A 72,089-nucleotide genomic window follows, 5' to 3' on the forward strand; every position below is an offset into this window, starting at 1 on the left:
GTTTGTTATGAGGATCAACTGAGATAACATATATAAAATAATTTGCAAACTTAAAAGCACTATATAAATGCTATTATTACACAAATATTAAAGTCATACAAGATTTCTATGATACAACTATAGAGAGAACTGTTCAATGCTCTAGTGTTCAATGCTCAACTACAGAGCTAATTGTTCAAAGATCTGGTGAATAACAACATTAAGTGGACCCTAAATGGCCACTTCAAGGTAATTCTTAGGGTCAGAGTCCAAATGAAAGAGGGATTACCCATGGATGGTAAAGATCTCTAGTTATTCCTATTCATGGGTGACATTCTGCTGATTATAATGAATTCTGGAATAATACAGAGCCTACTAAGTGAGACCCATAGCCACTCAAAAAGCAATTGTCTTAGTCATCTACAACTGAAAAACAAAGTGGATGAAAAATTCATATTGCTCAGATTTTGGTATTCTATAATTTGGGCAGCCTATTCAGTTATCCCTTCAGCATTTTAAATAAGTATAACAGATGGACAATAAGCTGGGCTTAGAACTGAAGTGGAGGAGGCAATTTGGCTGAATACCTTTTAAAATTGTGTGGTTCTTTAAGCAATACCAAGTGGCTTACTGCTGCAAAAGTACAGTTTTTGCATAAATATTCTCCCAGTGACATTACATGGCTGTGAATTATGGAACACCATAATCTCAGAAGAACCAAAATTGTATAAAATCTAAAGCAAAATGCCAAATGCCTAGTGAGTATAAGTAGACTCCAGTATATCACCAACAATGATTCAAACCTAAGGAGTAGAATAAAGTTATCACCAAGTATAAATATTAAAATTTATATGTGTGTATACATATAAATATATGTATATGTATGTGTGTGTATATTTGTTTTGTTTGTTTTTGGTTTTGTGTGTATGTATATATGTATGTATGTATGTATGTATATATATATTTTTTTTTTTTTTTTTAAAAGGAGGTGAGCCAGTCATACAGGAAAAGTCAGGAATTGCAGGTGGACAACCTGAGTTGTGCTCTAGTTGTTGTTGTTCAGTTGTATCCAACTCTTTGTGACCCCATTTGGGGTTTTCTTGGCAAAGATATAGGATCTGTTTGCTATTTCCTTTTTCATCTCATTTTATAGATGAAGAAACTGAGGCAAACAGGGTTAAGTGACTTGCCCAATTTGAACTCGGGTAGATGAGACTTCAGGCCAGGCTTTCTATCCACTGTGCCATCTAGCTGCCCCTGTGCTCTGATAAATAGTGTTTACAGTAGATATTCCTTAGAAAATTTACAGAAAGACAGGGACAAGAATTGTCTAGAATGACAAGGTATGGAGGAGTTGTGATCTGCTCTGATGGAAAGAATATCCACAATGGGACATCTTAATTCCACTGGAATATCAAAGGCTAAGAAAGGACACATTAAACAATTACAGTAAAATATTGAAGACAACAGTTATTTCCCTCAGCATTTATTTCTTTGAAAGCTGCTCTAAATACCTAAGTTGTTAGGTATTTAATAATGTGGAATGACAGTAGCAATTGCTGAAGGGACAAATTCCCGACATGATAAGAGGGACATTGGCTTTTCATACACTTTCAATGTGCGTATTGTCATTCATGCTGAAACACCTAAAACACAAGGTGTTAGGAAGAAACCTGGCTTTAAATGCTATATTTCAGGCTAGGGTATTGCCTTTTACATCCAGGAATAGGACATACTTAGAAAGGTTTTGCTGCCTCGTTCATATATTGGTCTCAAAGAGCTGGAAGAATTAAAGGTTAGATCTAGAAAGCTAGAGAACTTCTTGTAAGGACATTTCCAGGCAAAAGGCAGTGGGACTGTGCTGGATAAAAATGGAGTACCAGATCCAACAAAACTGGGGGCCATTTAGCAAATGGCTAGAATGGATTTTATGTCATTTGTTCTGGATCACCTACCCTGTTCCTTGGCTTAAGTGAATTATGATGGAGGCTGAACTTTCAAATGAATTTTCATAACAGAATCTGTCTTATAACCTAGGCACAATGGGCCAAATTATACCCATAGATACAAGCATGAATCTCTAGTCAGTGCCGGGGGGGATTGGCAGGTGTGTAGCTAAGGGGAGAATGTGACTCACTAGCTTGTGGGTTTGGCATCTACTGCCCATGAAATCCATTCCTTTCTAGTGGGAGGCCTTTGGAGCCATAACTATTTCCATGGGGAGGCAAAAACAAAAAAAAAAAACAAAAAACAAGCCAAGAACTACTCTATGGCAGTAAGTATAGTAGAGGAGACTGGAGCACTGAGAAGTCTTCATGGCCACCACTGGGAGATTCCCCCACTGGTACAGAGCACAGCCTAAGAGGTACTTGGCGGCTTTGGAGTCTCTAGAAAGCTCATAGGTCCTAAGATCTTTCTGCGCAAATCCCAGAAATGTGATTCTTCTAAAAGAAGACTCTAGAGTCTGGTTCACTAGTATTTTTGAACTGAGCTTCCCTCCCTTTATTTCTTTGACCGAATATTTATTTTTTTAAGGGTATCTTTATATCACTTCTATGAGCACCACGGTGTGCTGGATCCAGCTTGAACTGGGTCCTGAGACCCAATTTGTTAAGTTTTCAGTGTGAGCATTTCCATATCAGAAATCGAGAGAGAGAGAGAGAGAGAGAGAGAGAGAGAGAGAGAGAGAGAGAGTAGGGGCAAAGGACAAAATCAGGGTTTCGTTTATTGTTTTGTGGATCATCTTAGACTTATGGAAGTGATGGAGAAAATGGTAAAAAAAAAATGCAGGTTAAATTTAAAAGTGTGCCCTGTGTACACTCCTCTCCTCCCTCCCTTCACCCTCCAACCCTCCAGTACTGGTTGTTAAACATTTATCTACATACCCCAGTGGATTCATGAGCCTAAAGCTTTGATATGCAAATCCATGATACCACATCAAATAGTAACGGTAATGATAAAGCATTGATATATAATTTTAAAATTGGTCACTTTAAAGTGTTCCCCCAGAGTGGAATTGTAACTATTCTGGGGCAATTGGGACTTTCCCCCAGGGCATCAACATCTGGGAACATATTCCCGGATAGAGAGGGAGGAGGAACTTCTTTCTCATGCTGAACACCATCCCAGCACCTTACTTATGCAGCTACTACAGGCTGCTACCACTAGGGTTTTTTTGTCATGGTCCCTCTATCCTAGAGCTCTCCTATCCCAATTTTCATTTGAAGAATGGACCATCCCCTCTCTCCTGGTGAAGCTGCACTTGTGTCAGTGTATCCTTTGGGATCCTGAAGTATTATCTCTATTCTTTCTCCCCTCCCCCACTGAATTTGTCTGAGGCTCAAGAATTCCTAGTTACAACTGCCTTAGAGTTTTAATTCATCTCATTGGTAAACATCAGTTAAGCTGATAAATAATGCATGGTATTTAATAATAACTTCCAATTAGGTAATAAGTAAAAACAGAGATCATCCATTTGTAACAGATGATATATATATATATATGCACACACACACATATATATGTGTATATATATATATACATACATATGTATATAAAATGAGAGTATTCCATCACAGCGTGGGTTGTGTTTACAAAGGGATATTTAAGGGCCATATCTGTACCACCAGTGCCATAGCTGGAAAGGGCAGGCAATCTCTAGGACAGAAAGTGCTAGGGAATATTTCCTCCATTCTTCAAGAGATACAGTGGGCTAGAATGTTGTCTATTTGCCATCCTTCAAATATTTCTGACCTAAGGGGTGATAGGTTCAAAATAAAATCTATTTCCTTGGTCACTTCCATGGCTTATACTCATCAACTTAGCCCCTTCCTGCTAAATACTAGATACACAAAAAAATCATCACAAGTAGCAAATAAACCTATTTGGCTAAGGAAAACAGCAAATGAAAATGTGAAGAAATTACATAATTTAGAACAGAGGAGATAAGCTCATAACCTCAACAAAACTTCTCAATGCAGAGCCAGATTAAAAAGCAACTGGGAAACATTTAACAAAAAATTAATAAAATGCAATACAACATCATTAATGTTAATTTGTAGTTTTCTAAGTAAATATATGCCTGCAGGGTTTGATTTTGACACAATTGATTTAGGATATAACAAGTATAGAGAAGACTGAATGAGTTCTTTGTCTGGGAGTGAAATAAGATCTCAGCTCAACCAAGGAAGGAATGATCTTACCACTAGAGATCCATTCTTAGAAGTCTCTAGAATTGTAGACAAGTCCAGGAAAAATATGGGTCCAACTTCTCATTCTTGTCCACTATTCCAAAGTCTCCCTCTCCTCTGCCGCCATGTTGTTCTTTTCTCCCTTTTCCTTTCCTGAAGAATATCTGAAACCAGCTTACTTAAGTTCTCACTCATGTACCCAGTGCCATGCTCAGTGTTCTCCCCAATGGCGACTCACATCTCCCTCCATATGCACAACAGCATACGTGCAGCATAAGGCTGCCTTTTTTGGGACACCACCCAGCAGGATGATTTGTTATTGTTGTTCAGTTGTGTCCAACTCTTCATGACTCTATTTGGGGTTTTCTTGGCAGAGATACTGAAATGGTTTGCTATTTCCTTCTCCAACTCACTTTACAGATAAAGAAACTGAGGCAAACAGGGTTAAGCGGCTTGCCTGGGGTCACACGGCTGAGGCTGGATTCGAACTCAGGAAGATGAGTCTCCCTGACTCTAGACCTGGCACCCTATTCACTGTACCACCTAGCTGCCCAACGAGAGCATACACAGCATATGATAGCCAAATTTTGGAGCTAGAGGAGACCTCAGTGTCTTTCTAGTCAAAGGATCACAGGATTGCTTTTGGGATAGACGTTGGAGGTAAATCCCATTTTATAGATGAGAGCATGGAAGGCTAAAATGGTTAAATAACCTAAGGCCGTATGCATAGGATACAGAAGAATCAGTGACTCAAACCTCTGTCCTTTAACTCCAAATCCAGCTTTCTTTCTAGAGCATCAGGCTGCTCCTGAACCTCTACCTGGAAAAGAATTTCCTTTACAATAATGCTAACAAGAGCTCATGCAACTTTTGTTGGAGCCTTGTAGTGAGGGAGAACCTGTTAGACCAGATAGGTAGTGTAGTGTAGTGAATAGAGCATGGGCCTGGAGTCAGGAAGGCCTGAGTCTAAATTCAGCCTCAGATCCTTCCTAGCTGTGTGAACCTGAGCAACTCACTTTATCTCTGCTTGCCTCAATTTCCTTATCTTTAAAATGAGGATAATAATAGCACCTGCCTCTCAGTTGTATTTGCAAAGCACTTAGGACAGTGCCTGGCACATAGTAAGCACTATATAAATTTTGGTGGTTGTTACTATTGTTATTATTATTGTTACCTCCACAGGCAGCCCATTTCACTTTTGAATAGCTCTGACCATTAGGAATTTTTTTCCTTACCTCAAGGCTATGTTTTTCTCTTTGTAACTTTCTGCCCTCTTGTATCAGCAGAAAAAAATATGGGTCCTCTTCCACGTGATGGCCCTTCAGATACTCACACATGGCTATCACATGTTCTCACTGTCTTCTGTTTCCCTGGCTAAACATTTTTAGTTCCTTCAAGCAATCTCCCTATGGAATGAACTCTGGGCCCTTCACATTGCTGATTTCCCTACTTTAGGAACATTTCCAGCTTCTCAATGTCCTATGTAAAACATGATACCTAGAACTGGACAAACTATTTCAGCTGTGTTCTGACTAGGGAAGAATGCAGCAGAACTATAACCACCCTCATTCCCAGAAGGTATACTGCTCTTAAAACAACCAAAGATAGCAATAGCTTTCTTGGCTTCCATATCACTTAGTTGATTTATGCTGAGCTTTCAATCCATTTAAAACTTCCAGATATTTATCAGATAAATTTCTGTCTAGCCATAAGTCCTAGTTTGATGCTGAGTGGTGATTTTTCTTTTTAACCCAAGTATAATTTTTCTAGATCTTGACTTCTGAAAGAGAAAATTATGTGGCAAAAGGCAATGGAGGATGACTCACATTGAATAAAGAAGGACATTGTGAGACAATTGGGTTGGATTTGGATTTGTGAGGAGGGCATGATATTGAGTTGGGGGAGAAGAGATTTGGGAAAATACCTTGAACTTCAGTTCTGGAAGAAAAATGTTTAAGCTGAAAAAGGGAAAGATTTGAAGAGAAAGGAAATGAAGAGGATAATAAGCTAGTTGATAAGGCAATATAAGTAATAAAAAGTAAGTAAAACAAATGGCCAAAGCAAAATAAGAGATTAGTAAGAGGAGGGAAAGGAAGTTGGGTGTGGTTGTCAGATCGTAAAGAGGCAATGAAAGGACATAAATGTATAAAGATATGATAAAAGAAGTAAAAATGTTAACTAGATGAGTTGTAAACGCGTAAGCAGTTTGAAGGAAAAGCTGAGAATCTCAGTCTAAAGAACAGGAAAAAACTTTTCAGTAATCTGCCCTGAGTACATAATGTTTCTTTCTGCATTGTCAAGGGACTGGTATCTATGGTCAAAGTGCATGCTGGTCTTCTCATAAGAGAAGGGTTAGCAACCTGAGGAACAGCCTCTCACGAGGATAGGATTATCATTCAGGTTATCATGAACAATGTTGTATTACCCAGTGAAAAATCAAGCAGAAATGGGGTTTCAGTCAAAGGAAGAAATGTAGAGAATGGAACTCATGTGACTTGATATTCCTTTCAATGGATTGTAAATGACCTTGCTCAAGGTAGAACTTCTTGAAGAAGGTACACTCTGAATATTTGAATCCCAAAGGAGAATACCTATGAAACTTTCCAGTCTGATCAGGAATCTGAGCCTAAAGTGTTACCATGTATCATGAAAATCATTCTTCCTCTGTTCTGCCGATCCTATTGACAAGAGTAGGATAAGGCTACTGGGGCTTTGCCCCAGGGAATCAAAATTTAGAATGTTCTGGCAACAATTTAAATCCTTCAACAGTATGGAAACAACTGAGCTTAATTCCAAGGAAGCAAGAATAATTAGTTGAAATAGGAAGCTGTTACATTGCCCACTATCCCCATCCCCCTGTATTCTGTCAGCCACACCCCAGGTGAACTCCTCCCCACTTGGTCCTGCCCATATCCCCAAGGCTTCTCAGTACACTAGGGTCTATGTCTCATACTTCCCTTGCTTCCATCCACAGAGAGGTATCCCAGGGTTTCCCACTAATTTAAATTTGTCTTTAAAAGTTGATTCAAGAATATGGACAATATGGGGATCTGTTATGCTTGACTACACATGTATTTTTTTTTTTAAGGCAGTTGGGGTTAAGTCACACAGCTAGTAAGCGGCAAGTGTTTGGTCTGAGGCTGGATTTGAACTCAGGTTCACTGTGCCACCTAGCTGCCCCTATACATGTATTTTTTTAAGAGCTTCATTTTACTCTCTTTTTCTGTGAAGGGAGGGGAATGGTATGGAGAGAAACTGGATTTTTTTATAATTGGAAAAAATTAACTTAAAAACATTTATTCCCTAGTGCTCCTTTCCCTGGATACAAAAATTATTGAGTTTCTGCCTGTTAAAAAGTGCTTTCAGTCTATATGTTGTAGATACAATTACTATGGAAAAACTCCTCCTTTAATTTCCATAACACATAATGATGGAACCTCACTGGTAGTAGTTTTTTGTTAGGCCATTAAAATTCCCAAATTGGGTTCACACAAGAAGATCGTACAAAGTGCCCTCTAAAAAAAACCTCAAAAAACCAAATTACTGATCCGCCATACATGCAGTGAAGCTTTTATCAGGCTGTTGTGATACTTGAGATAGTCAAGTTTCTGAACAATGGTTAATAGTCCTGGTGTATGCAGTGTTGAAGAGAGGACTAGTAACTCTGGTGTGAGGGCTGCCAAGCCCTATTTGGAGCTGCTCATCCACCTTTGGTGATCACTTGCCTCCTAGCTCTCACTTTTAGCTCCAAGAATCTGTAGCATATGCAGTGGCCACAACCCAGTAAACCATCCCAGCAGACAGGCTAAGTCAGGTTGAGGGTAACCAACAGGCCTCAAACCCATCAGTGAGTTAGGCGGATGCCTATCCCAAGAATGTGAAGACTTCCCCATTAGAACAGGCAGATGTGAACATTTTGTTTCAATGGGACATGAAGGCAGCAGAAGCAGGTGCTGTGGAACACTTGGAGCTTGGTCAGACACCAAAGATGGCAAAGCCATCCACTGCATCCAGAGTCATCACCAATTGTCTTGACTTTTGTCTTGTCACTGGGCCCTGATAACTCTAGGAGAGAGAGTAAGGCTGATGACTGCGCAACTCTGAATCACTTAAATCCAATTTACATTCTTCAAAAGGCATCACCCATACTGTTTTACTGTTTCATTATTTTATTATTTTACTATTCAATAATTTTATTATTTTAGTATTCAACAATTTTTATTTATTATTTTACTATGTTATCACTTCACTATTTTGCCTAACTCAAAGTCTTATGGCAGTGGGCTAGTGATGAAGCAGCAGGTGTGGTTCCAATGAGAGCAATAGTCACAACCCTGCACACAGATGGCCCAGGCCATAGGGTCATCTTCTCACTGGACTGAAGCAGCAGTGGGATTGAGCAGCCCCCTTAAGTGTTCTTAAAGACTGCATTGCTCACCTTTTGGAGTGAGGGTGGGGCAAGAAAAAAATTCCCTAAAAATTATCTGCTTCACCTAATCCTGGCCTGCTAACCATGGCAGATGGGGATCCCACCTTGCAATTGAAACACAAAATCGTGTACAAAAACTTTTGTGAAGATGATTCCACTCACCATTGGCACATGGAATATGTGCACACTTATGGATAATGAGAAATTCAGTAGGCCTAAAAGATGAACAGATTTTGTTCTGAGAGGACTCAGTAGGTGCACACCCAAATAGTTGCCATGACTGAAATAAGGTTGGCAAATGAAGTCCAGCTTACCAAAGCTGGAACTGAATACACATTTTTCTGTAAGGCCTCAGTGATAGAGAGCTGCTGTAAAGCTGGTGTAGGTTTTGTATTCAAACTAATCTAGCCAACAAACTTGCATACCTCCCAAAAGGAGTGAAAGACAGGCTCATGACAATGCAATTGTCACTTGCAGGAATGCACTATGCCACCATCATCAGTGCATATGCTCCCACCATAACGAACCCTGATGAGGTCAAAGGAAAATTTTATGAAGACCTGGAGACCCTCATCATCAATGTGCCAAAAGAGGACAAGCTTGTCAGAATCTGCAATAGCAATGGTCACTTGCTATTGAAGACTTGTGCATCTCATGACTTTCTTATTACCAACACTATCTTTCGTTCACCTAAAAGCAACAAAACTTCATTGATGCACCCTAGCAACAAACATTGCCATTTAATAGACTATGTTTTTGTAAGGAGAAGAGACAGACAGGATGTGAGAATGATGAAAGCATTGTGTAGCACAGAGTGCTGGACTGATCAGACTTATCCTCTTCAAGCTCATATTTAACAAAAGTGGTGGCCCCAAGTTGTGACAACTACTAGAAGACTAATTGTTAATAGATGGAGTGCCTTTGTGTAAACAGTTTGTTAATGACTTGGAGGGAAACCTCAGCCAACACACTGTTGGTAACGATGCAGCAGAAAAGGAGTGGGCAGCTTTCAGAGATTTGGTATACAGCATCACATTTACTCATCTAGGCCAGAACACTCACAAACATCAGGATCAGTTTGATGAAAATGATGGAGAAATTCAGAAGATACTAAATGAAAAAATGAGAACTCTGCAGGGTCTACCAGCAGGATAGTTTATTAGTCTCTAAAAAAAAGACAGCTTAACTCCAACAAAAATGAAGTGCAAGCAAAGCTTAGAATGATGCACAATTCTTGGCTCACTAAGAAGGCAGAAGAAATTCAGTTTTATGCTGATAATAACAATCCAAAATGCTTTTATGATGCCCTGAAGGTTATTTATGGGCCTAAGCTGCATCTCAACTACTCAGAACTGATGGAACCACATTGATTTGTCATAAGAACATAATCTTGGAAAGATGGGTTGAATGATTCCAGAGTCTTTTCAGCCCCTTTAGGGCTCATTGTTGCATGTCTCTGAAACCCAGACTATGGTCTGCTAGCACTATGCCAGAAAATTGAACTCTTTTCCTTTGAATTGTCTTACAAAGATTCTAAAGATCATCTGGCAAGATAAGGTATTGGACACTGAGGTCCTTTCTCTAGCTGAACTGCCAATCATTCAAACTCTACTTCAGAGAGCACAATTCTGATAGGCTGTCCATTTTGTCCAAATGCCAAATGTACATTTTCCTTAAAAGACTGCTTTGTGACTTACATGGACTGATGCTGAATGAAGTGAGCAGAACCAGCAAAACATTGTACACAGTAACAGCTACATTATGCGATGACCAACTTTGATAGATTTATCTCTTCTCAGCAGTCCAATGATCTAAGAAAATTCCAAAAGACTTATGATAGAAAATGCTATCCACATCCAGAGAAAGAACTATGGAGTCTGAATGCAGATTGAAGCGTATTATTTTCTCTTTTTTTTCCCTCTCATGGTTTTTCCCTTTTGTTCTAATTCTTCTTTCACAACATGACTAATGTGGAAATGTTTTAATATGATTGTACTTGTATAGCCTATAGCACATTGCATGTTATCTTGGGGAGGGGAGAGGACAGAGAGGGAGAAAATAAATTAGAACTCAAAATCTTATAAAAGTGAATGTTGAAAACTATCTTTACGTGTAATTGGAAAAAACAAAATACTGTTAAGTGGGGGGGGAGAAAAAAAGAATATTTTATGGAGAACTCACATAAGGCAGGCACTCACATGGTGGTCAGAAGAAGCAATACAAGGACACTCTCAAGGTCTCTCTCAAGAACTTCAATTATGAGACAGGTAAGACATTGGCACAGGACTGCCCAGCATGGCATTCCCATATTAAGGAAAACCCTGCACTCTATGAGCAAAGCAGAATTGCAATAGCTCAAAAAAAACCAAAACAAACAAACCATAAGATGTGCAGATTTAGAAACATCTCCCTCCCAAATGGTCATAAGGACTATTTGTGCCCCACCTGTGGTAGAGCCTTTTGAACTCTTGGTTTGATCAACCACAGATGGACACACTGTACATTGACCCCAACATCATGACATCATTTTGGTCCTCTTTGAGCACAAAGTCCAAACAACAACATACTTATAAGGATGCAGTGAAGTGACATTGTGGATAGAAGGCTGGACTTGGTGAGAGTAAAATGTAAATTTAAATCCTGCTTTAAGATACTCAGTAGTGGTGTGGTGCTGGGCAGCCACTGAGCCTCTCTCAATCTCATTTTCCTCATCTGCAAAATGGGGTAACACCATTTACCTCAAAGGGTTGTTTTGTATCACTTTTTAAACTGTGGGTCGAGATCCCATATGGGTTCGTGAAAAATTTGGCAACAGTAAAAGATTTCTGAATGTGCAACCAAAAATTAATTAAAAATCAAATTGTATAATGAATCCTAAGTGTTTCTGGCAGAGCTTGCCCTGTTGCATGGTGAAACTTTACTGCAGCCTTGGTTCTGAACACAAAGCATGTGCACTTTGTACTGTGCATGCCCTCAGGCCACACAACACCAACAAAACACTAGGGAAACATGAAAAGGGGTCAACATGAAAAGGGGTCTGGAGTGGAAAAAGTTTAAGAAGCCCTGGTTTAGAGAATTAAATGAAACAAATGAGATAATATTCAAAGTGCTCTGTGAACCTCAAAGCACTCTATAAATGTCAGCTATTGCAATGCCCCAAGCCCAGCAGATGTTACTATTTTACAGGAATGAGAAATAATGATGGCTCTTCTCATAGGATACTTTAGGTTCTCACAGACTGTCAGGAATGTAGCACATTTCTCCTTAGGGGACTCTATTGCTTGTGCTTTATTGCAGAAGGAAAGCCTGACTATCAAAGATTCCTACAGTCATTCCCCATTCTCCCTCCAGCTATCCCTCCAGCTATCTTTCCTGTCCCTTTTCAACAATGAGTAAAAACAGGAAATGAAGTAACCAACGTCCAATTATCTCCTATTGACCTGCAGACAATGGCTACATGATCCACTTAGAAGTTAGGTCAGAAATTTTCCTTCAACCCCTTGAAGCATGAGTTTTTCTCCTGTGGGAGTTTTAATGTATTACAGACCCTATTTTACATCTTACTCATTACTAGAAATTTCCCTATTTGTTCCTTTCCCAAAGCACTGGTTGAAAACCTTGGCTTTGCTATTTGAAGTAGAGAAGCTTTAAGGTAAAGGGACCCCTGAAATGTTTTGAGTTAACCTTTTATTTTGCTTTGATACTTGAGCTTATTTTTTTTTCCGTTTAAGACAGCAACATAGCCAGTCCAAACTCCACACTTTAGATAACACATCCACTCTGTGATCTCAAACCCAGTGAGCTCATGGGTTATGTTTATCTTGGCACTGACCTGCTCAACACAATGATCCACCAGTTGGCAAAAGCCATAAAAACAAACAGATCTATAGACTCTTACTTTAAAAAGAAATAACAATGGCTGAATATTCATGGCATTCATTGGGGAGGGGAGTTGGGAGTGGGGAGCAGCAATGTGCTCTATATTGAAAAACAAAGGATTTATCAAAATTCGTGATTCTGCCTTTGAGAATGATTATAGTCTTTGCCTCCTGCTTATTTAGACCCAACTGTCATGTGGAACTGATGGCCATTCCTTACAGACAGCTGGGGTGTGCTGGTAAATGTTTAACAACTGACTCTACAGAAAAAAAAAAATGTATGCAGGACACACTTTTAAGTTTAATCTGCATTATTGCCATTTTCTCCATCACTTTCTTAAGTCTAGACAATCACTAAAATAATAAATCAAAGCCCTGCTTTGCAGTGTTTATGGATTTCCAAGTCTAAATAAATGTTCACTGAAAATATACTCAGATATTCTGTCTGGTTGAAGAACCAGTTTCCTCTCTACCTGATATGCATAAGCTCCAAGCTGCATGGAGCTTTCAAGATATAGACACTTAGGAGAAAAAATCAAAATTACAGGGGAATAGGATAAGATACGTAATATTCCCATTGTTCAATCAGGAAGCATCAGTTTTCAAGAGTTACTTAGGGACAATGAGAAGTTAAGTGAGTTGGTGAAGGCCATACAACTAGAGGAATTTGAGTTTGGGTCTTCCTTACTCCCAAGACCAGCTTTCTAACTGCTGATAGAAATGAGAAGTCAAGAAAGAAGGAAGAACAAGAAGAAATGAGAAGATGCCACCTCGGTAGTAGTGATAGTAGAACGACAAGTCATGAGTAAATTAGAAGTATAGTGACTGCCTAAATAAGAAGCAACTGTGAAGACTGCAGTTAAACTTTTAAAGCAGCATTTCCTTAAAGGACCACAAATCAGAGCCTGGTGGCAGGAAAGGAGGGACATTCAGACCTGTGATTAGAACTTGCCAGCTAGGTGAAGGAAAAGGGAGAGGTGAGGAGCAAAGAGGGAGGAGAGGCAATGAAAGCATGAACTGGGGTCATGGCCATGTGAATAAACAAAAGGGGAAAGGTTTGAGTGACATAGAGATAGAATTGACAGGGATTTGTCACCTGTCAGTTCATGAAAGATAGCAAGCTACTGATTAATCATTCTGGTCACTGGTAATAAGCTTTCCTGGGATTCAATAGATGTTTGCAGTATGCAGTAATTTGTCGCACATTTTCTATCATTTCTTTGTATCATCTGTATCAATTACTCTCTGGACTCCTTAGAGATAACCCTTCTGCAATTTCTGGCAGCATTAATCTGGTCCTAAATGGCCATCATAAACTTTTCATTTTCACAAACAAATCCAAATGACTCAGTCGTTTGTACTATATACTAGTAAGTTGGGGGTGGCCTATACTTTTACCAACAGCAGCTCAATCATTTTCCTCATAAGAGGAAACTGTAATCACCCTCAAAGACAGTGTCCTCATTAGACATTTTCAAAGGAAGTGTCATTTACTATTTGACTGATGGAGAAAACTGGCTCAGAGACACTATGTGATTTGTCCAAAGAAGTGGAGCAAATTTGTGACAGAGCTAAAACTAAACCCCACCAACAAATAATTTATTACATAATTTGTCCCAAACCACCAATTATCTAAAGCCAAGTTTACACTACCCAATAGTACCACTTGGTTGATGCCTAGTGAAGTAAATCCACTTTGATTTACAACATGGCTTATGTAGAAGCAGCTGAATTTCGTCTAAGTTGTTTATCTCTTTCAAGAGTGGTAGAGACACTAGGAATTAGTTGAATGCAATAAATTGTGCCAGATCTTTCTGAACAGGGCTTTGTATGAAAGGTATGAGCTTATTTCTAGCAGTGCTTTCTAATAGACTCTCTCAGCTATAAGATCTAGGCCTAGACTCAATCCTATCATAGGCTTTTTACCAGGTACAAACTCAGAAGGCATAATAGCCATTCATGTTTCTACAGTGCTATCTCAACTCATCCATCCTCACTCTTAGCTACATACACACACACATACACACACACACACACACACACATTTGAACTATAGTTGTGGCATTCCAACTGCTTAGATATCTTCACCTAGAACTCTGGCCAGCTCCCTCAAATTCATTATGTCCAAAATTGAGCTCACCTTCCATCCTAAATTTGACGGTATGCTTAGCTTGCCCATTTCTGTTTCTGGCACTACCAGTCTTCACAAATCTTAGCATTTTGTGATCTTCCCTCTCTCTTGCATCTAGGTTTCAAATCCTGTTGATTTTATCTCCACTTCTCTCAAATCTGTCCCCTTTTCTTCATTTACCTGGTCACCACCTTATTACTGGCCCTCATTGCTTTTCCCATTAGATTATTGTAGTCACTTAACTGGTACCTTTTCCTTCTCCTTCTGACTTAGCTGTCAAGATCTAATCACAGATCTGAATGTTGCCGTTTTCCTTATATCCCCAGCATATGATACCATGCACATAGAAGGTTCCTAGTATATTATTAAGCATGTATCAAAGACAAGGAAGTTATCAGCAATGGTACTTTGCATATTGAAAAATGAAATGTGGTCAAAACTCTAACACTGACATCATCTTCACCTCCTTTTCCTCCACCTGATCCTAGTTACTGTTTTTCTTAGCTGTCATGAGACACATTTCTAGACTTTGAAAAATGGGAATTTAAAGCAAGCATTTACTAAGCATCTACTATGTGCCAGGCACTGTACAAGGCACCAGGAATGGACAAAAACAAGTAATTTCTGCCTTCAAGGAGCTTGTGTTCTGTTAGGGAGGGAGATGCCTTATATACAGGGGAGGCAGTACAAAATATATACAAGAAAAATGCAAAATATTTGGGGAGGGGGAGTACTAAATGCCCAGGTGGAGTTAATTAATCGGAGGAGTCATCAAGGTCATTTAGACACCAGCCATTCAATCTGAAACCATTAGTTTTTAAGAGTTTCTTGGGACAATGAGAAGTTAAGTTACTTGGTGAAGGTTGTACAACTAAATAAATTTGAGCTTGGGTCTTTCTTACTCCCAAGACTAGCTTTCTTCCCCTCCCCCCACCATGTAGTAATATTTTATTTTTTCCAATTACATGTAAAGATAGTTTTCAACATTCATTTTTTTCTTAAATTTTTTTATTTTAGACAAACACTAAAACTTAAATACATAATAAGAAAAGAAAAAGAAATATTATAAACTTAAATATAAAATAAGAAAAACAAAAAGTGTCGTGTGAATAGCAGAACATAGGAGAGGATTCAAAATATGTAGCAACAACTTTTCATTTCAAGAAAGCTTATATGTTAAATAGTGTGCATTATGTTGAAAGCTGTCCATCTTTTCTTTCCTTCCTTGTAGGTTTTCTTTTGTTCTCTGATGTACACTTTTTACTTTGTTCTTTTTTCCCCCTCCCTTACCCCTACTCACCATCCCAAGGCTAAAATTGAGCATTGGACATATTTATATATAAGTATGGATATATACATACATTTATACATATATATGCCTACATACATATATAAACATATATTTTCCCTGAGAGATTCTACTTCTAATCTTTGTTTTTATGGTTGTGCATATCTCTTTTTTCAACAACATTCATTTTTATAAGATTTTGAGTTCCAATTTTTTCTCCCTCCCTCCCCTTCCCTCTCCCCAAGACAGCAAGCATGTACAATTATATTAAACATATTTCTACATTAATCATGTTGTGAAAGAAGAATCAGAACAAAAGGAAAAAACCATGAGAAAGAAAAAAATGAAAAAAGGTGAAAATCATATGCTTCTATCTGCATTCAAATTCCATGGCTCTTTTGGCCTTGGAGTCAGGAGGACCTGAGTTCAAATCTGGCCTCAGACACTTGACAATTACTAGTTGTGTGACCCTGGACAAGTCACTTAACCCGATTGCCTCATCAAAAAAAAAAAAAGAGCAGCTAGGTGGTGCAGTGGATAGAGCACTGGCCCTGGAGTCAGGAGGACCTGAGTTCAAATCCGGCCTCAGACACATAACACTCACTAGGTGTGTGACTCTGGGCAAGTCACTTAACCCCAATTGCCTCATATTAAGAAGAAAAAAACAGATTCCATAGCTCTTTATCTGGATGTGGATAGCATTTTCCATCATAAGTCTTTTGGAATCACCAAGATCAGCTTTCTAACCACAGATAGAAGCAAGAGTTGAGAATGAAGAATGAACAACAACAAGAAAAAGAAGTGAGAGGGTGCTGCCTCAGTAGTAGTAGTAATAGGAGTAGGAGAAGTCATGGGTAAACTTGTTAAGTTTGGTAAGCAAAGAGGTTGGACCTGATAACCTCTGGCATCCATGCCAATTCTGGGTTTCTATGACCAAAGTGTACCTTGATTCTGTGATTTTGTTATTGTTTAATCGTTTCAGTCGTGTCTGACTTTGTAACTTTTTTCAGGGTTTTCTTGGCAGAGATACTGGAGTCGTTCACCATTTCCTTCTCCAGCTCATTTACAGATGAGGAAACTGAGGCCATTGGGGTTAAGTGACTCAACCAGGGTCACACAGCTAGGAAGTGTCTGAAGTCAGATTTTAACTCAAGTTTTCCTGACTCTAGTTCTGTCCACTGCCCCACCTAGCTGCCCTTGAATCTGTGAAGTAATTTCTGTGATTCCAGGGGAACATCAATAAGCCAAAATGTTCTCACCTTTCATGACTGGTATCCTCTGATAATTCCCACCTTGGGATGATGCCCACTATGTGAACCCTTGGCACACCCATAACAGAAGTCATAATTTTCTAAGCAACCTCAGGGATTTAGTCCAGCGGAGATCTCTGCTGGCTATTTCTATAAGGGGGCGCTTCCCAAGGGCAGCCAGCCCTTGGGCAGCATTATGGCTGTTCAGGGATAGCTTGAGTGGTGGAGTTGCTAACAGTAGGTGGGCACTATTGCATCTTCATCCTTATATCAGATGTCTAAAGGAATCAAATGGCATTTGCTGATGTTCCGAGAAATGCAGTAAGTGAAGATAAACACCAGAGCTTTCTTTGTCTCCACAATCTGCTTCAGACCTCCTACTAGGGGTCTCTGTTGAGTGTGTTCTTTAATGAGAGTTTTAAGATAAAGTGCTATTTAGTAAGACTTGGTCTCTGTGTGGATTGACAGGGAAGAGACAGAAGAGAAATGTCCCGCAAGAATACAATTCAAAGAAAATTGAATGAGTCATTTCCTTTCGTTGCTGAGGTCCTGGGTAAGCAGCTTTTATGGTGATTTTCAGAGACCTCTAACAAGTGAAGCTGCAACTAGAAGTGAAGGTGCCAAGGGATTACAGAGAATTGAAAAAAAGAAGGGGAGGGTAAGGAACAGATCTAGAAAGATCATGGTGGACGGAGGGGGTTGGGAGAAGAGATAATACTATTTGGTGAAGAAGAGTGGAAAAATGCACATTATTTCTCATTTATACACTCTATATCCTAGCCAAACAGGCCTATTTGCTCCCATGGGTTCAATGATCATTTCTTTGCAGATGATTCTCAGATCTATTTATCTAGCCCTAACCTCTCTCCTGACCTCAGGTCTCACATTACCAACTGCCTACTGGGTATCTCTATGTTCCACGGACATCTCTAACTCACATGTCCTAAACAGAATTTATTATCTCCCCCTCTCCCATGTTTTCTTCTTTCTAACTTCCTTACTTTGGTTAAGGGCACTATTGCAGTCTCTGTCACCCAGATTCCCTCTCTGGGGAGCATCCTCACTCACACAATGCAAATCTAATCTGTTGCCAAGGCTGGTCATTTTTATCTATCTCCCTTCTCTTCACTGTACAGCCTCCACCCAGGTAGAGGCCTTTATCACATCATTCCAGACTATTACAGTAACCTTCTGCTTAGTTCATCTCTCTGCCCCAAGTTGCTCCAATCCATCCTCCATTCCAGTTATCAAAGTAATCTTCCTAAAGTGCAGGTCTGACCATACCATTCTCCTACTCCATAAACTCCAGAGGCTCAAATATAAAATCCTCTGTTTGGCTTTTTAAAAAACCCTTCAAAGCCTGACCTCTTCCTCCTCTCCCACTTTCCAGTTTTTTCACACTTTACACTGCTTCCCCCCACTCTATGATCCAGTTACAGTCTTTTTTTGTTTGTTTGTTTGTTTTGTATTTGCTGTTCCTGAAAAACAATACTCCATCCCCCAACTCTTGCCTTTTACTGGCTGTTCCTCATACCTGGAATGCTACACTTCAACCCTTCTCATTTCTACCTCCTGGCTTCCTTCAAGACCCAGCTCAAATTCTACCTTCTGCAAAATGGCCTTTCCCAGTATTTCCCACTACTAAATACCTTCTCTTTTAGATTATATCCTCTTTACCTTGTATATATCTTGTATGTAGATGGTTGTTTGCATGTTATCTCCCTAATTAGAATGTGAGCTCTTTAATAATAAGGACTATATTTTTGCCTTTCTTTGTTATTCCATCACTTAGCAGAGTGACTGGCAAGTGTTAAGTACTGAATCAATGCTTGTTGACTGGCTGTTGTTCTGACTCTATCTGCAGCCAAGCACAAGCCATCAGGGTCTCAGAGCTCCTGGTACTCCTAATGCTGATCCTCATGTTTGACTTTTCCTTATACTACTCTTCTCCCCTTGCTACCATTCATCACAAACTGCAAATTTAACCCCAACTCATTCCTCCTGAATCCTTTTTTCTCTCATTCACACCCTCCTTCCCTAAGCTCTTTCCAAATAGCCAGGGGCTAGTTTCTACACTAGCACCTCTCTTTAACATGGAGACCCTGTCTTGACTCTTCTAAAGAAGGACCAGAATGTAAGAATATCTTGAAGGACCAAAGTCCTTCAATTGATGCAATGCATTTTTTTAAATCCACAAAGCAAAGAAAATAGAAATGGTAGGATGAAAATTTCAAAAGTATTCTCTGCTTATAATTATTTGTATTTAATGTATGTTTTCATAGACAGGAGAAATTATAGTAAATGATAGTAAAATTTTTTTAAAAAATTCTTCCACCAATTAACATACCTGGTCCGTCTAGTGTTAAATAGTCTCAGAAGCTAACTTGGCAACTGTAAGCAGCTGTGTACCCCTGCAGACTAAGACCACAGCTGTTCTCTCTCTCCCAGCATTCCCAGACTATCATAAGCAAAATTTTTACCACATGCTTGACTAGGTAAATTGTTACTACTCTGCACAATTTATACTACCAAAGGTCGTTACTTTTTAAAAACCAAGTCCTCACCACTACTTAATCCTTTGCGATCTGACTTCTGCCCCAACGGCTCTACAGAAACCACTCTTACACCAAGGGCCTTCTAATTGTCAAGTTTAATAGCCCCCTTTGGAATCTTCATTCTCCTTGATCTCTTCATAAAACCTGGCACTGTTTTCCACCCCACTCCTGGATACTCTCTCTTTTCTTGACTTCAGAGATGCTATATTTACCTCATTCTCCCTTATGGGAGAAGGGTAAAATACTATTTGTCTCCTGGCTGCTGTGCTGGTTCCTCACCAGGCTCAGTGGCCACCCTATGGTATCTCCTGACCTTGCAATGTCCGCAAGGTTGTGGCTTTGATACTTCCATCTCTAAGTTGCTGCTCAGTTTTTTCTTAACTCCTGTGGTTACTGATACTTCCTCTGGTGGATTCTGCTACTGACTCTTAACTATTGGTGGGACCTTAGGATTTCCCAAACTCACTTGGTTGCCTGGGTATTACCCTCTTGGAATATTCATTCATCTAAGATCAGGAAAAAATAAACACAAAAGAAACAGTGGGAGCTGTGTGGGGAAATGTGGCCAGCTTCCCTTTCCAACCCAGCAGTTCAAAGTGGCTCTCCGTACACAAAGTAAGCAAAGAAAGAGACTGACAGAGGAGTGAGTTGTACATTTTGAATTCGCTCTCAATTTTAGCTTGGGATCTCCTGAATAATTGCTTCTTTAGCCAATTAGAAGACTTTTCATCATCACCTGAAGAATTATGCAGGAGAAATAGTGCAAAGGATATCATTAGAGAGACGTATGACTGGAAAAAGATGTGAACCAGTTACAGAGCAAGAATGACAGGCAATTAACTAGTGATCTCCATTGCAATCTAGGAAATGCAGGGAGATCTGGAAGATACCCCTCTCCAAAGCATCTCTCAATATTAGAATGAGATTCCAAGATCCAATTAAGTATCAAAAAAGCCAACTCAGAGGAAATTCCCTGGGAGAGTATATAAGCACTCTGTCTTTGTCCCTGTGCTGTTTTATAGTTTTATCCATTACTTGGACAGAAGCATAGATTGCATGCTTATAGATTATGTACACCTTGGCTAAAATATTGGGTGACAGTTCACTTCCTGATGATTTAGAATAGCAGTTCTTAAACTGTAAGTCATGACCTCATATGGGGTCACAAAAAATTTGGCAACAGCAAAAGGTTTCTGAACTCACAATTACCAAAATTTAACTAAAAATCAAATGCCTAATGAATGAGGTGTTTCTGGTAGCACTTGCCCATGTTGCATCATGTAACTGCACTGCAGCCTTTTTCTGAACACAAAGCATGTGCACTTTGCACTGCTCACGCCCTCAGGCCACACCAACACACTGCAATTGGAGAAGGGGTCACTAGGGTAAAAAGTTTAAGAAGCCCTGATTTAGACCACTAGGTTAAATCAAATAAGATAAAAGAGATAAATATAAATATCCTCACTTGGATTTTTAAAAATCAGCTATAAATATAGAATGATGGAGGTATGGCTCCAGAAAAGAGCATGTCAAAAATAAGAATGGTGTGACTTGGAAGCCACAAAAGCTGTTATTCTAGGACACAGTAAGAGAGTTACAATGTCCAAATGGAGGAAGTAACGGTTCCCCTGTAATCTGCCCTGATTAAGCTACATCTAGAGTGCCATCTTCAAATCTGGGCACCATATTTTTGGAAAGACATAAACATTAGAGCCTGTACAAAAGAGGAATGTAAATTACTGAACAACTTGCCATACAAGGAAGAGCTGAGTTGTTTAAGCTAGTGAAGAGAAGGCCAAGAGGAATCATGACAGCTATATCTCTAAGTATTTGGAGAGCTTTTATGTGGATGGAGCTTTAGATTTGTTCTGCTTGGACCTAGAGGGCAAAACTAGGAGCAATGGGTTGACCTTGTAAAGAGGAACATTTCAGCTCAGTTTAAGGGAAAATTTCCTAACAATTCCAGTAGTACTATCCAAACATGGCATGGGTTGCCTCAGGGGGACAATGGGTTTCCCTTCATTGGGGGGTCTTCTGTGAGGGACTGTCTGATGTTGGCAGCTACCAGGTTGGGCACTGTGGCAAGGGTAGGGTAAGATCTGGGTATTTTGGAAGTCGAGGCAGGGGCTATGGTAGGCAGAGTCGTGGTGAACTGGGATGGGCTGGATATGGAGAAGCCCTGAGGCAATGGGCGGTGCTTGTGAGATAAGCTGGGTGCAAGGAAGTAGCCGAGCTTGAGCTCCTGAGGCAAGGGGCGGTGCCACGTGGGAGTGGGATGGCAGAGGACTGAGTTCCCTTTGCTTAGTCCCCTCCCTATATGCAACGTCATCCCCAGATGCCTCTTGTGACCTTCCTGACTTCCTGGGTCCCTTTGTGCAGCACTGACCCAGACCCCTCCTGAGTCTGACTTCCTAGGTCACGTACTCTTGTCTATGCGTCATTCCCAGATGCCTCCTTCCTATATCCAATCCTGGCTTCCTACATCACTCCCTCCCCCTTGGTGTGCTAAACTCAGACAGCCTCCTCCGGTATCTGACCCTACAATCATTGGCTAGTAAGCAGGCTGGGGAGGAGGGGCTAAGTAGGTTTTTAGGAACAAGCGTGGTCAGATCACACGCGCTCTTCTGGCTCCTGCCCTGTTGCTCTGGCCTTGCTGCTTGGGCTTGCTATGATGGCTTGCTGTGTTGGCCTCTGAATAAAGCTCTGGTGTTGGTGCCTCCCGATGGCTCGTCTCTGTGTGATGATCCAGCTGAGGACCGAAGACTCGGGTGTGAGTAAGACTCTGGTAGTGTGCTTCTTATAAGAGAAGTGGGTACCGGCGTACGGCTGGCAGAAGGTCGGCGTGCAGCCAGTATAGTCTTCGAGCAGAAGCTGGATGATATCTCATTAGGAATGTAGTAGAAGTTAGAAGAAACCCCTATAGAGTGGTCCCAACAGAAAGTGCTATAATCACTAGGAAATAAGACTTGCATTGGTTGGATGCCTCTCTTCTAATGGAACAAGTTTTAAGCCAGAAACAACTGGACTTTAGGGTCTCTGAGTTTTCTCCTAGTTCCTGTGATTATATAATTTCTGCCTTCAACCAAAACATTGTTAAAAAGGTTGAACAACAGCACAGGATGAAAGGCATATCCCTTTAATACTCTATTTGAGACCTCCTCCTGGGTGGAAATTGATCCATTAAACACCACCAGTTGGGACTAGTTACTCATACTGTTCTGAATCTAACAGTATTATTTAGTTTAACTCTCTCCATCTTGCCCACAAGGCTAAATATGAGATTTTTTTTCAAAAGTCTTATACACATAGTTTGTTTCTGGCATTATTCTGATCTCCTAGTCTAGTAACTCAATCTAATTCAATTAGTATGGTATGAACTTTCTTGGTGAATCTATGCCAACACAATAATTCTTTTTTCCCCTAAAGTGCTTATAAATCATTCCTTTATTAATATGTTTGAGAATTGTGGCAGGAATTGAAGTCTAGTTCAGCACCCTTGGGGTTAAGCAATGTAATTTTTTTAATTTTTAAATTAATTTGTTTATTTTTAGTTTTTCAACATTCACTACCATAAGCTTTTGAGTTTTAAATTTTCTCTGCCTCCTTCCTCTTCCCTTTCCCCAACATGGCATGTAATCTGATATAGGCTCTACATACACATTGTTATTAAGCATATTTTCACATTAGTCATGTTGTAAAGAACAACTAGAATGAATGGGAACCACGAGAAAGAAGAAACAAAAAAAAAGAGAGAGAGCAAATAATATGCTTCCATCTGCATTCAGATTCCTACATAGTTCTTTCTCTGGATATGGATAGCAATTTCCATCATTAGTCTTTTGGAGTTGTCTTAGATCATTGGACTGCTAGGAAGAGCTAAGTCTATCAAAGTTAGTCATCTCACAATGTGGCTGTTATTATGTACAGTATTCTCCTGGTTCTGCTCACTATACTCAGCATCAGTTCATATAAGTCTTTCCAGGTTTTTCTGAAGTCTGCCTGCTCCTCATTTCTTATAGTATAATAGTATTCCATTACATTCATATACCACAACTTGTTTAGCCATTCCCCAATTGATGAGTATCCCCTCATTTTCCAATTCTTGGCCACCACAAAAAGAGCTGCTATAAATATTTTTGTACATGTGGGTCTTTTTCCCATTTTTATGATATAGCCCTAGAAATGGTATTGCTGGGTCAAAGGGTATACACATTTTTATAGCACTTTGGGCATAGTTCCAAATTGCTCCCCAGAATGGTTGAATCAGTTCACAATTCCACCAACAATGTATTAATATTCTAATTTCCCACATCTTCTCCAGCATTTATAATTTTTCTGTTTTGTCATGTGAGCCAATTTGATAGGTGTGATGTGGTACCTCAGAGTTGTTTTGATCTGCATTTCTCTAATCAATAGTGATTTAGAGCATTTTTTCATATGACTATAGATGGCTTTAATTTCTTCATCTGAGAACTGTCTGTTCATATCCTTTGACCACTTATCAATTGGGGAATGGCTTGTACTCTTATAAATTTGACTTAATTCTCTATATATTTTAGAAATGAGGCCCTTATCAGAGAGACTGGTTAAAAAATTCTTTCCCAATTTTCTGCTTCCCTCCTAATCTTGGTTGCACTGGCTTCACTTGCACAAAATCTTTTCAATTTAATGTAATCAAAATTATCCATTTTGTATTTCACAATCTTCTCCATCTCTTGTTTGGTCATAAATTCTTCCATTCTCCATAAATCTAACCGGTAAACTATTCCTTGCTCTCCCAGTTTGCTTATCGTTTCAGTCTTTATATCTAAATTGTGTACCCATTTTGACTTTATTTTGGTATATGGTGTAAGATATTGATCTATGTCCAGTTTCTGCCATAATATTTTCTAGTTTTCCCAGCAGTTTTTGTCAAATAGTGAGTTCTTATCCCAGAAGCTAGGGTCTTTAGGTTTATCAAACATTAGATTACTATAGTCATTAACTACTGTGTCCTGTGTACCTAACCTATTCCACTGATCCACCACTCTATTTCTTAGTCAGTACCAAATAGTTTTGATGATTACTGCTTTATAAGATCTGGTATGGCTAGGTCACCTTCTCTAGCATGTCTTCTCATTAACTCCCTTGATATTCTGGACCTTTTGTTCTTCCAGATGAATTTTGTTATTATTTTTACTAGCTCTGTAAAATAATGTTTTAGTAGTTTGATTGGTATGGCAGTAACTTCTTCTTAAAAATAAGGACAATACTTTCCTGCCCCAAGTCCTGAAGCATCTCCTCTGATCATAATTTTATTTTTTCCCCTTTTTCAGGGGGAAGCAATCTGGGTTAAGTGACTTACCCAGGATCACATAGCTAGTAAGTGTCTGAGGATGGATTTGAACTCATATCCTCCTAACTCCAGGCCCCACACTCCATCCACTGTGCCACCAAGCCACCCCACAATTTCTTAAAGATTAACAATAGCACTCAACAATCACATCCATAAGTACTTTTGGTAAAATGGGATGTAATTTACCTGAATTGAGGACTCATTCACTGAGATCTAGGTGTTCTCTAATCTCTTTATTCACCATTTCAATTTCCTGTTAATAATATTAGCCAAAATTTATATATCACTGTGTGATAAGCACTTAATAATTATTATCTCCTTTGATCCTCAAAGGGAGAGTAGATACTGTACATATCCTTTCTCTAAAACTTTCAAAATCTGTTCTCCAAAGGCTAGAATCCATATCAGGTTTTGCCTAGCTTTCTCATTTTTCTCCATCACAAACTCTAAGGCAACATAGTCAATTCCTCCCAAGATTCTGATAAATTTTACTTTAGCAACCAGTTCATGCTTCAGCTAGAGATTGTAATCTTAAACCAAAATGAAAAGGGGGAAATGAAATGGCTTGCCCTTAGGCCACAGGTAAATCCTGATGCTCTAGCTGTAGAGATAAACATCCTAGTTGATTATCTGGGTTACTATAAATGCAAAATGGTCAAACCATAGTGTGATACAAAATGCAATAAATTTAGACCCAGGGGACCTAGGTTAGGGGTGGGGAACCTGTGGCCTTGAGGCCACATGTGGCCCTCTAGGTCCTCAAGTGCATCCCTTTGACTGAATCCAAACTTCACAGAACAAATTTGTTCTACCTACCTCCCAGGGTTATTTTGAGGATCAAAGGAGGTAATAACAAATTTGTTCTGTGAAGTATGCATTCAGTCAAAGGGCCATACTTGAGGACCTAGCAGGCCACATGTGGCCTCAAGGCCAGAGATTCCCAACTCCTGAATCCTAGGTTCAAATTCAAACTCCCAGCTGCTTGTTCTAGTCAGTTAATTTCTACAGGCCTGTTTCTTTATTTGAAAAAGTGAATGAGTTGGAGTAGATGACCTCTAAAGTCTCTTCTCACTCTAAATCCATGATTTAGAGGGTTAATTCAAAGCCCTCTACCTCTTGGTTCCAAACAATTTTTCTAGCCTCATCTCACATTATTTCCACTCATGGACGCTATTCTTCCAACAAACTACTGAAGAAGATGATAGGGAATTGGTCAAGTAATCCTGATTTCTCTGAGAAATCTCTGGATTTCTCCCCCAGTCAAGTTGATAAAATCACAGGAAGTAAGGTGCAGATAACAGAGACAAAAGAAGTATAAAGAAGGGTCAACTTTTTGTTCTCTCTTTATGAAATGTGAAGAAGTTTATAATCAAATTTGGTGGAATTAGAATGGCAACTTGGAATTGATTCGTTCCATATTGGCAATACCGCAAGTGGTCTTTTGAAAGCTAGCTTGTCAACTCTAGAGACAGCGTCAATTCAGGAGAGCTTTGTGACCTGTGGCAGTCAAAGGACTGCACTAGCTATGGAAGAAGAACACAGCTCTTGAGAGGGCATCAGTCTTTGTCTTTCCCTTTATGCCTCCATCAAAGGGTGACATGGTGGGGGAATTTCTCTCTTCCCCGCTCCACTGTCAGTGATGGCATTATACATTAGAGTTTCTTGACCAGTAAGAGACATGCTATACAACAGGGAGTCAGTGTACACAACTACTAAGAGGATGATACCTGGAAGCAGAGAGGAAAGTCAACTATGTATTCAAGAGAGAATTAACCTTAGAACTTGGGAGTTGAGCTGCAGAGAAGAACAGACCCATAGAACCCAGCTAAGCAATTTACCCAGCAGAGACATTGTGTCTAGGAGAGAGGAAGAGCAGCATGAGGACATCACGAAAAGAGAAAAGGTGTTGGTGTATCTTTTAGTGCTAAAAGAATAAGTTGGCTTAGCCACATGTTTTCCCCACCCACGTGCCTTACTCTAAATTCATGCCAACTGTTACCACTGATGCTATACGTATTGGTGGGAGACTATGTCCCAGATATATGGGGGCAGAGAAAAGGAACATTGTGTATCTATGTTTCTTACAATGCCAATTCAATAAATATCTTTGCTTTGAGCTAATTGCATCTACTGACTTACTACTAAATGTAAGCACACTAGTGGGGGCTCATGAGTTATAGCTTTAGGAATGTAGACCCAACATACCTGGTTGCCCACTGGGTACCCAACCAGCCTCCTGTGAATGCCATGTCTTGAAGGTAGCCCAGAAGAGACATTGTGTTATTATTAATCAATCCACAAATATATCTGACACTTGCCCACATTCATACCTTGGCTCACAACATTCCATGTGCCTGAAATGACTACTTTTCTTATGCACTGACATTCTACCTATACATAAAAGCCTAGCTCATATGATACCTTGATGAAGTCTTTCATGATTTCCCCTAGGTAGAAGTGATTCCCCTCTCATGTGATCTCATGGCACCTTGTAATCTTCTCATTCACTTATGATATTCTATTTATATCTACTTATTAGTCAGTTTCTCAACAAGCAATTATTAGGCACTTACTATGTGCCAGTCACTGTGCTAAGGGCTAGGGATAGAAAGAAAGGGAAAAACCCAATCCCTGCCTTTAAAAAGCTGACATTCTAATGTGGGAGAAACACATAAACACAAGATAAATACAGAGAAGATGGAAGGTAGTCTTAGAGGAAAGGCATTGGAAGGGGATAGAAGACCAGGGAATGCCTCCTGAAAAAAGTATTATTTGAGGGGAGTAGTGAAAGAAGCCAGCAAAGCTAGGAGGTGAAGGTGAGGAGGAAGACAATTCCATTTAAAAACACAGACTTAGGAGAAGAAATGCTGTGTGTAAGGTAGAGGAAGCAGGCCAGTATATTTGGATCATAGAGTATATAGAGAAGGTTAAAGTGTAAGATTGGAAAGGTAGAAAGAAGACACATTGTGGCTTTAAATGCCAAGCAGAATATTTTACATTTGATCCTGGAGATAGGACCCACTGGAGAAGTAGGGTGACATGGAAAGACCTACGCTTTAAGAAAATCTTCTTGCCTTTGGCAACTGGGTGGAGGAAGGGTTGGAGTGGGGAGAGAAGAGGCAGGCAGACCAAGATAGAAGACTATTATATTAGTTCAGATGAGAGGCAGTAAGGGCCTGCAATATGGTGGTGGCTATATGAGTGGCAGGAAGAGGTCATATCTGAGAGATTTTAATAAGGTAGAAATTACAATATTTGGCAACTAATTTACACATGTGGAACAAATGAAAGTGATGAGTCAAGGATGCCACTGAGGTTGTGAGGGGGAGCTGGGAGGATGGTGATGTTGTCCTCACTAGTAATAGGAAAGTTGGGATGAAGGAATGGTTTAGAGGGAAAGACAATGAGTTCAGTTCTGGACATGTTAAGCTTGAGTTTTAGATGTCTATGGGACATCCAGATTGAGATATCAAAAAGGTAGTTGGTAATGCAGGATTGGCCATCAGGAGAGTGATTAGGGCTGGATGGTTACATCTGGGAATCATTTGCATAGAGTTGATCATTTAATCCACTGAAGCTGATGAGATTAAGGGAGTAATATAAAGGGAAGGGAGAAGAGGACTCCAGATAAAACCTCGAGGGATACCCATAGTTAGAATGACATGGATGAAGATCTATTTAAAGAGCCTGAGACACATACAGTCAGATAAGGGGAGAACTAAAAGAGAATTGTGTCATGAAAACCTAGTGAGGAAAGAGTGCCAAGAAAGAGAAACTGATCAACAGTGTCATACTTCAGAGAGGTCCAGAAGGATCAGGACTGAGGAAAGGCCATTAGATTCAGCAATTTAGAGATCGTTGGCGAATTTGGAAGGAACAATTTCAATTGAATGATAGGGTCAAAAGCTATATTGCAGATGGTTTAGAAAAGAGAGAGAGGAGAGGAAGTGGAGATACTTAAAATAGGAAGTTATCAGGTGGTGGACTGGAGAGAACTCTTCCCTTGCTCTATCCTCCTCTCTACCCTACCAGCACCTTGCCTACCTGCCCATGGGTCTCTGTCTGCTCCCAACCCATTCAGCTTAGGGTGTAATTTTCTTTCTCAAGGAATTTTATCCATGGAGGAGAGGAGAGATACTAGGCAGGGATGGTAGGTTCTAGTGAGAGCTTATCCTAAGAATAACAGAGACACAGGTGTAATTTGCAGGCACTATGGGAAAGAGCCAATAGATAGAAATTGAAGATTAGAGAGCAGGGCCAATTAAGGGGACAATTTGTTGGAGAAGATAGGATGGAATAGTATAAAGGATGTGGGAGGAGAGACATGTCTTAGCAGGGAAAAGGGCCACTTCTTCATCTGAGAAAAAGAATAGATGGCAAGGGGACGGGAGAGAGAAAATGTCAGAATGATACAATGTGAAAAGAGGGAACTCTTGGTGACCTCAGTTAAGTAGGAACTTTTGCTCCAAAGGGAAGTAATTCAAATCTCTCAGGTAAGCAGAATGAATGGAATTATAGCAGAAGTCAAATGGTTTGGGAGTAAACATAGACCTATGAATGGGTAGACAGAGACCCATAGGCAGGTAGGCAAGCTGCTAGTAGGGTGGAGAAAAGGGTGGAGCAAAGAAGTTCTCTCCAGTCTATCATCTGATAACTTCTTATTTTAATTAATTATTGCTACCAGAGAAAGCAGCATGGAACAGTGGATCAAGGGAAGGCCTTGGGTTCAGGAAGACTTAGTTAAAGACCTATTTCTGACAAGTGCTAGGCAAGTCATTTAATCTCTCAGTGTCCTTGTTGTTGTTCAGTCATTTCAGTTGGGCCAACTCTTCATGACTCTGAGGACTTCTGTCCACGGGGTTTTCTTGGCAAAGATACTGAAATGTTTGTCATTTCCTTTTCCAGTGACAAACAGAAGTTAAGTGACTTGCCTAAGGTTACATAGCTAAGAAGTTTCTGAGGCTGGATTTGAACTCAGGTCTTCCTAACTCCAAGCCCAGTGCTTTATCCACTGTGTCTCCTTTATCCTAGTTGCCCCCTTCTCAGCGTCCTAGAAAACTCTAAAACTACAATTTGTAGAGACGGTGCCCATATACATTGTCAGAGGAAGAATTCTTTCAATCTGGGGACTCCCTACACCAAATGAAATCACAAATTCCTACCTATAGCTATTCTTGCCAACTAGGTACCAATCTTTGTTTCTTTACTGATGAAGGGCTATCAGGTACTATGAGTGCCCTCTGAACCTGGGACCCTAGAACAAATCCCTACCCACCCCTAGGACCTCCTGGTTCTCCAAAGTTCATGTAAATGAATCCTTGAGGGAATGTATTGGAAGGGTGGGGAGACAGAGGGTAATAAAATCTATTGTTTGTTTGCCTTTTAAAAGAATTCCGTATTTATCATAATTCAAATTGTAGCTTCTTTGCTTTACTGTCATGCTAGGTTAAAATCAGCACTGCTTATGCTCAACTTAAGGGGGCATGGGCTGGGTTAGGCAGAGCACTAATTGCTCTGTAAAATCACTCTTGCCTGTATGGTTAACTTGTCACTGGAGCATGGATGTAAGTCAAATCCCTCTGAATAGGATTTAACCTCAGGATCTTTGGAAATGAGGGAACTGCTTTTTACAAGTTTTTGTCATGTCATGGTAGGGTCCCAGCTTTAGAGAATGGCACAATTATGCCTTTGTGTGGCCTCATGTCTATTCAGCATTAGGGTATGTGTCTGTTTGTCTTAGGGCTTTATGGTTTTGAAAGGCTGGTTTCATCTTTTGTCAGTTTTCTGCATGCAGGGAAGCATCCGATGAGTTGTTGCTAACCACTTCCATGCAAGAGTGAACTGTTGGCTGGCATTTGTATGTTTTCCTTTGGTCTTGCTACAGAGAGATTTGGAAATAGGAATATATTCTTACAACCACCTGCAATTCTGTTGAAGACTTTAGGAGGTTGTGGGGTGGCGGTGGTGAGGAAATCTCATGCTTGATGGAGCAACAGGCAACCTCAATTCCATCAGTCAACAAGCGTTTATTAAGTGACTACTAGATGCAAGACATTGTGCCAGGTCCTGGAAATATAGAGACAAAAAAGAAATAATCCCTGACCTTAAAGAGCTTGCATTTTGTAAGGGAAGAGAAGTGTGCAGATCTAGGCATATTCAACTTCCATTTTCTATAGACCCTTCAAACATTCCTCTCATTGTGGCTGCTCCTGAATGTAAGGTTGGGTGAAGGGAGGGAAGAAGGGTGGGCAACATTTCCCCTGTCTCATAGACAAGAGAAGTTCAGAGAGAGGTTATTTCATCCATCCATCCATCCATCTATCCATCCCTCCATCCAGCCATCCATCCATTCATTCATTTGTTTATCAAGCATTTATTTGCCACTTCGGAGCTACAGACAGTACTATCTTCCTTGAAGGCATGTATCTACTAATTTAATAGCAAAATGGGTGACATGAGCCAAGACTCATAATTTTAGCTATGAGACCAAAGGTTACCAAACTTTCTCAGTTCACAGTACCTTTAGTGTCTCAGTAATTTTTTTTCACATTTCTAGGCCCCCCAAAAAACCAAACCTAACAATTGCATTCATTAAGTACTTAGGTCCAAACAAGTATTTATGTCCTAACAACTCAGTGGCCTTTTGAAAAAACAATATACATAAATAAAAAGAAAAAGAATATTTTTATTTCATTCTTAAATAACCACAATTACTTACTAATGGGATGTATGCCCCTCTTGGTCACTGCACAATTTCTCAAACCTTGGGATCAGATGGACACTGTGATTTTTACACAGTATTTACCTTTTATCACCACAACTGTTGAACACTCAGTGTGACAAAGTTGTGATGTCACAAATGAGAAAGTTTCAAAAATTAACCAGTGTAGCTAAAAATCACAAGTAAAAAAAATTCTCTATTCAAGAACTGCATTGAAAGGAATGAAGCAGATCTAATATTGAAACTGTGAATTACCTTGAGTTATTGGTTTGCAGGGCATCCAACAGATGTGATTATTATTGTGTTTCCCTTGAAAATTTAAAATATTCTGGAACCCTTGTGAGTTCATGATAGTGCCCCAGTTGGGGAACCATGGCATTAGCCCGTGTTTCAGAAAAAAATATCGGTATGATTTTATTGGCCTGATTGTGGGAAACATGAAGAGCTGGCTGTGGGCTGGGGATCTCTTTTCTGGACTTCCTAATGTCTGCAGCTACTCCGGCCTATAGCTTCCTTTACATTTCCCTTGACCATGTCCAAAGAGCAATAGCAAGAATGTTTTAGGACTACCCTTCTCCATGAAAAATAGAAAAAAAAAGAATTCTTTAAACCACATCAAGATAGGAATTAAGCATTAACATCTCAGTGATGGCACTTTAACTTCACTCTCCAAGGAAGTCAGTACTACACCATCTTGATAATTTAAGCCTCCACCAAAAAAAAATCTTAATACTTATATGGCCAGTCAGTCTTTTCCACTTTTTATATGACTGTGGAGACTAGATGATGCTGTCAAAAGGGTAACATAGGAACCACTTGGCTGTGTTACAACCTGGTTTGTTTTTTTGTTTTTTGGGTTTTTTTTTTTAACGCCCAAAGTGTCTCTCCCTCCCCTAGGGAATTGCTGAGCTCTTCAAAGAAGAGCCCACAATGTTTGCAATTAATTCTTCCAGTCTGTATTTCCTTCCACCAAAGAAGAGTTTTTTCAGGGGAAAGTATAACATGGCAGGCAGTTGCTGTTTGGATAAGTCAGTGAAACAGGATAAGATTAGACCTTCTCCTCTTGATCCCCAAAGAATAGCACATTGTGGGCTCCTGGCGGAAGCTTTCAATGTCCAGGCTCTTTTTACCCAGAGTTTACGTACTGTCATCATTCCATTGTACAGGCTTTTTTATGTTGCTTGTTTGCATGGAAAAATGTTCCAATCTTTGCAGCGGTCTTCTGGGACTGAGCAGGTGATGACAAGCATACTTGTTCCCTTGTCACTGTATATCTCTGGACTCCAGAGCCAGGAAGAAAAAAAATGATTAACTTTGCCTCCAGGTTTCCTTTCTCTGGTTGCTTTGACAAAGGTGTTGAGTTCCTCTTGTTGTGCCCCAGCAAATTGAATCACTTGGAGATTGAGAGGAAAGATTTCATCAAAAAGGAATGAACTCAAGTCATGTTTCAAGACACTCCAACCCTTCCCTTTTCCCCTGATACCCACCTCCTGCCATGCAGACCTAATCTGCAGAGTCTAGATTTCCACATTCCACACAAAAGAGCCACAGTCAGAGGTTCCAAGGCAGCTGGCTTATAACTCACTATTCATTCGGGGAACTTGTAGGGGGTGGTTAACTCTCAGAATGACCACTCACTGACACCGTGCTCATCTGCTCTATCTGTGGCATGACCCAACCCAGTATGACTCACTCCATGGTTGTCCTGCTTTAATCGGTATTGTATTGACATCATACTTCATTTCGAACTGGGTCAAAGCAACATGTAAGTATTGTTCAGTTTCCATATCTCTAGCCCTGACCTCTCTCCTAAGCTCTAGTCCTCTAGTCCCGTCTTCTGGACATCCCCAGTTAGCTGTTGCCCTTTTTTTAAAATTTATTTTTAGTGTTCAACATTCACTTCCATAAGATTTTGAGTTTAGCTGTTCCCTTACTATTGCAACATGCCCAAAACTGAGCTCCTTGTTTTCTATACCCAACCTACACTTCCTCTTAATTTCCCTATGTCTGTTTATACAATTCCCAGGCACCTAGCCTAGAAGCCTCACATCATCTTTCATTTCCTCCTCTCCTTCACCACCCCCATTCTATGTATATACTTCAAAATATGCTCAGTCTTGTTGATTCTACTTTCATGCTCTTTTCCACCTCTATATTTATTTATCCGTTCCAACTGCCACCACTCTGTAGCTCATCTGGACTTAAGCAAGAGCCTTCTAATTGACCTCCTTTTCTCTAGTCTCTTCCCACTGAAATGGACAAGATCTCTTAAATTCCATAATCTATGTTTAGCCCATGGGACACTCATAATGTGTTCTTGCTCACTCCCACCCCTCTCACTTGGAAGGATGAATGTCAGAGGGGAGAATGGGAAAAATATAGAGCAGGCCTGCACAACATACGGCCCGGGCTGCTTGTGGCCCACCAAAGGATTTCGGGCAGTCCAAGAAAAATGTGGGGTTGCCTCTGAGCGTGCTGTCCTGTTTATCATATGACCTGCAGTAACCAACCATTGTCAGTCTGTCTCTAGTCTAACCTATGGGCAACAAGAACCTACTGCCAAGTTGTGCAAGTCTGGTATAGAGTATAGGCATGTGACAAAAAATAAAAAAGCATTTACAAGTAGCTGGGAAAAGGGTTACCACCAGTCAACTCCTGCCCCTTCCCCTACCCTTCCCATTTAAATTCATTAAAGAATGGTGGCAGATAGTTTCTGGCACTGAAATATTAACCTGGGGGGTCTGCCAATACTTATGCAAATGTAGTCCCTCTCACAAGCTTCCGCAGACCAATGAGAGAGCAATTTGCAGGAGGAGGCTGCCTATCAAAACTGCCAGCAATTTATAAAAGGGAATGAGATCTTGTGGCAGCATAATGTTGGGGGAGATCAGAAAATTTCATTTAAGTGTACAGTTATCCCTTCCACATTGTGGGGGTTAGGGGTGCAGTGCCCCTGTGATCTGGCATAAAATTGTTTTGGCCCTCCCTTTGTACCAGAGAAGTCTGAATTATTATGGTATTAAAAGAGAAAATATGTTGATATTATGCAATACTATACATATATTTTATGCATTTCTGAATTTCTAAACTTTTTCTGTGTCATCTGCTGGTCTTTGGTACAGTCTGCAACTTCTGTAAAACTCCCCCAAAAATCCCCATTTAATTTCTTATGCCTACCCCAGATATATCAAAACTGGGATGGGGAAGGTTGCGATGTGGGAAGGATAACTGTATATTCAATTTAATATGATAATACCCCGCTCGCCTGTGTCCTCTTCTGAAATTCCTTCTACTCTGTTTTGTATACTTTCAGTGCTTTATTTCATTGTTTTATTTCTTTTCTTTTTTTTATCCCTATGACTACCCCACTCTTCCCTCACACATCTTCCCATCATCAAATAATCAAAGCCCTCCTTTGTTACAAATAAGTAACATCAGATCAAGAGCTGTCTTCAGAAGATGTGCGTAGTGTGGGTCAAACCTCTTTGCACACGGATAGAAACCATAGTTAGTGTCATCTAGTAAGGCAATATTTACTTATATTTATAAATGGAGAATAAATAAAATAAATATGTTTTGCTGCTCATCTGGCACACATTGTTACTCATCCTGAGTGGCAAATTTTCTTATTCAAACTTCAATTCCAAATTGCACTTCAACTTGGGCTATACTTAAGCCAGTGATAGCTGATGTCCTAGATCAGAAAAGTCTCCAAGCTGATCCTCATCAGAGTCCCTCTTATAGATTCACACCACTCCGCCCTTGCCCATATCTAGTGCCTCATTATCTGGTTATACTTTGGACATTTATCTGTAGAATTCCAGCCATGTACGATGTATAGGAAGTATGCATTATTTTATGAGGTGAAGCCTCAGATATTTGGATTCTCTTCCATTTTAAAAGTCTCCCAAAGTAAAAGTCAGAATTTTGTTCCATTCCAGTTAGGCTGCTGAAATAAGGAGTGGAATATTTGGATAATCAGTGGATTACCGTCAGTCAATTAAGGTTGGGCATGCACCAGGTGTTGCCCAACCAGGAATTTTACCAGGTGGGAGCTAGCCCAACCTGATACAGAGAAAGGGCTGGTAGGTAGATACTGATAAAAGAGGAGAAAGTGCAAGAGTATGCTTTAAAAAATAAGCAAGGCAAGAGGGATTGGAAAGATTCTTGTACATATTGACCCAAAGTATGAAGACTACAAGTGAAAGAGCATGCCCATTGGGAGGTATGTTTTTAGAGTCAATGATTCCAGTACTTTTTGTGTAGGGCTGCGGCAACATGAATAAGCCATTAGTAAGCTAGGCAAATTGTTCCTCTAAATGAGGATAATGTACAGGTAGCAATATGCAAAGCTGGAGCCAGCAACTTTGGCACCAAGGCAAACTTTTCAAAACTTGCCTGGGGGCTAGCAGCATGAAATGCACCCTGAAATCAACAGCTTAAGACATTCAGTTAAGTGTGTGTCAGAAAAGACTGTGGAGACACAGTCTGGCATAGGAAAAGACTGAGGCCCAGGAGCACCATCTGCTCTGGGAAGATACCCTGGGAAAACATGAGGCTGCTGAAAGGGTAGCAGGAAAGAAGGGAGCATTTGGTGGGGCCAGGCTAGGGAGGAATTCACCTTGGGTGTAGCTACTAGTGAAAGAAATCATATTACATGGTAGATTTCTATTTAAACTGGTTATTCTTTTTTTTTTTTTTTTTTGGCAAGGCAATTGGGGTTAAGTGACTTACCCAGGGTCACACAGCTAGTACATGTGAAGTGTTTGGTCTGAGGCTGGATTTGAACTCAGGTCCTCCTGACCTCAGAACCGGTGCTCTATCCACTTCGCCGCCTACCTGCCCATAAACTAGTTATTCTTACTAACTAGGTGCTAAACTCAGTCATTTCTAGTTACTGAAGGAGTAGTGCTGTCATCGTCATAGCCTTTTTAAAATTTGCAGTCCTAGAGCAAAGAATAGGTCCCTACATCCTAGTTACTTGCTTTTATGTTATAGGATGTAGCAAGGTAGAGTGGAATGAGTACTCTACTGAGAATCTGAGTGAATAATATACTGAGAATCATGAGATATACAGTCAACCCTCAACTTTCATAGGGATAACATTCCTAGAAAACATCATGAAAATTTAAAAAATGTGAATGTTGATACATTGAACCTATAGGAAATAGAGGGTTAGATTCCCACAACCACCAAAAACTGTAATCTTCCCTAGAGATTGCTGAAAATGTACTTTTCTGTGTACAATTCTTTATAACAAAACATTAATTCTTATAATATGCACTTTTTGTAACACAGTAACCATGAAATAATCCATAAAATGCAGTACAAAAAATAAAATTGATACCATGCAAAACATGTTTTCTCACTAGTAATTCCCTAGAATTCTGTGATTTTTTGTGCTAACATCTCAATTTAAAAAAAAAACATTGATTTCAGACAATATCCGTTTTTTACATGTGAAACCTACAGTACCATAAATACTGTACAGCATATAAAATTATTAAAATTAAAACACTTTTTAACCTTAATCTTACCTTCCACTGTATCAGATGGTGGTATGAGGGCATTATATTGCATATTTTGTTGTTATTATTGCTAAGTCTCTGGTCTGACTCTTTATGATCCCATTTGGGGTTTTATTGGCAAAGATATTAGACTGGTTTGTCATTTCCTTCTCCAGTTCAGTTTATTGATGAAGCAAAGATGAGGCAAACAGGGTTAAGGAATTTGCCCAGGGTCACACAACTACTAAGTGTATAAGGCCAGATTTAAACTCAGGAAGAGTAGTCTTCCTGACTCCCAGACCAGTACTCTATCCACTGTGCCACCTAGCTGCCTCAAATATCATATTGTATGCTGTAGTGCTGTAAACCTCTTTACTTTGGCCACCCTCTCAAAACCAAGGTAGAGGTTACTGGGGCTTTAGTCACTGCTGTAGGAAGATGCTGAGAGTGGCAAGGTCTTAACATCATCTCTGACACTCAGACACTCTGTCTCTACTATGCATGGCCCCGAATGTGCACAGTTGTCAACTTGAAAGTGAAAAAAAGGTTATTAACAAAATCACTCTAATGCTTGAAGTCCTGAGTATTAAACATGTGAATATTGAGATTGACTATTTCTAGTCCCAGCTTCACCTCAGGCAAGGCAAGCCTTCTCTAAATGTTAGTTTCTTCATCTGTAAATAAAGGGGATAATGAGACAGAATGGTACAGTGGAAAGAGCCCTGGCTATCAATTCAGAGAACCTATCTCTAATACTATCCATGTGATCTTTGGCCATATGATCTCTGGGGCTTCAATTTCTTCATCTGTAAAATGAGGGGTTTGGATTAGATTGCCTCTAAGGTTCCTCCTAGCTCCTGGTTGTGGTCATATGAGTATTATGCTCCCTCCCACCTTAAGAAAAAAATTAATTCTGATACAAAAGACATGAAAATATAACAGAAGAGAAATGAGTAAAACATTAATGGGAAAATTAATTTCCTCTATATATCAATGAATTCTACTCCCTGTTTCTCAACTGCCCACCATCTTCCATTGTGCAAAGGGTCTGTGATTTTGTTGATGTGGAAGAGACTTCCATTAAAGTAGATGATGTCATCGATGATAACAGTGGACAAATCCCAGGAAGTTGCTGGAGGCATTAGAGAGGTTAAGTGATTTGCTCAGGGTCACATAGTCAATAAATGTCAAAGGTGGAATTTAATCCCAGGTCTTTCTGACAAGGATCTGTTATTCCACATTGCTACTTCCTTCCTATCACAACCTAGCCACTATAAAGCAAAATGACAACAGTAAAGAGTTTATCTTCTCTCTTAGCTAAGAGTGCTTGCATGGTAAGCTATTCATGGCAAACAGTCTCAAACAGGGCTCAATGTCACCTGGTAAGACCAGATTGTCAAAAAAAAACAAAAAACAAAAAACAAAAACAAAAACCCAACTCCCAAAACAGGAAAAACAGGAGGGAGAAGAAAGCATTGAGCCTTCTAATCAGTACCTTTTCAAAGACAATTTTAGAACTATAGAGTCAATTCTGATTAGCCAGAGACTGCTTATCCAGTTTGTGTCCATTTGGTTCCCAACTTCTCATCCTTTTATCCTTGCCATTGTAACTGCTGACATTAAGACCACTTTACTATTCCTTAGTAGATCTGCCAGAAGATGAGTGGGTGAAATAAAGGGAGTGGGACATCAGTCAATTTAGAGGTTTATGATAAGATATTAGTCAAAGTTAGTCTCTTGGTAAGTTAGAAAGTACAAGCCAAAATGAAATTTGGATATGATCTCTGGGTTTCTATTTCCCATCCTACCCCCATTGTTCTTTGCCACAGTAACTGAAGCCAAATCTACAATCTTCTGTGGACTAAGTGGGAGGTTGGCAGGGATGTGCTAGAGTCAGCTAGAACTGGATCTCAAAAGCCCATTGTTAAATTTTCATTTGAGCACTTATATGTTGGTAATTAGCAGAGGCTACAAATCAGGACTTGGTTTTTTATTTTGTTGATTGCTAGATTTAGATTTAATAAAGTGAATGGAGAAAATGTTATTGATGCAGATTAAACTTAAAATTGTGCCATGCATTTTGCCAGTTATCAAACACTTTCTGGCGCATCACTGTTGATTGGAAACCAGTGGGAGCAAGGCATTAGGGTGTGTTACAAATGATGCGAACAAGAGAACACTGATAAATTAACTAAGATATGCTAATTATACCTTTGTCCTACTTTCACATCAATAGCAATAAAACAAATTGTGTAAGTAATGATTAAATAGCCATTTAAGACCATGGAGCAAGAACAGATTTAACATGAGAAAGTCTGTTGGTCACCTACTAGGCTTTTGGAAAGCATGCTCTCTGAGATGCTCTTGACCAAGAACTCACTTTGATTAAGTCAACTGCCTTCCCTTGCCCCTTCTAATCCTTCAGGGATGCCCAGAAAATGAAAGAGAGACTAGGTATAAAAGAGTTTCTTGTAAGAACATTCTTCCAACATAGCCATGAAGGGAGCACAGTGCATAGAGTGCCTGGCCTGGAGTCATCCTCAGTACAAATCTGACCTCCAACACTTAGTGGCAGTGTGACCCTGGGCAAGTAATTTAACCCCTATTTGTCTCAGTGTCAGTAAAACATGGATAATAATAGCACCTACCTCACAGGGTTATTGTAAAGATCAAATGAGATAATAATTATAAAGTGCTTTGCACAATGCTTAATGTGTAGTAAGCACTATATGCTAGTTATTATTATTATTATTATTATTAGCCAAATATTATTGTCAAGAAAAGAGTCTTTAGCCTCCACTTCAATATTGATGTCTAAGAAAGTGACCAGAAGAGAAATAAGGAAATTCATATAAAGGCCCTTCTCCTGGGAACTTTTAAGTTGTAGACCCCCTTACCACTATTTTTCAGAAAGAAAAAAAACTGATGAACTAAGTAAAATATCTCAAAGAATGGAGAAATTCCTTGCAGCAAAAGAGGGGCAATTATAATCACTGTAGTGGACTGAAGGTATGTTTTAAGGACACCCCTAATGCACTCTGTAAAACAAGAAAAACACAGAAATAAATAAATGGGACACCACTATGAGGTCTCAGACCCGTCTGATAAGAAGCAATTGGAGATAAAATACCTAGTCCAAGTGAAGATGCTGGGCAGAGAAAGGATCATAGGATCATATATTTAGAGCCTGGGAGGACTTCAGAAGGCATCTAATCCAGCTCCGTCATTTTTAAAGATGAATGAACTGAGGCCCAGAGAGGTTGTTACTTTCTCAAGGTCATACAGACATTTCAGCATCAGAGGTTATAACTTTGATTTGAACAGTGGAAATTTCATGGGGAGAGAGGAGGCAGAATGAAGCTTGCCAAATAGGGACTGAAGACAGGACCAGTACTAGGCAAAATTATAAAGGAGGCATATTTGTCTTCAGGATTTTGTCCCATAGAAGAACTCTTCAGCTTTCTAGGAATATGAATAACCTTATTTTCTGCTTCAGTCTAAAGTAGTGGTACACCATATTCTTCCCACCTCATCCTCCTTAAAACCATTTTAACAAGCTGTCAGGTTGGAGGAGAGGGAAATGAATTAATTCATACTACATTGTTAATAACCAATACAGATTTTTTTCAAATTTATTTTTTGATATTCATTTTAAAAAAGCAGGTCTTAGGGACAGCTAGGTGGCACAGTGGATAGAGCACTGGCTCTGGAGTCAGGAGGATCTGAGTTCAAATCCAGCCTCAGACACATAATACTTACTATGTGACTCTGACCAAGTCATTTAACCCCAATTGCCCCACCAAAAAAAAAAAATCAAGTCTTGAATTCCCTCTCTCTCCCATCCATTGAGAAGGCAAGAAATGTGATATACATGTGAAATATGCAAAACATATTTCCATATTAGCCATGTTGCCCCCCCCCACACACAAAAGGCAAGGAAAATAAAGTGAAACAATTATGCTTTAATTTGCTCTCAAACTCTAACAGTTCTTTCCCTGGGGGAGGGGGGGTGGATAGCATTTTTCATCATAAGTCCTTTGGAATTATCTTGGATCATCATACTGATCAGAATAAGGCATTAACAGTTGATCACTGTACAATATTGCTGTCACTACATATACAATGTTCTCCTGGTTCTGCTCAATTCACTTTGTCTTCCCAGGTTTTTCTGAAACCATCTTGTTTGTCATCTCTTATAGTACAATAGTATTCCATCACAATCACACACCACAACTTGTTCAGCCATTCCCCAATTGATGGAGGACACTCACACTTAGTGGACATGACATGGCTGAAGATCTAATAAAGGAGACTGAGAATTGGTCAGACAGGTAGGAAAACTAAGAGGGAGCAATGTTAAGAAAGCTCAGAATGGTGACAATTTCTAGGAGGAGTAGATGACAACATTGTCAAATGTTGTAGAGAGGTCAGGAAGGAAGAGGATTGTGGGAAGGCCATTAGATTAGGCAATTAAGAGATCATTGGGAACTTCAGAGAATAGTTTCAGTTAAATAATGAGGATGGAAGCCAGATTACAGAAGATTTAGAAGAGATTAAAAGGAGACGAAGAGAAAGCAAGAAGTATAGACTGATTTTTCAAGGAATTTATCTAACAACAGGAGAGAGAAATAGCACATTAGCTAGTAGGCATGGTAGGATTAAGTAAAAGCTTTTTTTTTAAAAGATGACGGAAATATATACATTTTTTTAGGTATCAGGGAAGGAGTCAATAGATTAGAGAGAGAGTACATATGATAGTAGGGGTGATCTGCAAAAGTTGGGAGGGAATGAGATCAAGATTTCATTTAGAAAGGTTTGACTTGGCATGAAGAACTACCTCTTCATCAGAGTGAAAGAGGTGATAGTAAGGGACAAATATGGGAGGAATTGAAATGAACAGGAAGGGAGAAGATGGAGCTCTCTAAGAAGGGCCTAAATTGGGCAGGGGGGGACAGTTTGAAAGATGAGTCAAGGTCCTCAGCTGAGAGAGTAGATATCATGGAAGTAAATGGAAAGTTAGGAAATGTGAAGGGACATCAGTATGTATGGTGAAGTCTCCTAGTATAAATGCAGGAGTTATATCTTCAAATACATATTCTATTATTTCTTAAAATATAAATGGGAATCAATAGCTGATGTCCCAATATCTAGAGACTGGTCCTAACCAGCAGACATACCTCCATGAAACGTATGCTTCTATTAGGAACCTGATCTCATCCTCAGATACCCTCACAGAATTCCCACAGGTATCAACAGCAATTGTTCAAGCATATCTAAGGAAAGAGCTTGGCCTTGGTACAAGACAGAAACCAGTTTTTCAGTATCATGCGCAGGATTCTCTTACATTCTCCCTGAGATGGCCAGTGTCAGGGCTAGAACTAGGTCATTTTGAATGAATGAGCTTCAGTCTTCCACAGGGGGAAAAGTTCTTGATGTGTTCAGGCTGCTCTCATGAGAACAACACATTTTGTACTTTCCCTCCGGTCTTCAAAAACATTTTCTAAAGCTTTCTTTTAACCATTCAGCCAATCGATCACAAAAGCAAGGAGTTCCTACCTATAAGCCATCCAGACAAAGGTCAATTCCCAGAGAATTTCTAGGCAGCTTCAGAACTTTCTTTTTCTTTTACTGTTACTAAAATAACACATCTTTCTAAGCATAGTTCAGAGCTACTGAGAAGATTTTCAGTTTGTTTCTAAATATTTTAGGGGTTCTGAGTGCAAACTACTGTGTATTAACTGCTAAAGAATGTGCTCTAAAGATTCTATAAGGTCAACATAGTAAGCCTATGTGAATTTATCCCTAATAACCTAGAATCTGATCATTCAAACTGGAATAGGTTGAGGTTTACCTTTGTTCAATGAAACTTTCTCTTCAGAGAGGCATTACAGTGTAGGGCTATTGTATGATTCCTCAACTTACATCCAGAAAAACACAGGGTTCTTTTTCATTACTCATTAATATTCTCTAATATTAATATTAAAATTACTTAGTTCATATTCATTACTCATTAATATGACCTCTTCACCTTTCTCAGTCTCAATTTCTCAATCAGTAAAATGGGAAGAATAATTACTCTATCACTGTCAGTTAATCAATAAACATTTATTAAGCACCTAGTACGTGCCAGCATTGTAGTAAGTACTGGTGATACACAAAAAAAAAAAACAGGCCTTCATCTCAAGGAGCTCACAGTCTAGTTAGGGAGGCAATATGAAAACAACTATGTACACACAAGTTATATACAGGATGAATTGGAAATAATCATCAGAAGGAAGGCACTAGAGTTAAGGAGGATTGTGAAAGACTTCTTTAATAAGTTAAGACTTCTTTTAGTAGGTAAGGTTTTAGGTGGGACTTGGAAGAAGACAGGGAAGTGAGGAAGGAGAATATTCAAGGTGTTGGGGACAGCCAGTAAAATGCCTGGACTTGAGAGATGGAAGGGAGGAAGTGCATAGCCCAGGAACAACAAGGAGGCCTGTGTCACTGTTGCACGTACATGTCAGGTATAAAGAATAAGAAGACTGATAAGGTAGGAAGGAGTTGGATTATGGTGGGCGTTAAAGTTATCGCTTCCACATTGCAACTTTCCCCATTATGGTTTTGATATATCGCAGGGTCGGCATAAGAAATTAAATGGGAATTTGGAGGGAGTTTTGTGGGAGCCACAGATGGCATGTGAAGGCCAGAGGGTGACACAGCCTATGACCAAATACTTAACTCAAATTTCACAATAAGGTACTGTAAATGCCCCATAAAAGAAAAAGAAAAAATTAAGACTTTTTCTCTGGTACGAAAGGAGGGCCAAAAATATTTTTTGCAGATTTTCCAGATTGTAGCAGGGACTCTGTACCCCTATTCCCCCATGATGTAGAAGGGATAACTGTGGTTGCAAAACAGAATTTTGTATTTGGTCCTGGAGTTAATTTATTGAGTAGTGAGTAGACATGGTCAGAACTACACTTTGGGAAGATTACTTTGGACATTGAATGGGAGATAGACTTGAAGTCCAACCTGCAGGCTATGCACATAGTCCAGGTTTGAGGTGATGAGGGCCTACATCAGGGTGGCAGCAGTGTCAGAGGAGAAAATGCAGGTATATGTGAGATATATTAGGAAGGTAAAATCGACTGTCCTTTGTAACAGATTGTTATGGCATGGTGGTAAGAGAGGGTGAGGAGTTGAGGATGATACCTATTTTATGAGCCTGGATGGCTGGGAGGAGGGTGGTACCCTTAACAGTAATAGGGAATTTGTTGTCATTTATTCTTAGTTCATATATACATATATATGTGTGTATTTGTGTGTGTATGTATGTATGTACATGCATATGTATATATGTGTATATAATTTATTTTTAGTTTTCAACATTCACTTCCAGAAGATTTTGAGTTTTAAATTTCCTCCCCTTCCTTCTCCTCCCCCTTCCTCAAGATGGTGTGCAATCTGCAACCTACTTAGACATTCATATTAAGCATATTTTCACATTAGTTGTGTGTCCTTCATTCTTGAAGAGGACAGGACATCAGGAAGGTGATGCCATGATTTGCAAGTGAATTGGATTTAAGTGAAGGAAGGCTGTGCAAAGTCACCAGCCTCACTTTCTCCTTCGGAGCCATCTGCGTCCAGTGGGAAGATGTAGTTCAGGACAACTGGAGGTGGCTCCTGGATCTGGGCAGGGAAGAGTGCAGCAAAGAGTCAGGGGAGGGTTTGAGGCTGGGGAAAAAATAATGAGTTCAGTTTTGGACATGTTGAGTTTAAGATACCTAAGGAATATCAAGTTCAAGATGTCCAATAGGTAGCTGGAAATACAAGATTGCAGGTCAAGGATGTTAAAAGGGCCAAATGAGATAATGTATGTGAAGCACTTTACAAACCTTATAAATCCTATGCAAATGTCAGCTATTATAGACAATGCAAAGAGGATTGCAAGGAAACTACTTCAAAGGGGGGAAAATCTTCACTACTTCAAACATTTTAAGAATCACCTATTTTTATAGGTGACCCAGTGGATAGAGTGCTGGGCCTGGAGTCAGGAAGACCTGAACTCAATCTGGCCTCTGACACTTCCTAGTTGTGTGACCCCGGGCAAGTCACTTAACCCTGGTTGCCTCAGTTTCCTCATCTGTAAAATGAACTGGAGAAGGAAATGGCAAACGACTCCAGGATCTGTGAAGAAAACCCCAAATAGGGGCATGAAGAGTCGTACATGACTGAAATGACTGAATAATAATTTATTTGTATACTTCTCAGTGTGAATCCTTCTTATCTCTTCATTAAAGCAAGTCACCGAGGTTTCTGCTGAGAATCAGCTCCTGACAGTTAGCTTAAGTGTATGTAGTTGAAAGTATTATAACTACATTTTTTTCCACCTATAGATTAGAATTTTCATGACAGAAAACTAATTTCTCTCAATTAGTCCAAATTAATGAGGTTATACTATATCCTAATCTTATAGATGGGAGATTTGAAAGGTTCTAGTCAACATTTAATCCAGAACATGAACAAAAGCAAAGATAGTACGCTTACCACACAGAACTAGGAAGGAAAACTAGTACATTAGATGCCAACATCGGGACTTAAAAGAATCTCAACAGATTGCAACTGTGGATTGATGTGAACAAGGAGAAGTTTAATTGGGTCAGGTATAAAATGCTGCACTTGAATTGAAAAATTCAGTTTTATAAGTATCTTATGAAGAGGGGTGGCTATACAATATATTGTGGGAGGGGAAAACCTGGCTTTGCCTGTGTGTGTGTGTGTGTGTGTGTGTGTGTGTGTGTTTACACTCCAAATTCAAAGGGAGTCAGTGATGTAACAACATTAAAAAAGCTAAGACAATCATAACTTCTATTCATAGTAGTACAGTGACCAGAACAAATGATATTATTACTTTCAACTGATCACACTATACATGGGCAGTTGTATGATTCAGTGGAAATAATGCTGGATATAGAGACAGAAGATCCGGGTTCAAATTCTAGCTTTGCTACTTTATATCCATAGGACCTTGGACCAACCACTTAACTTTCTGGGGCCTCATTTTCCCCATTTGTAAACTGACATGGTTAAACTAGAAGGTCTGTAAGGTCTTTTTAAATCTATGACCCTGTAGTCTGTAGTATCATCTCCTATTTAGATATCATGTTGGGTTTTTTTTAACTAAATTAATTTTTTAATTTATAGAATAAAATAAGCATTTCTATAACATAGTATAATAAGAAAGATGATTGTACCTGAAACTGAAAATCTATTATGTACAACTTGCTATTCCTTTTAAACATATAATAAAGTTACCATATAAATTTTCCCCCATTTTATTCTTCCGTCTCCTGCCCGCTGCCCTAAAGATGGCTACCATTAGACAAAAATAGGTATATATATGTAAAATTATTCTGTCCCTACTTCTGTTTATCATTGCTTTCTCTGGATGCAGAGTCTTTCTTCATATGTCCTTTATAATTAATTTATGTATTTATAATGGTCAAAATGACTTATTTGCTCAAGGTCATTCTTAAAATAATATTGCTGTTACTGCATACAGTGTTCTCTTGGTTCTGCTCATTTTATTCTTCATTATTTCGTGCAAATCTTTCCACGTTTTTCTAAGATCACTGAGCTCATCATTTCTTATAGCACAGTAGTATTCCATCACAATCATATAGCTCATTTTGTTCAGCCATTTTAGAATGAACATGCTAGGGCACAACCAGAAGAGGTGAGCCAGTTAAGGGAGGTGAGATTTGAGACTACTCTAAAAGGCTTGATTGAAGGAAATAATAGTTATTTGGAATGTAAAAGAGAAAATTTATTGTAAAGAGGGGGTGGCAGTGGGGATTAAGGAGTGTGAACAGAGACTTTAGGCCTGGGGAGCTGGTTTCATGTTTAGCCAGGCAGCTGGATTTCTTTGAAGATGTGGAGCCATGTTAGATAAGAAGAGCTCAGGGATCTCCTGTCTGGAGACCTTCAGGAAGTATCTGAGAGATCAAACCCCTCATGGAAGATTAATGACTGCAGTAAATAAGTCATGAGTCCCTACAGAAGCCAGGCTGTATGGTGGTGGGGGTTGGGGGAGGTAAGTTAGCCATGGTTATGAAGAAAGGGAGACTTGAGGGTAACTGGACTAGTTATAAGACCTAGGTTTGCTCTTTTATCACTAGGGGCATCCCAGTCTGTTACTTCTTCACTCTATTCTGATTGGGCAAGTGGAGTAAGGATTCGCTACCATATAATGCAAGTGTTTGGAAGCTTTTGTCAATTTTTGTCAAAATTGTCTATTTTGTCAATAGAATTAGGATGCTGGAGCTAGAAGAGGCCTTAGAGATCATCTAATCCAACCATCACATTATATTGTTGAGGAAACTTCTAGACTACATGTTATACTAAAAACAACTTAGAAATTGGAGTTATAAGGCCTGGGTTCTAGTCTTGGTGCTGCCATTAATTCTCTCTGTGATTTTGGGCAAGTCATCTAAGTTCTGATGAACTCAATTTAACAAAATCATAGAATCTCCATTCTATCCCTCACAGGTCTCTATCCTCTCTTTCCTCCCCTTTCATTGTACTCTCCAGAACCCCTCTTTTCTATCACTAACAAACTCCCCTCCCTCTTTTTCTCTTGTGGTACCCACAAAGACCTGGCTCCCCTCAGAAGACATCATATCTTTAGATATCTTCTGTAGTGCAGAATGTAACTTTTTTTATCCATCTCTCTAACCTACTAGACCAGGAGGAGGGGTAGGCACCCTCCTTGCTCCACACTGCCATTTTCTGACCTTCCCTCTAACCTTCTCCATCACTACCTTCTCACTCCTTTGAGATCTGCGTCATCCAGATATATCATCCCATTGACATCCAAGTGCCATTTACCCACTGAACCCAGGTCATTCTCCCTCCTTTCTCAAGGTGTTCAACATCTAACTAAGACTTCCTCTTGACTCCAACTCTCATGCTTTTTCTTGGAGAATTCAATATACACGTTAATTTCACTTCATACACCGTACCCTCTAGAACCTTTCCATTCTATTATTACCAAACTTCCTTTCTTCTTGGACTTTTCCCTCTAGCGCTTTTTTTTTGGCTGTTCACATTCATAAAGATTTGGCTCCCCTTAGAAGACACTGTATACCTAGCTATCTTCTGAGTTCATGTCATGCCCCATGATCTAAATCTTTCCTTCATCACAGTCACACATAGGAATTGTTATCCACTTGATCTCTCCATCACCCACAAATGTTCTACTTCCATGTTCAAGAAATCTGAAATTCCTCCCTTCCATATCTCCCTGTGCATCCTTCCTTCCAAATCAATTCTTCACCATCATAAGAAAATCCTATATTCGAATTCTTACTCTTTTTCAAGATGTCTAGAAATTCTCTTTACTGGAATGAAGTACGTTGTTTTCATATTCCATCATTGATGATTTCCACTTTTCCAAATGATATTTCATCATGATAAAATCAAAGTATGAAGGGGCTGGTTCTGAGGTCCATCCTCCCCTCCTTTGTAAAACCCTAAATTATTAGTAAGGACTCCACAGATAGAAAGATGGTGTGATTGGGGCCAAAAGAAACATACAAGTTCTGCAGCAAGATGTGCATTTTTCTAAGCCACATTCATGTTCATAAGGCAAAAAAAAAGTTGGTTTGTAAGATCCCAATCAACCAGTCATCACCCTCTTTAAAAGAAAAGCTTTATTTTAAAGAATATATTTTCTTGGCTTAGTGTCAGGAAATAAAATACCAAGGCTAACAGCCTGTATAGTCTTATAAAAATGTTATAATTTGAGACCTACAAAGTTAAGGTTAAAGTCTTTTTCTGCTGGCCCTAAAGAGATATCCATAGCTCTGCATGTATTTCTCTGCCAGTCTTCAGTGGAAAAGAGATCTACAAAAAGAGACATTCTTTTTTAACTTAGAAGTTTTATTTTTTGACCCTTCCAGAAAGTTCCTTCCTTCCTTCCTTTCTACTCCTTCCTTTCTCTTCCCCTATATCTTTTCTGTTAGTGTTTGTGTCTACTTAGTTATGCAGTATCTAAATCCTACTTGAGAGAAACAGGAAAAGAGATTTAGGAGTTAGAGTAGAAAGGTACTTGAAACTTTCAATTCAATACAAGGAAACAGAGGAGGATGGGGGAAAGGGAGAGAAAGGATAGGAGTCAAGAGCAGAGGAAAAAAAGAACTGATTTGTTGAAATGAAATGATAAAAAATATTTTCCAGATGAATCCCAAATGGTTAGGTTCCACCAAAGACAGTTGCTAACAATTGAGGGGGCATTTGGAGACACTTAGTATGTCACAAAATTTTACATTTTCAGATAGGATTATAGGCAGAAGAAATAACAACTTCTCCAGGGTGTTGGGAGTCTCCTAGAAACCAAAGATAAGAACTGAAAGTGTACAACTACAAAGAAAGAAGCTTGCTAGTTAATTCATTAATTAATATTATTAATACATCTAAAGAAATATGAATTTCTACAAATATGACGAATATGGATCCCTGGATCTTCTCAATTCCCAGCATTTAGTAAATATTATTATGGTAGAAATCTACTTCTTTTACCTCTCCTTCTCAGGTTTTCTTCCTTCCACTTGTCAATAGCATACCCGGAAGCCTGTGTTAATAGCTTTGTGTTCTGTTCCAGTTTTCTCACCATAAACCATTGTAGGAGAGAACTAAAGGTAGAGATAGGGAGTGTTTCTGAAGTGGGAGAGGAAGATAATGAGCACACTCTGGGTTTCCATTTCATAAATGGAGAGAGATTAATGACTTTCCAGAGGTCACATATCAAGGGAGTGAAATTGAAACCAGCCATAATACTCCCCACTGCTGGCCATTTTTGTTGGTGGCTGTTAGCCAATTGGAAGGGTTTTTATCATGTGCACAGCTGACCCTTTAATGAGGATGCCATAGAAAAGTTCTAATTAAGTGCTTACTAAGTCACAGAACAATAGAACATTGGCTGGCTTGTCTTATCCTTCTGCCTTTGCCTTTGTCAGGATCATTGTCTTACCCTTCCTAGGGACTTTGTAAACAATTTTCTTGGAACCTCACCAAAAATAATTCACTACTTTCGCAGTTTCCATAGAGATTAGATCTCCCATCCTTTCAAGCTTTTTATAGAAGGCAGCATTAAGGATATTCCAAAACCTGGAAACTGCAAAGGAAGCAGTTTCTCAAATCTGAATCAACAAGGCCTACCTGTTGCCTTTAAGCACCAAGCAGGCCATTGTAAATTCACCGTCTATGCTCATGCCAGTGGTTTTCATTCATCAAAATCATAGATCATTCCCCATAGATTCAAGTGGTGAGTAATGATGGCAGAACTGCTTAGATCACATACTCCTTGTCCAGCTATAGGTAAAAAGAAGCAGACATGTGTTTTAATGCCGTCCAAGGATCTTTTATTCTTCCCTCCAATTTCTGTGTGAGATGTTAACAACACTGGGACTGAAATGATTGTGAAATGAAGTGATTGCATGACTCTACCTCATTAGCCCCAAACTGGATATTATTAAAACCCCAGCTCAGCTCCTGACAATAGGCACCCTTCAAGAGATACAATTAACATAATGAATATGCATGAGACCAACAGAAAGCAGAGGGTTTATTTATTTTCATCAATTCATAGCTCATTAGCGTTAACTATAACCTCTTTTGCCACCAATTGAGAATGAATGTGTCAGGGTTGGCTGTTCTGACCTGGAAAGCAAAATGCAAAGATCAAAGAAATGTGGGAATTTGGGGGCCAAATTTAAGTTTGAATTTTGGACTAAACTTAAGCCTATACTATTCTATCTTTTGCTTGGATCCTGGGTACTCAGAACCTTTTTTTTAAGGATCACAAGCTACAATTTACACTTATTTTTCAATAAGACACATGCGTGGAGAAGGGTCGAGTGTGCCTGATGTGACTGTGTACCAGCAAACTGCAGATCTAGCAGTACTATTGACAGTTCACCTAAAGGAAAATTTTCCCATTCCCTGAAAGGAAAAGAAAGAATCACTCTTAATGCCTACCCCAAATTGTACCAATATGCTGATTCCATATTCTATGAATACTTATAATTCCTTTTTTTCCCTCTAAAATAGGCATGCTTTAGACATTTGAAACTTCAATATTATTTTTTTGACCCTTCCAATAAGTTCCTTCTTTCCTTTCTCTTTCCTTTCTCTTCCCCTTTATCTTTTCTATCAGTGTTTGTGTCTACCTAGTTAACTAAGCTTACTGTATTTCCTCCCCACATCCACCTTACCTTTTCTTTTTTTCAGAATTTCCATATTTTTGTTGAGGGCACTACCTTCCTTCTAGTTCCCCAGGTTCACAATCTTGGTGCCATCCTCAATTTCTCACTTTAACTCACCATCCATATTTGATGAGTTGTCAAATCTTGTCTCTACCTCCATCTTGTTCAATTGTTTCAGTCATGTCTGACTTTTTGTAACCCCAGTTGAGGTCTTCATGGCAAAGATATTGGATGGTTTGTCAATTTTCTTTTCCTGCTTATTTCAAAGATGAGGAAACTGAGGCAAACAGAGTTAAGGGACTTGTCCGGAGTCACACAGCTTCTAATTGTCTGAGGCCAGATTTGAATTCAGGTCTTTCTGACTCCAGTACTGGTGATCTAACCATTGTACCACCTAGCTACCTTTCACCTCCATAGCAACTCCTGTCCACTTACACTGCAACCACCTTAGTTAAGACTCTTATTATCTTTCACCTTAACTATTGCAATAGACTATAAATTGGTCTCCCTGCCTCAAATCTCTTCCCTCTCCAATCTATCTTCCATATAGTCACCAAAGTGTTATATTACCAAAGCATAGGTCTGACTATATCACTATCTCATTCAATAAACTCCAGTGACTCACTCAATAGTCAGTCCACTAGCATTTATTAAGCACTATTGAGTGCCAGGGACTGTGCTCAATGCTGGGGATACAAAGAAAGGCAAAAACAGAGCAAAACAAAACCAATCCCTGCTTTCAAGGAGCTCACATTCTAATACAGAAGACACATACAAACAACTGTGTACAAACAAGCTATATACAGGATAAAATGAGGGTAATCTCAGGAGGAAGGCACTGAGATTAAGAAGACTGGAAAAGTCTTCTTTTAAAAGCTTGATTCTGGAAAGATGGCAGAGTAGACCTGAAAACTCTTGACTCTTTAAGTTTCCTCCAGAAAAAAAAGACAAAACATCACCTCAGAGCAGCAGAAATAAACATGGGGTGAAGCAGTTGTCCTAAAACAATTTGAGAAGATCCCAGGAAAGACCCGACCTGAGTGAAGTGCAAATGTCTCCAAGACAAATCTGCAAAATCAAGAAACAATAAGCCCTGGGGGCAACTGGGTTGAGAGGCAGTGTCAGCCCTTGAAACTTTCATCTCACAGACAACGTGGGGGTCTGACAGCTGAGTAGTAAAATATTGAAGGACCTTCCAATGGGGAGGGATGCCAAGCTCAGCTGTGCCGATCAAATGCATCCCAGGCTGGGCTGCTACTGAGGGGAGAAAGAGCTAGCACACACCTGGTGAGTGCAGTAGCAAGGGGCAAGGACCGTGTTGGTTATGGGCACTTGCAGGAGAGCAGAGTCCCTGGTTTTAGTTCTGGTGCAGAGAGGACAGTTGTAGTTTTCAGCCACTGGAGGGATGGTAGGAAACAAGATCATTTGCAGGAGAGTGTGGCTTGGGGCCCTAGCTGTGGCTTAGGAGTAGAGAGGAGAGACCAAGGTTGGGTCCTGAGACAGACCTCTGAAAATAACAATAAGAAGCACCTGAGGCTTGGGATAGCCCCCATATGTTTGGATTACAGCTCAATTACACTAACACCTACTAAAAAGCAAAATAAAACCAAAAAAAAAATGAATAAGCAAAGGAGAAAGTACTCAACCATAGACAGTTATTATGGGGATAGGGAAGATCTGGGTTCATATTCAGAGGAAGATAATGGAGCTATTAAAAAAAAGCCACTCCTTTTTCAATAAGAAATGTCAAATGGTTCTAAGCACAAAAAAGGTTCTTGAAAAAACTTAAAAAGGACTTTTAAAAATCAAATAAGATGAAGGAAAAATTAGGGGAAAAAATAAAAGCAATACAAGAACATCAAGAAAATTATGAAAAGAAAGTCAACCAACTGAAAATAGAGAACCAAAAATTTAAGGAATAAAATAATTCCTTGAAAACTAGAATAGGTCAAGGGGAAGCTAATGACTTTCTAAGACACCAAGAAACCATAAAACAAAATCAAAAGAATGAAAAAATAGAAGAAAAAGTGAGACTTCTCATCAGGAAAACAATTGATCTGGAGAACAGATCAAGGAGAAATAATGTAAGAATGGTCAAACTACTTGAAAATTACTATTAAAAAAGAATCTTGATATAATATTACAAGAAATCATCAAGAAAATTACCCTGAAGTTCTCAAACAAGAAGGCAAAGTAGAAATAGAAAAAAAAATCCACTAATCACCACCTGGAAGAGATCCCAAGAGAAAAACTTGCAGGAATAACATTGCTCCCAGGTTAAGGAGAAAATATTGGAAGTAACAACAGCAACAACAACAAGAACAAAACGATTTAAATATCATGGAGCTATAATAAGGATTACGTAAGACCTAGCAGTTACTACATTTAAGGGCTGTAGGCCTTAGAATACTATATTCTGTAGAGCAAAAAAGCTGAGGTTACAACCAAGGATAACTTAACCAGCAAGTTATACTTAAGTATAATTCTGATCTGAATGAAAAAAAAATGAACATTTAACAAACTCAAGGACTTTCAGGGTTTTGTGACAAAACCCCTAGAACTTAAGGGAAAATTTGACATAACATCCAGGAGAAATATAAGGTAAACATTAAAGACGAATTATAAGGGACTCAATAAGGTCAAACTGTTTATCTTGTATATGCAAAAATATTGACAGTACACTTATGATTATCACTATTTGGGTAGTTTGAAAGAAAGCATGGGTTGAGCTAAGAATGAAGGGGTGATTCTAAAAAAATAAAACTGTGCAGGGAGAGATAAAAAGGAGTAATTATCTCATGCAAATGAGGCATGAAAGGAAAAATTGATACAGAAGAAGCTAGTAGGGAGAAGGGGGAGTAGTGTTGAAACCTTACTCTCATAAGGAATGGATTAAAGAGGGAACAACATACATATCTAGAAGGATATAAAAGTCCCCTAAATTTGGAAAGAAAGAAGAGGGCAAGGGGATAGGGTGCAGGAGAGGATAAGGAAAGGATCCTTAGAGAGGTAGATTAGAAATAGGAGGGCAAGGTAGCAGGTAGAAGTAGAGGAGTGTGGAGAGATAGGGTAAGTAGGATGAGAAGGATAGAGAGGAAAAATAGAAAGGAGGAAAATACACAAGTAGTTGTAGCTTAGAATATGAATGGGATGAATTTACCCATAAAATGGAAACAGATAGCAGATTGAATTCAACAATATGTTGCTTTCAGGAAACATTATAAAAATGAGAGATACACAAAAAAGATAAAATAAAGGGCAGGGTTAGAATTTAGTATGTAAAAAAGCAGGAATAGTAATCATTATCTCAGACAAAGTTAAAGTTAAAATAGCTTTAATCAAAAGTGAAAAATAGAGGAACTATACTGTCAGCAATATTATTCAATATTGTTTTAGACCATTTAAAATACATAGACAGTATAAAATACCTGAGCATATACCTGTAAAACAGACACAAGAACTATATGAATGTAAACATAAAAACATTTTTTTATACAAATAAACTCAGGTCTAAATAATTGAAGTAATATTTATTGTTCATGGGTAGATAAAGCCAATATAATTTTTAAGGACAATTTTACCTAACTAATCTATGCATTCAGTGTCATCCCAATTAAATTGCTAAAAAATCATTTTACTGAGTTAAAAAATAATAACAAAGTTCATTTGGATGAACAAAAAGTCAGGAATGTCAAAGAAATCAGGGGAAAAGATGTAAAGGAAGTAGATTCAGCAGTATCAGACCTTAAACTATATTATAAGATGAGAGTATTGTTGAAGTGTAAAAAGGATAATTTTAGTTATTTTAAATTAAAATTATCTTATATGAATAAAACCTATGTAACTAAGAACAGAAGGAATGCAGAAATTGGGGGGGTAACTTTCATAAACAATCTCTCAGATAGGATGTGATAGGGTTGGAATATTGCTGTGGTATAGGAAATGATGAGATGAGGAAATGATTTAGAAAAACATGAAAAGACTTGGACTTATGAAGAAATATGCTATCCATCTTCAGAGAAAGAGATGATAGGAGGAAATAAACATAGTACGTTCTTACATATGTGTATGAGTGTACATGTGTATATATGTGCATGTTTATGGATATCTATGTATATGTGTATATACATATGTGTGTATGTGTGTATCTCCATGCTTAATTGTAGCCTTTTGGGGGGGAGGGGGAATAAAATAAAAAATGCACAGCAGATAACAAAAGAAAATCAACAAGGAAGCAAAGAAAAGCTAGGCAGCTTTCAAAACAATGTGTAGCATTTATTATATAGGTTTTCTTGAAGAGGAAATTTATTGTTTTATATTGAATCCTCTCTTGTGGTCTGCTGTGTCTTTTTTTCTTTTCTCATTGTGTATTTAAGTTTAAAATAAAAAAATAAAAATAAAAAGTGGAACTTTAACTGAGTCTTGAAGGAAGCCAGGGAAGATAGAAGGTAGAGATAAGAAAGGAGTGCTCACTCCATCAAGCATGGGGGACAACAAGGGAAACACCTGGAATTGAGAAATGAAGTGTCCTGTTTGAAGGACAACAAAGAGGCCAGTGTCACTGTGATGGGGATGGGATTTGCCCTGGACCCTGAAAAGGAAAAGACCATATTTTTGGGACCTGGACCCCAAAGCCCTGAACCCAGATCTCTGGTGTTCTCCTGAGACACCCAGCCCATCCCAGTCAATAATCCTTTTAACTGCCCTTCCTTCCTGGCCTTTGTTGTTTGTACCTGGCCCACCCCAGGCTACTTGCCACTCTTAATCCCATCTAGACCTCCCCACAGTCTTTCTGTATAAAAAAGTACCAATTTTACCCTCATCAGTTGCTCAGATTCTTAAAATCTGGCCCACTTGTATTGGTGTCACAAATAAACTTGCTACTTTGACTGGAAGGCTTGAGTGGGCAAATTCTTTCGGGGCACACCTGAATCCTGTACCCTCACATTTTGGGGTTCCCAGCACCCCTATACCACAACAACTGGATCACAGAGTAGGGGAAAGAGATGTAAGAAGACTAGAAAGGTAGGAAAAGGTCAAGTTATGAAGGGTATTGAAAACCAAACAAGATTTTAAACAACTTTAACAAGTTGGTTGTTTTTTTCCTTAACAGTTAAAAAAAAACCCTATATTACCAGGATTCTAGCTCATAAACATATTAATACATACCAGTACTATACATCACCATGACATATTTATAAAAAAAATGTAATTCAAATGAATTTCATTGTTATGGGTATTTTTTTCCATGATTTGTATTATATCCAACCCATACCAAATCACCCTCTTCAATTCTTAACCATGGACTTCCTTAAGTCTTCCAAACAAGCTGCTGCTGTGTCCCTTGAAGAACTCAGACAAGTTGGGGGATAAGAGGAAGGAGGGTGCTCCAGAAAAAAAAGAATCCTTGCTGTTCCTGGGTAAGAAGTGGAAGGGTTTTTAGGAACAATAGCCTGGGAAGTAAAAATGAACAATCTTTCCAAAATTGTGCTAAGCCCATTCCACTAAATGCTACCAGTATTTTGTCTTGATAGACTTAATAATTAGTTCCAAAAAAAATCTTCAGATTTGTGATCTGAATTCACTCATTTCACCATTCACTAATACAAAATACCTCCCTTGGCCCCTGGCTGCATTTACTAATGTTTTATTTTTCCTTGTCTCTAAAATTGCCTCCCTTTTTATGCTCTCACAAACTGAGAAGTCAAGAAACTAAATGTAGCACATAATAAATTTAGCTCCTAATCCAAATCCTCTTGAAAACTGAATCATAAACTTAAAAAAAAAAAATGGCTTTTAGGACATTTGGTTTTAGCCTGCTGGCTAATTTCCCTGAGGACTAATATTCATTCATTTATTCATTTGCTTGTTTACGTATGTATGTATTTGTTTACTCATTCAGTAATTTGTTTACTTATTTTCATCTCAGGCATATGATCAAAAACTAAAGTTCAAAGCTGCTGATTGTATATGTGTATCTGAATCTGTCCATGGTAGAACCAGTGTGACCTTGGGCAAGTCACTTTACTTCTCTGAGACTCAGTTTCCTCATCTGTAATATGAAGGATTTGGACTAGATAAGCTCTGAGGTCTCTTCCAGCTCCAAATCTATGATGCTAGAACTAATTCTGTTTGGCTCCAGAAAATAGAACTAGTAACAATGGGTAGAAATTGCAAAGAGGTAGCCTTACGCTTGAAAATTTAGGGAAAACTTCTTCACAATTAGAACTATCTGAAAGGAGAATGGGCTACTTCAGGAAGTAGTAGGAACCTCATCAGCAGAGATTTTCATCTTCTAGCAAAGGTCAAATGATCATCTATTGAGTAGATGATAGAAAAGATTCTCATTGAGGTATGAATGGGATAAAATGGTTACTCATGTCCTTTAAAAATTGAAATTCTGTGATTCTATGATACATGCCATTCTGTGAAATTTTCACCATTTTTTTCTTCCTATTTTCATTTTTTTTTTCGGTTGGGCAATGGGGTTAAGTGACTTGCCCAGGGTCAAGAAGCTAGTGAGTGTTACGTGTCTGAGGTCAGATTTTCACTCAGGTCCTCCTGAATCCCTGTGCTCTATCCACTGTGCCATCTAGCTGCCCCATCTTCCTACTTTTCTGAGGAGGTCTAAGCACTGATCCAACAGGCTCACTCACCTTCCCCATCCAAAGGACCAAAGGCAACAAGCAGTGCTATCATGCCACTTTAGCAAATGAAGAGTCTATGCTTCAGGGCTTGTGATTTGAGTTCACAAAGTAATTTGGTGACAATCCTTAGACCATTAGAAAAAAAAAAGGATTTCTTCATGCTTCAGTTGTCTAAATAGGGTGTTGTGAAGGTTTTGTGATACCATTGGAATAAATAAATAAATACAAGAGTGACCATAAGACAGGGTAGAGAAATCCCAGGGTATAAAGCTGCTGGATCAATGTTCTAAGAAGAAACAGAAGAAGAAAAAAGCAGCCCACAAGTAAGTGTAACATGGGAAAGTCTCGAAGCAATGAAAACGGAAGGGCCAAAAGAAAAGGGTTATACATCTATTAGCACTAAACAAGTTTTTAAAACATTCGTTCTCTCTGATTTTTAAATATATGTTCATTTTTTAACAATTAATTTTAAAAATACATAAATGTTTAAATTGAAAATATTTGTTAAAATATTTAAAAATATTTAGGAGAATGGGGTGGTAGTCTCTAGATTAGGAACAGTCAATAACATCATTAAAAAGGAAAAATAAGCAAATCAACCAAATAATATATAAGTAAGAGGGCTTCCTATTTACTTGGGGAAAGATTCTGGGACAATGAGGTGAGCTGTGGGATTCCCCTCAAATATTTGCAGATAGCTATTGTATTCTAGACCTCCACTACTCTTCTCTGGGCTAAGCATGCCCTATTCCTTCAGCATATACTCATATGGTATTGGTGATAGTCCTTTCAGCATTCTTCTCACTCTCCCTTTGACCAAACTCCAGTTTGGCAACATCTTTCTTAAAATGTTTTGTCTATAACTGAACAAAATACTCCAGAATAATATGTATTTGTGTATTTATGTATGTATATCTAGTGTAAATTGGAACTATCCTCTCTGTCATTCTGGACATAAGCAGCCTAAGATTTTTATTAGGTGTTTTTGTTTATTTGTTTGTTTTTGCTACATGTATCATACTATTGACTCATACTTACCTTGTAATTTATTGAAACCTCCAAATTTTTTGCATGAACTCTTGTATAGCCACATCTTCCTTATGGTACAATTCATTTTTTTTACCCAAGCATATAACTTTACAATTATATCAATTATATGTCACCTTACTAGATTCTGACCATTATTCTAGCCAGTCTAGATGTTTTTTAGTTCATGACTTTGTCATCCAAAGAATTAGCTATCAATCACAGCTTTGTGTCATCTACAATTCTGATAACCCTATGACTTCATTTATATTATTGGTGAAAATGATGATAAACACAGGGCCAAACATATCCCTGGAGCACTCCTCTAGAGACTTCCTATCAAGTTGACATTAATCTTTTTAGTGATCAATCTTTGCATATAATCATTCAAACAATTTCAAATCTACCTGACTATATTATCATCTGGCCCACATCTCTCCATATTGTCCACAAGGATAGGATGTAAGGCTGTGTCAAATGCTTTACTGAACTCCAGGTATAAAACGCCTATTATATTACCTTGAAAAATAGATCCAATAACTGTCATATATACTAGGCTGACAACTTGGTCAAAAAATAGAATAGATTAGTTTGGCATAGTCTGTTGATAAAAACCTTGCTGGCTTTTAGGAATCTTCACTTTCTTTTCTACACGTCCACAAAACCATCCTTTGAATATATGTTCTAGAATTTTGCCAGAAATCTGACAAGCTCACCAACCTATAAATGGCAGACCCCACTCTCTTCTCTTTTTTGAAATCAGTACATTTCCCTATGTCCGTTCTTATGGCAGCTTTCTCGTTATCTGTGATCTTTCATAGATGACAAACAGTGGCTCAGTAACCACAGCTGTCTTCTTCCAGTGCCTTTCAATGTACTTTTATCTGGGCCAAATGACTTGAGTTCATTTAGATGTTCTCTTACCACCTCCTGTCTTATGTTAGGTTTCAACTCCCTGCTAATTTTTTTTATTCTAAGTTTCCTTGTCCAAAGATCATTCTCCTTGACAGAAAAAAACAAACAAAGAAACAAAAATATTTCTCATGGAGTTTTTTTGTCCTCATCTTATCTACTCTAGGCAATGGTCCAACTCCTTTGATCTTTTTCTTGTCTCCAACAAATCTTTAAAAAATCATTTTTGTTATCTTTAGCATTTATTGCAACTTCAGCTGATTAACACTCTGACTAAAGTTCTTGTAAGTCTGTGCCATTCTTTTGAAATTTTGTTCCTACTTCTATTGTCTCTGTTTACTTTTTAGAATCAGTGCTGGATGTACTCCCGGGGCAACTACCACACGAGTCTTTTTTCTTCCTCACTTGAATTACTTGTGCTTTTGTATTCCATGCCTTTTAATGCAGTTTAACTTTGGGAGTTACCATGTCTCTGTGCTGACTCTGAGTGTGTAGTCCAAAAGCATTCGAACTTTAGAGTCAAATAACCTAAGGTTAAATTCTAACTTTGCTACATATTTCCTGTGTGAACTAGACCTTGGGCGAGTGACTTCACCTCTAAATGACTTAATTTCCCCATTTGCAAAATGAGGAGATGATACTAGATGATCTCAAAGGCCCCTAAGACCTCCTCCATCTGGAAAATTAAATTAAATGGCATTGTAGTGAAAACAGATTAAGCTGAGATCAATTATTAATGCTCTGAAGTGAGCTAACATGATTTACTTCTTCCCTGAACAAATAAATGCTAGCGGTGCCCTGGGGTAATGGGTATTTAGGAAAGGGAGGAAAGAAAATGTGGGTGCTTCCTCAGGAAGAAAAACCCTACTGAGGCAACATGTTGAACAGGTAAATACCCAAGAAAGGGTTTAGGGTGCCAGGAGATAGGAAAGGATGCACAGTGAGGCTGCGAACAAAGTTTCTGCAGCCAAGAATCTTGCCCTTGATCCTGGGTCTTAGAGAAAGAGGACACTGATGAGAAACCTGAAGCTCTTTCACCTCTTCCCCACAAAAAAGATTACCTGAGCCAGCAGAAGACACAAACCACAATTAAGTGGGCCACAAATATGCTAAAAGAAACTGGTTTTATAGCCAAAGGCACCAAGAGATCTACATAGATGAAGCTCCAGCCCCCTTTTTCAGCCAACAAGACCTGATCTAGAGACCTTGTATCTCTCTCTGAGACTAGAATGGCCTATCTTAAGGGAACAGATGACCAAGGAGAAAAGAGTTCAACTGCCAGGGATAAAGTGTTTCTTTCATTAAGCACATAGTATTTCTTAACTAATCAAGCCCTTTGGGAGCTCTCCCCAGTACTGCTAAAACCTCATACCAAATCTTCCTTATCTGTTTGATCCAATTCTTATAGCTAACTATCTAGTCTCTTGTCTAAAGTTTATCTATAGAACTGACCAGTCTGTCTGGCCATGTTTCCTTTCTATGCCCAATTCTGCTATCATGACCTGTCTTGATTCTAATTACCTGTTTCTCGTCACCAGTTCTGGGAATTATACTTGGAAGTCTCTAACCATCACCCCAAACCAGTTCATCATGGTCCTGCCGCCATTAGAAGAACCTCTTTTGCAAAGGGAATGCCCTAAAAAAAGATTTCCTTCTTGATTAGGACACTTTAATGTGAGAATGGGAGAAAGCATTAATGTATTGGCAATCAGTGGGCTCATCAAACAAGCAGGTAAGCGTATACTAAGCTAACATAATAAAAATGACAGTTTAATGCAAATCAAACTATCAAAAAATTGTTTCATAGAGCTAGAAAAAAATAACAAAATTCATCTAAAAAAAAGCAGAAGGTCAATGGTATCAAAGGAATCAATGAAAAAAATTCGAAAGAAGGTGGTCTAGTCATACCAGATCTCAAACTGTTTTACAAAGTGGTAATTATCAAAACAATCTGATACTGGCTGAGAAATAGAGTGGTGGATCAGTGGAATAGATTAGGTACAAATTATACTACAATAAATTATCATAGTAATCTAGTATATGATAAACCCAAAGATCCAAGCTTTTGGAACAAAAACTCACTATTTCACAAAAACTACTGGGAAAAGTGGAAAACAATATGGCAGAAACCAGGTATAGACCAACATCTCACACTATATACCAAGAAAGGTCAAAATGGGTACATGATTTAAACCCAAAGGGTGATACTATAAACAAATGAAGAGAGCATGGAATAGTTTATCTGTTGATTTATGGATAAGGGAAGAATTTAGGACCAGAGACCATATAAAGAGCATTACAAAATGTAAAATAGACAGTTTTATATAAAATTTAAAAGGTTTTGCACAAACAAAACCAATGCAACCAAAATTGTAAGGAAAGCAGAAAACTGGGGGAAATTTTTGCAACAAGTATCTCTGTTAAAGGCCTCCTTTCTTAAATATATAGAAAACTAAGTCAAGTTTACAAAAATACAAATCATTTCCCAATTGATAAAAGGTCAAAGGATTTGAACAAAGAAATCAAAGCTATCTATAGTCATATGAAAAAATGCTTTAAATCACTATTGATCGAAGAAATGCAAATTGAAACAACTCTGAGGTATCGCCTCACACCTATCAGGGTGGTTAATATGATAAAAAAAGGAAAATAATGGATGTTGGGGGGGATGTGGGGAAATTGGGACATTAATGCACTTTTGGTGGAGTTGTGAACTGATCCAACCATTCTGGAGAGCAATTTGGAACTATGCCCAAAGGGCTAAAACACTGTGTATACCCTTTGATCCAGTAATACCATTGTTAGGTCTATATCCCAAAGACATACAAAAAAAGGGAAAGGGATCTATTTGTACAAAAATATTTATAGCAGCTCTTTTATTGGTGGCTAAGAATTGGAAATCAAGGGGATGCCCATCAATTAGGGAATGGCTAAACCAGCAGTGGTATATGATTGTAATAGAATATTATAGTCCTATAAGAAATGACAAGCAGGATGATTTCAGAGAAATCTGGAAAGATTTACATGAACTGATGCATAGTGAAGTGAACAGAACTAGGAGAACATCATACACAGTAACAGCAATATTGTTCAATGAAGAATTGTGAAAGACTTAGTTATTCTCAGTAATACATTGATCCAAGACAATCTCAAAGGACCAATGATGAAGCATACTATCCACCTCCAGAGAAAGAACTGAAATTGTTTGAATACAGACTGAAGTGAAGGAAATCACTTTCTTTCCTTTTTTCTTTTATACCAGTCTTTTTGTACAAAGCAACTAATATGGAAATGTTTTACATAATCGCACATGTATAGCCTATATCTGCTTACCTTTTTGGGGAGGGAGTAGAGGAGAGAAGGAGGGATAGAATTTGGAATTCAAAACTTTAAATAAAAATCTAAAAAAATTACTGCTAATAGGCAAAAAGGAGAGATCAGTGGATTAGCTATATAGACAAAACATCACATTAAATGTATGTAAAAGATTAATGTTTAATAAATATATGGAAAATAAAAAAACAAAAAAGGATTGGGGTTATGAATAGTTGCTATACATCCAGCTTGAGTAATATTCATAGACCCTAGTCTTAAAAAAAAATTTTTTTTTCTTTACATCAGACTAAAATTTACCTCTTTTCAACTTCAACTCCACTCATCTTAATTCTGCTATCTAGGGCTAAACAGATCAATTATAATTCCATTTTTTTGAGACAGCCTTTCAAATACTTAAAAATAGCTACCGTTCTCTCCCTCCTTTCATCACCACCACATCCAGATTTTTTCTCCAATTGGTTAAATATCTGCCCTTTCTTCAAACAAAGACTTGATCTTCATACCCTTCACATAGTTGACCTCTTTTGGACATTTCCCGGCTGTTCAAGCTTATCTTTGATAAAGATAATCAACAATCCATCTCCCATCAATGTGCCTTTACACAGTCTTTCCCCCATGCTGGGAAGGGGATACATTCTCTTCTTACCTCCACCTCTTAGAATAACTCATTTCCTTCAAGCTTACCTCAGATACCACCTTCTTCATGAGACCTGTCCTCATTACTCCAGTTGGTAGTGCCCCCTGTCCCAAATTACCTTGTATTAATTTTGAATAGATTGTGTACACCCTCAAATGTTTACAAACTGAAAAGAGATCAGATATGGTTGTGATCTATGTTTGTATTTTCATCACTTAGCATTGTTTCTGTCGTATAGTAAGTTCTTACTAAATGTTTGTTGATTGATTGATTGATCCTCTGAATGATCTTCTAGATCATCTCATCTTGGGGTTTACTGGCTAGATTTCTTTCTTAAGGAAACGGGCATTAGGCATAAGAAAATGCCTTAAACCCAAATCACTCTGGCTATCATTGATTAGCCAACAATAGGTTCCAGCCCAAGCCTCACTTGGTCATAGTTTAAGCCCTGATGGTTCAGAGTGAGTGTAAGTATTATTTCTGTTTTGACCAGAAACCCTAAGGGTCTTCTTCTCCCGAATTGATTTTTTTACTAGGTAAGAGAAGCCATTCTTTGCCTCATTTCTTACCTAGCCTTAATCACTGAATGGGCATTACCTCAGACAAACTGAGACTTGGGAAAGATTTTAATTTTAAAAAGGCCAAGGTTTCCCATTGCATCTCCGATCATCCTGTTCTATATCTTGCCACTATACGCAGATGGCTCCAGAAGACAGAGTGAGGCTGCTGACTCTGCACAGCCCTGCCTCACTTAAATCCAATTCACTTGCAAGTCATGGCATCACCTTCTTGATGTCATGGTCCTCGTCAAGCAGGAGGGGCAAACAACAACAACAGCTCATCTCCCTACTCATACTTCACTTGCCTCCATATCCAGACTTGACCCCATACTTTGCTACTTTAAGGTTACATCCTAGAAACTGTTACTACTATGATCTGCCATTCCTGAACAAGAAATTATCATCCCTCAGGAGCTTGAACCAGCTCTGTTATTACCTCAGGACTGCCAAACAACACAGAAAAAAAAAATCAGAAAGTCACTTCACAGACTACAAATCTATGCCATTTCTTCTGTTATACCTTTGCTGTTGCTTGACTTCACTTTTATTGGCTCTACTCTTATCCTCACAGGGATTGTTAGAAACCATTTCTTCTTTCTTCTCACCACCTCTACCTTCTACACTTACAGAAAATGGCTTAGCCTCCTACCTATTAACTATTTCTTTTCTGTCTCCGTTATCCTCTAGTCCCTTGATACAGATATTCCTAAAGATTTCTCTTTGGCCATTTCTTCTCTCCAATCCTCTTCTTTGTACTTCTTATTTTTTTTTAAATTTTTTAAATTTTTATTTTTAGGCAATTGGGGTTAAGTGACTTGCCCAGGGTCACACAGCTAGTAAGTGTAAAATGTTTGGTCTGAGGCTGGATTTGAACTCAGGTCCTCCTGACTTCAGGGCTCATGCTCTATCCACTGCACCCCCTAGCTGCCCCAATTCTCTTCTTTGTAGATCTAATTCAAAGCACCGCTTTAGTTATCAACTCTATGCAGATGAATCCCCAAACCGTATCTCCAGTGTTGACTTCTGTTCTATGCTCCAGACCTGTATCTGCAACTAACTATAGTGCATCACCTGAATGTCCAACCAGCAGCTCAAACTGAACTATCTAAAACCAAGCTCATTGTCTTTGTACTTAAACCTGCTCCTCCTTCTGACTTTACTATATCTATCTTTGGCACCACCATTTACGTAGTTTCCCATGTTCATAATCTTAAGGTTATCTTTAGATCTTCCCTCTTTTTTCCTTCATATCCCATCAGTTTCTGAATCCTGTTGATTATAGATCTGTAACATCTCTCAGATGTTTCAAAGGCAAACAAAAGCTTGTCAAATTATTTGGAGTGTTAAAGACTACTATTAGTAACAGTCACTCATTCATAAAACATAATTTTTGTTTCATAACTTTTGATTTTTTAAGTTCAATTTTATATCACATATAAAACATACCTCCCTCCTCCCACCCACTACCTCATGACACATTCACCATTCCAACTCTACAGGGTAATCTCTGGTGAGACATGTGGTACAATGCCCATGCTTTTCAAAGTATTTCAGACCATTTCCATTATTCTTATATTCTTATATTCTATTCTCTTCCCTCTCAATCCAACCTGCTATCACTCTATTACAGACCTTCAATAACATCTCCTTGGACCACTTCGATAGGTTCATGCTCTCTCCGTGCCATATATCATTACCAGGAAACTTTTTTTCTTAAACAAAAATCTACTCATGTTACTCTTCTGCTCAAAAATCTTTAGGCACTCCCAATTGTCTACCAAGTAAAGTTCAAACTCTTCTGCCTCACATTAGAGCTCCTCCAAAATCTGTCACCAACTTACCTCTCCAACTTTATTTCGTATTTCTCCCCACCCACATGTACTCTACGATCCAGCCAAATTGGACCATTACTGTCTTCTGATGTATATAGCCTTATTTCTCAGGTTTTCTGTCTAGGAGGTCCTCCTCCTTCTTTTTGCCAAATTCCTACTTAGTAAGCTTTGACTAGGTAAAAAGGCCATGTTTTGCCTCATTTCTTACCTAGCCTTAATCACCGAATGGGTGTTGCCGCAGACAAACTGAGACCTGGAAAGACCTTAGCTTAAAAAGGCCAAAGTCTCCCACTGCATCTGGGGCCATTTTTAGTCGTCCTGATCTGTATCTGGCCACTGGACCCAGATGGCTCCAGAGGAGAAAGTGAGGCTGGTGACTTTGTATAGCCCTCTCTTACTTCAATCCAATTCATTTGCAAGTCATGGCATCACCTTCCTGATGTCATTGGTCCTCTTCCAGAATGAAGCACAACTTAGTAAGCTCTTAATAAATACTGGGGCACTAGGTGGCGCCAGAGTGCACAGAGTGCTTGGCCTGGAGTCAAAAGACTCATCTTCCTGAGTTCAAATCTGGCCTTCAGACACTTATTAGCTGTGTGACCCTGGACAAGCCACTTAACCCTGTGTGCTTCAGTTTCCTTATCTGTAAAATGAACTGGAGAAGGAAATGGCAAACTGCTTTAGTATCTTTGCCAAGAAAACCTCAAATGGAGTTACAAAGAGCTGGACATAACTGAAACATAAATGTTTTTCTATTCTATTCTAGTAGAGCTACCTAGGTTAGCATCTTATCTCCTTCTTAAATTGTAAGTTTCTTAAGGTATAAAATGCATCTTAACTTGTTTCTCTCTGCCCTTCATACCTATAACCTAGTATAATGGTCTGCCCAAAATCATCACTGAATAAATGTTCATTGTATTGTTTTGAAATTAGGAAATGGGAGCCAGGGCACCCACCTGAAGCTGAGCATGGTTGCCTGGGTTGGTATTGTAGGAACAGGGCCCCTTGGGGTCATCCATGGGTACTCTGAAGGCAAAGAAGAGACAGGGCCAATCCTGACAGCAGGTTGAGGTAGAAATATCAAGGAAAAAGAAGGAACGTACATGAAAATAAGAAGAAGCAAAAATAAGAAGAATCACACAGCTTTGGATCCAGGAGAAGGATGCAGCTGAGAAAAGACACTGGGATCATGGGGTCAGGCTTCAGTGAAAGCTAGTTCCACTAATCACCTACCCTCCCAGGCTGCCTGAAACAGAGCATTCAAACATATGCCCTTGTTTTTGCATCACTGCGACGGTAACAGCTGTTGCCATCTCTTCTGAAGCCTATTGAAAATTCTTTGTTCCCTTGTTTAGTGAAAAAGGAGAAACCTTTTTACTATTAAAAAGGCAGGGACCCCTGTATAAGTTTATATTCTGTCTTCCTTACTGGTACCCCAAGCAAAATAAAATGAGAACTGGCTCCCTTAGCCATTGTCAAATGCAAAATAAAAGCTTTCTGACAAAGAGAGCTGGCTTGTTGAATCCTCCCTCTCTCCCTAAAATAGAGGTGCTGCATGGGCTGAAGACAGTCAGTGCCAAAAAATTCTGAAAACTTGATTCTCAGTGACCCTGGGTTTTTCCTTTTCATCTCCTCTAATGTTTCATGCCAAACAATGTCTACAGATTACTTCTATTACTAAGGGTCATGTTGTAATTCATACATACAGATAAAAAAAATATGTTTAACCTGACCACCTTCTGGATTTGGGGAGGGGAGAGGGTGTCATCTGCTATACTAGGTCACCTTCCACAAGTGGTAGGCAAGCCTTCATTTATTCACTCTAAGGTTTCAAAATCCCATGATGATTCTCCCTTTTCTGCAAATCATTATGGATTGGGGCCTCAGCATAAGTGTATTGCTGAAAAGCTAGTATTTTGGGAGATGACAATGAGGACTATCAAAGTCAGAGCTTGCTAATCTGGTGGATTGGGATTTTGGCAAGGATAACCTGGAATTTTGGGTAAACTTGTGGGTTCATCAGAGGAACAAGGAATAAAGAACCTTTAAAATTCAGGAACTGTTTAGAGGTTCTAACTCAGGGTCAAAATACTGAGGAAAGCAGGAGTAGGGGTGGAAAGGAGGATCCCGTCTTTCCTTTCTTTCACTACCTCATATAGCCCATTGTCATAAGAGTTGAAACTTAGGCTCAGGTTGTCAATAACTCCCAATGAAACCCACCGACATTTTTCACCTTGTTGAATGGATGGCAGCAGAATGGATGGTTAATTCAAAATTAACTCACCTACCTTCTTTACCTTGTGCTAAGCCCTTCCAACATCAAGATTGTAACTAGTAAACATCTAGTAACTGTGAAGGAAAAATAGCAGACAAAGAGCTCCTTGTCTCGTGATCATAGCTATATGGAGCTGGAAGGGACCTTAGAGTCCAACCTTGGATAGGGAAACAGATCCAAAAACATGAATTACTTGCTCAGGGTCCATAGCTAGTAAATATCTGAGGCAAAATTGGAACTCAGATCTTCCTGATTCCAAGTCCAGAACTCTGTCATCTGCACCATCAAGCTAGAGCTGTCAGAATTCAGTTCTCTTCCCTCAACTCACCTAGTTGAGTTAACCTTAGTACTCAGGACTTAGTTTCACAAGTAAGACATCTGCTGTCTGCTTTCCCTCACTCAAGTTACCCAAGTACCCTGAAATCTGCATGCTTGCTACAATAGTGGATGTGATCTCTTGTGCAGAATGCTTTGAGCCTTTAGAGTAAACCTGCCATTCCACTTGGAAGTCCAATCCAGTACAGGAATTTTGTGCTATTGGGTACCAGAAATACTTAAGGGATACACAAAAATGAATTCAGGCAGGATGATGCAATGAAAAATATTTGTATATATTTGTGTATATTATATATATTTATATGTACACATACATATATACATAAATATATTGCTCTGCAAAATTTAAAGCACTATGTAGATAGTTGGTTATTATTGTAGTTATTTGTATCCCCCAGTGCTTAGCAAATGGTAGATGTTTAATAAATACTTATTAAACTGAATTGAAAATGCCCACAGTTCCTCTGTAAATCCTAAGGTAACAATACATATAGTGGGAATCCTCAAACTACAGCTCAATGCCTGTCTCCTCAATAACAAGGAGGAGAGACAGAGGAAGGAGAGATTTCTAAATGAGGCCCTGATGTCCCCAAATTGGGGCAATTGACCCAACATGTTTGTAATTCTAGCTATAGCATACTTCAAGGAAGAAAGAAAATCCGTCATTTCTACCTTCCACAAACTCTCCTCCCTGAGCTATGACGGGCTTATCATTAGCCAGTGAATTTCTTTTAACCCTGGTGGAGACAGTGGCCCACTTCTACTCACTCCAATGGTAGATCCTTGTAGCTTTCAAATCTGTGGCTCTTAGTGTCAGAGACTGTGAGAGCTTGGGACACCCAGAGGGAGTTTAGTTGTCTATTTTTGACTTGGAGACCATATTAATTGTTGAACAAGAGTCAAACTCATTGGCTGTAGGGAAAAGAACAGGCTAATTTTCTCCCAAAGGCCTTCATTATCTCTTCTGGACCTACAGGAAACAAGCTGTAGCGTATAATTAGCAGATGACTTTGCTTCAGTTTTGCCCCAGTGCCATTTTTCTGCTTGACTCTAGATTTTTAGAAACAAAAAGAATGTAGAAAGACTGAAGCCGCAGTAGGAGCAAGGTCAGTTTTATACATAGTAGGTAGAAGGAGGAGGCTACCTCTTTAATGTGATTTCCCGTTTTCTTTTTTTTTCTTTTTTTTCTTTTTCTTTCTTTCTTTCTCTCCTTCTTTCTTTCTTTCTTTCTTTCTATTTTTTTTTTATTTCAGGTTTTCTTGGACCAAAAAAACACAAAAGGATCCTCCTTCACCTATGGATTGTTGAGTGAAATTCCACAGTTTAATTCAGGCTCCTAGAATATGTAGTTGGAAGAGATCTTGGTGCTTACCCTGGACAAATCACTTTGTCTCTCAGCTTCCTCACCTATAAAATGAAAAGGATGGATCACTAGATGACCTCTAAGGACCCTTCCAGCTCTAAATCTATGATCCTTGGATCTGCCTGACTTTAGATTTTGCAGCTGGGGGAGACAGTAAGGTCAAGGGATATGATTAAGAGCTACAACGTACCTTAGAGATTATCTAGTCCACCCCTCACTTCATAGGTAAGGAAACTGAGTCCCAGAGAAGCTAAGTGACTCGTCCCTGGTCACATAGGTAGAAATCAGTATTATTGTTCAGTCCGTGTCCAACTCTTTGTGACCCCATTTTGGGTTTTCTTGACAAAGATACTGGAGTGGTTTGCCGTTTCCTTCTCCAGCTCATTTTACAGATAGGAAAAGTGAGGCAAACAGGGTTAAGTAACTTGCCCAGGGTCACAGAGCTAGCAAGTGTCTGAGGCCAGATTTGAACTCAGGAAGATTACATGTAAAGACAATTTTTAATGTTCACTTTTTAAAAATTTTGATTTTCAAATTTTCTCTCTCCTTCACTTACCTCCCTGCTCCCTAAGATGGTAAGAAACTTGACATAGGTTATATTTGTGCAATCATGCAATACACATTTCCATATTAGTCATGTTGTGAAAGAAGAAACGGAACAAAAGGGGAAAAATACGCAAAAAAAATAAAGGGAAAATAGTATGCTTCAATCTGCATTCAGACTCCATCAGTTCTTTTACTGGACGTGGGTAGCATTTTTCATCATGGGGCCTATGGCATTGTCTTAGATTATTGTATTGCTGAGAATAGCTAAGTCATTCACAGTTGATCACGTACAATATTGCTGTTACTGTGTTCAATGTTCTCCTGGTTCTGCTCACGTGACTTTGCATCAGTTCATGTAAGTCTTTCCAGGTTTTTCTGAAATTATCTTGCTTGTTATTTCTCATAGCACAATAGTATTTCATAATCATACGCCACAAGTTGTTCAGCCATTCCCCAATTAATAGACATCCACCTTCATTTTACAATTGAGAAAAGTGGTGCAAGCAGAGGTTAAGTCATTTGCCCAGGGTCACACAGCTATTAAGTGTCTGAGGCTGGATTTGAACTCAGGTGTTCCTGACTCCATGCCCAGTACTCTATCCACTGTGCCACCTACCTGAATCATAGATTTAGAGCTAAGAGAGACTCAAAGGTTATCCATTTCCATCCATTTTCTTTACAGATGAGGAAACTTAGACCTAGAGAGTACAAGTGACTTATCCAAGCTTACCCTCATATTAAATAGAGGAGCTTAGATTTAGGCCCAAGTCTTCTGATTCCTAAATCCAGTGTTCTTTCCACCACAACAAAAATAAAAATGAACATCTCTTTTCAGTGTAAGAATACACTTCTCTGAATATATTAAGGCATCTTATTGGAACACAGCTTCAATGTACCATGCAGATACTATAAATTCCTGCTCAAGGACAGATGAATGACCTGGGTGACCCAACAACATCTTTCCCAAACTTGTCCATATTTATTGTTACGATCAATAATAGTTGTAATCATAGTAAATCCACAAGGCAATGCATATAGGTACCTCATGAACTTTTGTTGTCTGACTGGTTGTATTGCCATCTTATTTATGGCAAGAACACATAGGGTGCT

This window comes from Vombatus ursinus, unplaced genomic scaffold (genome assembly GCF_900497805.2).
Source record: "Vombatus ursinus unplaced genomic scaffold, bare-nosed wombat genome assembly UNPS02014798.1, whole genome shotgun sequence".
In the NCBI taxonomy this organism is placed as follows: Eukaryota; Metazoa; Chordata; class Mammalia; order Diprotodontia; family Vombatidae; genus Vombatus; species Vombatus ursinus.